Genomic DNA, 72,089 nt, shown 5'->3' with positions numbered 1-72,089 from the left:
GTGTATGAATCTGACTTTAGGATCATGCCACTCAAATCCCCAAATCCCCAAATTGTACACGAGTCATGTCAGTGTTTGCACTAACATAGACCGAATTGTAAATGAAATGTGAACACATTCAATAGGCCTAGATAGGTATATTATTAAATTATAACTTGTGAGTTGCTGTTTGTAAATGTCAAAAAAGATTATCATCTCAAGTGGAAGTAACTGTCGCTTCAATGACTGAAGATATGGCAAACACATAAACGAAAGCATGTAAAGACTGCTAGATAGTTTACGTTTTCAAAAGTTTTATAAGCACAGGAATTAACCCTGCATGCCAGCAGCGCTTCTCAAACTTTAAAGCGCTTCCATAACTTGAATCTATATGTGGCATAAGGTTCTGAGTTCCTTATAGAGATAGAGATATGAGTATAGGCGTGTAGCATATACTTTCTTTTATTAGGCTTCTTCATTATTAAGATGAGCATAACGCTTTTATTAAAACCCATCATATATAGCATTTTTCAGTATTGAGTATTGAGTATTTTTCAGTATTGGGTATTGAACCACTGTTAGCCAATTTAGGCTATACAAATTCATAGATGTTGCTAAAATAGGAAGAATGAGAATATAAACGGTGAGAATATAAACGGTATGTTTGTTCTTGGGTGATATAGGCCTAACCTAAGGCGGGATGCCCAGAGGAATTACCAATAAACATCCAGAAGGCATTATGGCTGAATAGTTTGGAGAGGAATCTATCCAAATCACAGAGGAGCAAGTGATGGATTCAATTGACCGCACTCAACCGTTTTAGTTCGCCGTGTATAGTTTAGATTGTTGTTCCCGCTGCTGACAAACCCGTTAATTCACCTAGTAGCAGAGGCAAGGGAACTGGCAGGCAACTTCCAAAACATTTGGATTCAACTGCCATCTCTCTACTCAAAATCACGTCTAGCCAATCATGTCCCTACATGATTTTTTTTTAATGATAAATATCCTAAATGAATCACGTGTGTTGGAGCCTATATCCTTTACGGTTGGTGGGTGTTGGGGAGAGAGAGCCCCACTGCAAACGGTTGAATGCGCAATGAACACTAAAACTCACACTAAAAGCACGAGATGTAAGCCTATAGGTTTTCACCCTTGTTTCTGGTGAAGCTTTGAAACGTTAAAAACATAAAGGACTTGCTTCACAGCATGTTTTTCCAACAGGTAATTTAGTTATTTACAATTAGCCTACTACACTCTAAATAAAAATAAATAAAAAAACTTGTTGAAATGAATGAACTTTTTCCTCCAAAATGTGTTTATGCTATTAGATCAAACATATTGTGTTGTTAAATGTTCTATCGACTCTCTAGTTCAGCCTTTCATTTGGTGAGGACTTCGTCAATATTTCCCTTTTATCGATTTTGAAGCGCGGTGATGTAGGTAAACCTATGTTAGGCTATATCAGAAAAATAAACATCGTGGTGATTCCCACTTTTTTAAATGAAATAAAATAGACAGTTGAATTGTATAAAAACACAAATTTGGGACACATTTGATGTAAGATTGCATCTATTTCTCTAGGGAAAAACATATAATGTCTTAAAATTACTCTACAGCTCACCATTACTCATTTTGTGTCATAACATAGTTAATCAACCATTTCATCTTATAATAAATGTGAAAATATCTTACACTTGAGCCTGTCACCAAATAATTTATAACATACTCATAAATCAGAAAGTTAAACCACAGTATTCATTCTAGAATACAATATTCTTCAATCCACATAGTTTCCTAACTATTACAAAAAAGTGTATCCTTCATATTGTCGTCCATTTGGCCTTGCTTGGGTGATATCCAACAGCACATATTCCAAAGAACTCTGCTCTGCTGTACACCTAAAATAAATCACACTTTTCAGACCAAAAAACAACAGCTATTGTAGCCATTTGAGTTCATCCAGTTGCCCCTGAAGCCCATGTTGAATGGGATGGATTAAGGGGCTCAGCCCAACAGCCTGGGGGGCTACAGGAGAATCCTCCTCATAATGAAGCAGAAAAACCCTCTGAGAAGGTATGCATAGTGCACCGGAGACATGGACCGCTAGACTCAACCCAAAGCTCCTGGGACGGCTAGACTCAACCCAAAGTTCCTGGACGGCTAGATTCAACCCAAAGCTCCTGGACGGCTAGACTCAACCCAAAGCTCCTGGACGGCTAGACTCAACCCAAAGCTCCTGGACGGCTAGATTCAACCCAAAGCTCCTGGACGGCTAGACTCAACCCAAAACTCCTGGACGGCTAGACTCAACCCAAAGCTCCTGGGGGGGATGACAAAGTCCTCTCCACAACCTTTTAAGGCTGACAAGATATTGGGTTCTAGATAAAAAACAATAATCATGTTAGTAAGTGATTACTGAATACATGAGTTAGTAAAAGAGCTGTCTGGAATATGCAGCTGAATACAGAATGGTGTCTTTCAGACTGGTGTTTCGGGAGGGAAATTGTGACCACTAGGATGCATGTTTAAGGCACTGGATTGGATTTAATGCTCAGCAATGTACTTGGTATCTACCTAACGACAGGGAGAGAACTCAATACTCAAGTAAATATTCATTACTCAGAATGGTTGATTCCAGAGCATGAAGACCTATTCTACAGTATTCAAGCCATCCATGGAAATCCGCTATAGTCCCCTTAGCCCCTCAGACTACATGGTACTTGCCTTTCTGCCTATGGTTTTCCATTTCAAAGGTCTCTATCTCCATGTAAATTCCAAAACAATGTAATACAATCTGACCCCATTGCACATTTTCCAGAACTATGGGGGGGCCAGCGTTTTGACATGAGCCACACTCTTATCCCACTTAACCTGTTGAGAGTACCCACCCTAACCCAATCCTAAGATTATTTATGTAGGATTGCAAGCTTTATGCTGCCCTCAACCTAAAGACAGAGAGTCTTAGTTAAATATTCAATGGATGGGCCCTGTAGGGTCCAGAGGTACTATAAAGCCACACAATCAAGTGCAATGCCTATTGCCATGGCAGAGAACTAAATGGACAGAAGATATCCCCATTAGGCCTTCCTTGTCCCATGCAGCAGGGAACCATACTCAAAAACAATGCACTCCCCATCAACAAAAAAAGCTTAGTCTGTGCAAATGTTCCTCTTGTTCCTCTTGTCTAGAAACATAGTTGTATATTATTTACAAGCCCGAGGGCTTATATGAAAACCACACCGCAAACAAACTATATACAATACATACGTACAAAAATAGAAAAGGTTTGTCAGAACAGATAACACATCCTACTACTTATAAATGTATAAATTAATTGATCAGTAATAGAAACCATTGCTTTTTTACAAACATTAGCCAAGGATTCAAAGGGCATGTGTAATGTTTTGTTGTACTTATTACCTGAAGATAAGCGGTTTAGTAAGCAGTTAGTGAGTTCATGCTCTTGTAATATTGCCTCAATATCAGTAAATGCTGCCAGACATTTCAACTACAACCTCTCATACTTCAGTAGCTGTACAGAAATGTGTTTTATCTCATATTTGACTTGACTTACATTGACGAATTTACAACATTTAGTAAATATGAAGTTGTAAGTCAAGGTTAAGAAAAAGCTCACTGCAGAAGGACCTCATCAGTCAGAAGAGCACAGGTATTCCCAGTGCCATTTTCTATTGCTCTCTGAACTGATGTAAATCCATTACTTTGACATGCAGTCATTAAACACATCCCCCTTATTAACTCAAATGTTTTTCATCAAAATCGGTAACAAGTTCCTGCAATAATAGAAGAGAGCAAGGGTTGACTTGCATAAAAATGACTGACAGGCCAGAATCATCGACAGGTGACAGTTTATCATGTTTCAATAAAATTGACTGAGTATGGTGCTGATTTTGGAAAGGGCATTTCGCAACCTCTGCATTTGGATCAATGGTCCACATGAATCAATTTGAAAACAGTGACATTACTTACACCTTTGGGGTAAATAATACATGTTAACTATGTTGTCATTGCAATACCTAAAGAACAGGTACGACAAATGTATATTGACACATATTAATTTCAAGCATTGCACAACTTAATTGACTAAACGTGTCCCTATCATGTGAAGTTGTGTCTAAATGTTCCAAAAGAACAACAACGTTGCCATTACTCAACCCTGCACCTTAGAGGAATGGAATCACTGAGGAATGGAATCACTGGTTACTTTAATAATAGAACACTAGTTACTTTGATAATGTTTACATACTGTTTTACTAATTTCATATGTATATACTGTACTCTACTGTATTTTAGTCAATGCCACTCTGACATAATATTTACATATTTCTTCATTCCATTATTTTACTTTTAGATTTGTGTGTATTGTTGTGAATTGTTAGATATTTCTTCACCGTTGGAGCTAGGAACACAACCATTTCGCTACAATAACATCTGCTAAATATGTGTATGTGACCAATAAAATGTGATTTGATTTGATTTGACATACTCCATTCTCAGGTAGTGCCATAAAGTCTCATCCCATTTATCATTTACAATCTGCAAATAAAGACGGAAGCAAAAATGAAACACGGGACCCCCATTATCAATTCTCAGAAAGACTAAACAGTTTGACTAAATAAACATACAAACAATATACATTACATTGCTCCAGTGAGCTATAGCTTTAGTCTCTGTAGGTATTACTAACTTATATCCAGTCTTTAGTTTTTCTGACTGTACAGATCACCTAGGGAAAGGACAGTGTGTATCAAGTGAGAGAAAACACTACTTGATAGCTTGTGGGCATTACTTGTACCAACAAAATTTCTGGTTTTGTCCAGCATAGATAACATTAATTATAAACATTGATAAATAGATATACATGATTCATTGACTCGTCTCTCGAAACAAAAACAGTTATTTTCTCTAAAGATGATTTCTTAAAACAACATTGTCTACGCCTATACTATAACTATACTATAACAAACACACTATTGATAACCAGTAGGGCATATAAACAAGTCACCTTTGTATTTAACAGGCCCAAACTACTTAGTATCCCTGCAGTCTACTACACAGACTGGAAACAAACAGAATGGGATTTCGGAGCCTATTAAACAAATATATAACTTTTTGATTGTGATATACATTATCACTCTAGATATGAAAACATTGACAACACCACCTCATCAATCAGTTGTGTTAGGTATGCATTTGTATTGACACTTGGGAGTCCCTAATAGCCCTAACCCTGTAAAACTTTATATAGTGTATTGACCGCTCTCTCAGGACTGCTTAGCTAATTAAGCCTGGTGGCCACAAAGAATGAAAGGGTGCCGCTCTGTCAACAATGCTTCCTATTTGGTGACATCTTACACTGAATTGAAATGTGCTGCTAATTGGGGTGAGTGACCTCTTAAGGACTGGACCCTTTTTTTCCATTTTCGTTCAAATGACATAGCCAAATCTAACTGCCTGTAGCTCAGGACCTGAAGCAAGGATATGCACATTCTTGATACCGTTTGAAAGGAAACACTTTGAAGTTTGTGGAAATGTGAAATGAATGTAGGAGAATATAACACATTAGATCTGGTAAAAGATAATACAAAGAAAAAAACATGTGTTTTTTACCGATCATCTTTGAAATGCAAGAGAAATGTCACAATTTATTATTCCAGGTTATGCACCATTTGAATTTTGACCACTAGATGGCAGCAGTGTATGTGCAAAGTTTTAGACTGATCCAATGAACCATTGTATTTCTATTCAAAATGTTGTATCAAGTCTGCCCAAATATGCCTAATTGGTTTATTGATACATTTTCAAGTTCATAACTGTGCACTCTCCTCAAACAACAACATGGTATTCTTTCACTGTAATAGCTACTGTAAATTGGACAGTGTAATTAGATTAACAAGAATGTAAGCTTTCTGCCCATATCAGATATGTCTATGTCCTGGGAAATGTTCTTGTTACTTACAATCTCATGCTAATCCCATTAGCCTACGTTAGCTCAACCGTCCCGCAGGGGGGACTCTGAATAAGCATGTAATCGGCACAGGCCTGACCTCACAAACACAAAGAGGACTATAGACCTACTGTATGTGCCCTTTTAAGTGAACAGCATGTTCAGGCTAAGATGACTGGAGAGAAGAGTTTGCCATAGCTTAGTAACCATAGGCCTATAGTTTGATCAATGCTGAATTGTATTTAGGCCTATTGTGTCAGCAGTTATCTCATTAGTTAGTCCAGCAAATATCAATAAATATTGACACCTTACAATGCACAATATATGCTGCCCTCCCATAATTAGTCATAGAGACACAAAGGATAGCTTGGGGACAGTTTCCCTGCTCTGACATAGCGGCTGACAAAAGAGAGCACACAGGGTGTCACTCCATTGACAATAACTAAGCTACACTCACACATAAAGTCTGGAGAACTGGACAGCGAAACTGCAAACTGGTTGTCCCTAATAACTGCATTCAATTGTTAAACATTAACTTCATAAATACAACACAAGGAAACTATTTACGAACTGAAAATGAGGATAACCCTACACTGTTGCAGAAAACTGTCATTTATACAGTCATTTTAGGTGTCATCAACAGTCAAACATTCTGAAACGTTTTACTGCAGCATACTGTAGATGATGGTGAATTGTGGGAATATTGCTGGATTTCAAATGGTACTGTAATTCAACCCCACAGAAGACAGTACTGTACCCTATCTTTAGAGCACCCAAAACCTATTGACCACTAGTGGGTGCATGGTATTGTTGTTTCTGGCTCATTAACATATTTTGTGGCACACCTTGTAAGAGGCTATATTTGTTGCACCAATTTATCTCTTATGTGGTTATAGTGCACCATCAATTAAAATGTATAGGGGACAGGATGTGGCAGCAAATCTTTAAATGGTTTAACATTTTGCCATGTCCTTTTGGTCTGTTTTGCCCTGTAGTTGGCGTCAGTTTGGAAGCCTTTTGTTTAGGCCTCTAGAAGTGCAAGTGATATAAAACACCAAATATGAATTAATGTGCTGTAATGTGTAAACACTTTACCTAGCAGCCAACCTGCTTGCACCAATCCCTTTCCATACCCAATTCCGATTACAGTAGCATTGACTTTTTTAAACAGTATAATACAGTCAATTTTATGGTATTGTACTGTGTGTCATTACACAGTGCTTGCTTTGATACTGTATGTATTATACAGTGGGTGTACTGTAATGTAAAATACATAACTGTACTTGCCACTGAGCTGCCTGTAAATTACTGTCAAATTCATGGCAGTCCCTTTACATTGTAGGGACAACAACTCTCCTGTCACCAGGAGCTGGTAAGACTATTGGGTATGGGGGGCATTCAGACACGCAATACACTATGCCTCATGCAACTAACTACCCATGCACTCATACCATCAAATAGTCTACTCAAAGGACCATGTCACCAGCCTCTGTCTTAGATTGCTCAGTCAAATTGACAGTATAAATAGGTGCGTTTCCCCACTAACAATCGTTTGGTTAAAAGATAAAGAACGTTCATGAAATAATGGATAGTACCAGTTCAAAATCTAGCTCAGAAGATTGGCAAGTCCCTATAGTTCAACCTTGTAGGCCTACGATTGGATGGGATGTTATTTGGTCAATGTTTGGTCAATATGGCTGACCACTGCCACTCCCTCTGTAGTTTACTTGTAAATGAATCCTTAAATATTTGGCTGGTGCAGCTGTCTAGACTTGCGCTTAATGTCCTTAATGTCCCTTGAATGACCAGATAAAACCAACCCGTCTTGATAAGTGATCCAATATCACCAACATATTATCACCACCAACAACGTTTTTAGTCGGTTTTATTTTCGAAATACCGTTATATCAGTGTGTGCGTGTGTGTGTGTGTGTGTGTGTGTGTGTGTGTGTGTGTGTGTGTGTGTGTGCGCGCACGAGAGAGAGAGTATTATTCACGCTTTATTCATGTTAACCTGCCTTAAAGTGTGTAAAGCAATATTATCCACAGACAAAACCACACACTACCGGCGCCATGCATTCAGCACACGGAATGACCCTGTCATCTCTTCACATTCAAGGTAAAATGAATACTGAAATTCGGAGAGTTAATGTCGAGTGATGCTTAATGATGACAAAATTGGCTATCAAACGCATCACTGTAGGCCAATGTGACAGATTGAATCAACAAGAAATATTATATGCAATGAAGTGTCAGCAAACATGAACATGATCGTTAATGTAACGTATTGTCATATTATTAACATTGTATAGCCTATGCTAACTGGACATCGGGTCATCGCGCGACAACCGGTCAAAATGCACTATAATATTTCACGAATATGGTGCTGATAATGGTAGCTTGTCGTGTTGCTCAAACATTCCTTTCCGGTGTTGTAGATCGCTACAACAAAGAACAACGGACAACGGACAACGGACGATTTCTGTTCATCAAAATCAATTCCAAATGATCAAATCAGTGACGATAAATTATGTATATTCATTCACTCCATATAGCCTAAATAAAGCGTCCACGACTTCGCACAAACATTTTGTCAGTCAATATTTTGATGACGGGGCCAACCCTGCCGCTCTGACTGCACACAAGACAGTACTATCTTACGGACAAAGCAACTGAGACTGGCTACTTTTCCTTTGCAGGGTCCCACAGACCGAGTGATCGCACTAGTTCTAATGATGTTGACATATTCACACAATATTGACTGAGGCAGTGGTTTTTCACAGCAGCATTTGAGTTTCCAAACACCTTTTTATAAGTCTGAAGCCTGTCCCCTCCACCCGACCTGTTAAAACCACGCCTACGAAGCCACACAATTGGTCCAAAAGCGTGAAAGAGCCAATCAACAGAGCCCAGCTTCTCGTAACATGCAACACATCCATACAGTTTGAAGCCTATGGGGCACAGAAGCGCTAGGAATATCTTGGTGCTGGGACCTTACCACCTCTCTGCCGTCAAACGACTCCTTTCTCTGCATAAGTCTTTACTGAAATGTGTGTGTGCGTGAAAGAGAGACGAAGAAATAGTGTGCGTGCGTGTGAGGGTGCATGTCTGGAACAAGTAAAGACAGAGGAATTATTCCGCGCTATCGAAATATTTCAACACATCGCTTTTGCAGGAGGACTGAAGCCAATGAAAGCGAATTCATTTGAACAGGAATGCCGATATTGTAGCCTAGACAACAGCAAGAAAATAAGGCAGCAGTCAATTAAAGCGTAGTTACTCACCCGTGTTGGTTTAATTCGAAAATTGTTCGCAAGACAACGCATAGCAAAGTGCTCAACGCCCGTCAATCTCGGAAGAAAATCTTTATCTCAACACAATTGAAGACTAATGGAGTGCATTTGTTCATTTCTCATTGCAGACACTTTGTTGGAACTCATAGAACGACAGTAAAGATAATTCATACCATCCAGCCGAACACAAGTGGATGCTTATTTCTGTAGTGGTGACAGTGGACTTCTCAAGACTTCTCAATTTGAGACAGTTTTGCTCGTCAAGAAATCTGCATAGACTGACTATACTATTCAACTAAATAAATCCATATATTTGGTACCTGCCTGGACTTGGATGAGCTTCCTGATGAGAGATCCAGTCATACAAGGAACGAGTATGGCATACCATCCGTTTTTACCTCACCGGGGTCCGGAATTTGCCATGAGTGCAATGTTGGGTCACCATCCTCCATTTTTCCCGGCCCTGGCGCTACCTCACAACGGCTCCCTCTCTCTCCCGGGCGCCCTGGGGAAGCCTATCATGGACCAGCTGATGGGCGCCGCCGAGTCCGGCCTCCACTTTTCCTCGCTGGGGCACCAGGCAGCCGCAGCCCATCTGAGGCCTCTGAAGACTCTGGAGCCTGAAGAAGAGATCGAAGACGATCCGAAAGTTCACCTGGAAGCGAAGGAACTTTGGGAAACGTTCCACAAGCGAGGCACTGAAATGGTTATCACGAAATCCGGAAGGTGAGCTCAACTTTGATGTGTTCGAATAAGACATATTTGTGTTCTGCAGTCGAAATACATCAGTATGCATCTTGTTATTATGAAGATCATTCTGATCATCAATACGATGGCATGCCTCTCGAGTGAATTGATTTAATGATGGGTGCTTGGAACTGGACCTCCGCGAATGGTGGCCAACGTTTTGATTTCAAACTAGGGTGGTTATAGGCTACGTGTAGGCTACTGAATAGAATAGCCTAACTTTGTCCTATCGACAGAATCTGTATGGCCACATTGCACGGTCATGTAATCTCAACACGAGATAAAATAAAACCCAACCCAAACTATAAAAATATACAACACATAAGGCTGTTACATTTTAACTTTTTATGACACAATACAACTGTGAGCAATTCTAAAATGTACTCTACAAAACAATTTGTCCACGTTTGTAAATCTAAAATCAGCCCACAATACTAGGCTATGAAACGGAAACATGTTTGTCTATATGCCTATTATACCAAAGTGTAATAACAAACGTTATTATCACAACAAATAAATAGTAGGCCGTACAAATACATTTACACAATGCATGCTGTACATATTATGCGATTTTTAAAAATGAATTCTAGGTGGCAGATATTTGTGGGTGTTTTATGTTCTCGCACAGCCTCTGTTAGATTAATCATTTCTTCATGCACTAAATCGTATGCCTGACGCATATACGTAAAGGCATACAAGTAAATGTAAAATGTGTAATATTTGAGTATTCGCAGTGTTACACTGTCATTATCATAACCAATGTTAAGCAATGTAAAGATAGCTGCTCCATATGTATGTATGAACATAGGTTAACAATATTCAGTCCACTGGCCAGTCCACTGTTTTTAAGTGATTTTCTCATTCCATTTCACAGGCGAATGTTCCCTCCGTTCAAAGTGAGATGCACAGGCTTGGACAAGAAAGCAAAGTACATTCTGTTGATGGATATTGTTGCAGCCGATGACTGCAGGTATAAATTTCACAACTCGCGTTGGATGGTGGCAGGGAAGGCCGACCCCGAAATGCCAAAGAGGATGTACATTCACCCGGACAGTCCGGCTACTGGCGAGCAGTGGATGTCAAAAGTCGTCAATTTTCACAAACTCAAGCTAACGAATAACATCTCCGACAAGCATGGATTTGTAAGTTCATCTAGTGTATGTTTTTTTCTTATTCGCATGCTTCTCGACATTTTTAGCATGTATTGTTGTTTTCATGAATGTTATTAGTATTATCAGAGGTATTATTATTAGTAGCCTAATATTAATAAGCCCGTTAACGTTGCCTCTCTGTGGTCATATGGAGTCGAGGGCTGAAAAGGCTTCACCAAAATATACAGGCCTAATTTCAATTGAATAGGTTTGTGTCCATCATGAATGAGGTTTTAATATTTTCACTGCAACATGTTTCTCCAACTTTTTCCCCAACTGCTTCGGCCTATAATAAATGAGAACTTTCCAATACAGCCCATTGCATCAATTAGGCTAGGCCTGAACTACGATTGAGTAAGCTACAAAAATGGCTAATCTTCATCAAAAGTTAGAAATCCGTGTGTGCTTATCTTTTTTTAAATCCAGAATTCTTTCCTGTTCCAGACCATCCTGAACTCCATGCACAAATATCAGCCCAGATTTCACATCGTGAGAGCCAACGACATTCTCAAACTGCCCTATAGCACGTTCAGGACTTATGTTTTCCCAGAAACGGATTTCATTGCTGTAACTGCCTATCAAAATGACAAGGTAGGCAGAAACACACTTTATTCGTTTATTTTCATGAAATTGTTGGATATTTATTTTTCATCCATTTCTAGTCAAACAGTTTATATAGCCAATAGCTAGCACTGCACCATTTGCCATCATAAAATATGAAAGATTTGTTTCATCTTGTTTGAGTGTTGGGCTTACAAGCTATCGTGTTAGATAAATGTAAACCTCATCTCATGCCGTGTTTCCTACTAAAGCAATTGGGTCAGAATTCTCAGGAATGTATGTAATACATAATACTTCATTATATTTAATCACATGGAAAGGATTTGGCAACGACCCAGACTGTGTGTGTGTGTGTGTGTGTGTGTGTGTGTGTGTGTGTGTGTGTGTGTGTGTGTGTGTGTGTGTGTGTGTGTGTGTGTGTGTGTGTGTGTGTGTGTGTGTGTGTGTGTTTGCGAGACATTCAGAGAATGGGGGAGGTAGAGTGTGAGAAAGAGAAAGAGAGGGGAACAGAATGTGCAGTTACTCAGAGAAAAGAGCATTTTGATTTTAACAGGCTGCGCTGGTGGTAACATTTAATTCCACATGTGATACACCGCTAATCAAAATCATCTCTTATGTTGGCTCTTTGATATAAGGGAGAAATGTTAGCTAAGTGTTACCTCTGGGCACTTGGGTCAAGCAAAAATGCAGTTAATGTTTGGCAGCCACATGAGTTGAGGAATATTGTCAATCGTGCCAAAATGTGCACTTGGGAGGGGTGGAAAGCAAGAGGAAGTGAGTGGGGGGAAATAATGTGCACTGCGAGGTTGCCATTCAGTATGCATTGCACGTGTGTGTGTGTGTGTGTGTGTGTGTGTGTGTGTGTGTGTGTGTGTGTGTGTGTGTGTGTGTGTGTGTGTGTGTGTGTGTGTGTGTGTGTGTGTGTGTGTGTGCGTGCGTGCGTGCGTGCGTGCGTGCGTGCGTGCGTGTGTGTGTGTGGAAAATAAAATGGTCTCTAATAGCATCAGACCTTAAGCTCGTCACTAGTTTGAGAATAAATTATCAACGAATTTCCAACCATTCAGATGGTGGCTAAAATATGCAATTTCTAAAAAAAAATGATTGCACTGAGATGCAGCAACAATTAAGGTTAACTGTTGAACTTTAAGAATAGAAATCGAGGATAAATGTCACTAAATGTACACACGTCTACAAACGTTTATCATAGATTTAATTGGGCAAGTCAGTTAAGAACAAATGCTTATTTACAATGACGGCCTAGTGGGTTAACTGCCTTGTTCAGGGGCAGAACGACAGATTTGACCTTGTCAGCTCGAGGATTCGATCTCGTAACCTTTCGGTTACTTGCCCAACGCTCTAACCACTAGGCTACCGGCAGCTGCCTACAAATATTTATAACTTTGATTTCTTTCAGATTACACAATTGAAAATCGACCATAATCCCTTTGCCAAAGGATTCCGTGACACTGGCAATGGAAGACGAGAGAAGAGGTAAGGAGAAGTTTAAACTATTCCCTAACTGCGCAACAAACATTTTACGATTTCTGAGGTCGGATTTTATAGAAGCAATGGCTGACAGTAATCTTAGTGGATTCCAAAAAGCGGTACGACTGTCTTTGCAATTGCACAACCCCTTCAACCTAAAAGTATGCTATGTAGTTCACGTTTTATTAATGAGTTGGCAGAGGTAATAGACATAGCTTATCATGTTGTATTTACATTGTTATGGTTCTACGAGTGCAGAGGTCTAAAGAGCAAAATACAATTTTGAAACTCCTACTTTAGAAATAGTGTGGAGTTATTGATAGTTAGCTCTTCAAAATCTTTTCTTTACCGTTTTGACAACATAATACAAGAAAATGGTTTGGGTGGTGGGTTATTAGTGGTCTACAGTGGGTTTGAATAGCTTGATTTATTCAAACAGACATATATATTCATTTATAAAATGCATCTGGATAATCTGCACTCAAAATGAATTGCAGGCCTGTGAATTTGCCTATATGCAAAGACTGTACATAGCAAGCCATGTCCTATGCCTTGAATAAATTATCCGTTTTCTTATAGATCGTTTTTTTTATTACAAAATAATAGTAATGATGACCAATAACCTGTCTGTATAATGTAGGAAACAGCTGGCCCTGCAGTCAATCCGCTCATATGAGGAACAGCAGAAAAAAGAGAACGGAACGTCCGACGACTCCTCCGGTGAGCAGGCCTCATTAAAATGTTTCGACCAGGCCTCGTCTCCCGCAGTGTCTACCGTGGGGCCTCCCAACCTGAAAGGTAATGGAGCCCACAGCCTCTGCTTGGGTTAAGATTCAGAACTAGGCCTACACGTTCCGCATCTCACAGACCCACATAGCATAGACACCTACAATAACCTATGCTTGTAAAAAAAAAAATGTGCTGTGAAATATTTTCCAATTTGCTACATTTTGGATTTAGTTTGAATTCAGTCGGATGCCTTTGGATGTCAGTAGACCTATTGTGTTGAATAATATAATTTTGTCCAGCACCAACATTAACATACAAACTATGTAGCCTAACTTTTATGTAGGCTCATTCTTGTAATTCCCATTCCCGTGATGGGTCTCTCGTGCTAAGCATTTATCAATAAAATGAATCATACATCTACCAGAATTATATACTGGATATAGATATATATTAATTTTTTTATAAAATAAACTTTCGAGATGTAGGCGTAGTCAGTTAACTGAATGACAAAAATCGTTAGAATTGTGAAAACATGCCATCGGTTAAAATGAGGAAAATTTGAAGGACTTGATCATATGCTGAAGGTTAATTTAAAAATAAAAATAAATCTGTATCCTATGGATTTCAATGTATCTCAATACATTATGAACACTAGCCTACGTAGCCTAAAGCATTAGGCTTAGTCCTTCTTACCATGATTAGCGTACAGTATCCTACAGATAATTACATCTCATTGACAGCGCAAATTACGATCCTCCAAACGAGCATGGATTAAAATCTTGGCATATTTATTTATATGAGATATCATTTTGACGATACTGATTATATATCTAGTTGTACATTTTTATTTTCATTTTTTATTAATATTGCATCGAAAGTCATGAAGAACATTTAATAAAGTTGGCTATATGAGAATTTAGGAGAATAAAACCAAAAACGAAATGAATCCTGATTAACTTTGATCATAATTTCTCATGTATCACTAACTTTTGACTCATTCCTGATAGATTTCTGCGAGAGTGATGAAGACAGCGACGATGAAAGCAATGGAAACCTAAAGGATGGGCCGGACTCCAGTAAGATCTCAACCACTACGGAGGATGGGAAGGATCGTGAGGCAAGCCAGACTAAAGGCCATCAATTTGGTGGCAGTGATTCTAACGGCCGGTCTCGGGAAAGCGCCCGGAGGACTGAGAAAAGCCAAGCGGACTCACGACAGAGCCCCATCACGGTGATCTCCAGCACGACTCGGTCCGGAGAAGACTTCAAGAGTCCAAGCCGGGACCAGCCCAAAGCGGACGAGTGCAGGTCTATAAGCAAGGAGAACTATATGCCTTTGACTGTTCAAACTGACAGCAGTCCGCACTTAAGCCAGAGTCACATGCATCATTTTGGATTTCCACCGGGTTTCGCGGGACAGCAGTTTTTCAATCACTTGGGGGGCGCGCATCCCTTTCTTTTGCACCCCAGTCAGTTCAACATGGGAGGCGCGTTCTCGAATATGGCCGCGGGCATGGGCCCCTTACTGGCAGCGGTGTCCTCTGCAGGGGTTAGTACCATGGACACGGCCAGTATGGCGTCACCCTCGCAAAGCCTGACGGGAGCTCATGGACTGCCTTTTCATCTGCAGCAACATGTCTTGGCATCACAGGTAAAACCTGTTTTATTACCACCAGCAGTACATTAATGCCTGTGTAAAACACATGCTATGTGCTCCTGAGTTTTTCGTTACATTTTGACGCATATACTGGACTGTGTAGCCTATTTCATCTTAGGTGTCCTTGTCCCCATTACTTTATGTAGAAATGTCAACATGGTGTAGAAGAAAAATAGTATAATTTCCATTTAGTTTTAATAGCCTAGTTTATTCCTTATAGTGTTCAAAACCACAACAGGGGCGAGCATAGCCTATTGTAGACAGTCGTGTTATAGCATAAATAATAACCGAATGTGTTTTATAGGGACTCAAGTTTTATTTAGATTTTAGGAAGGTGTGGATATTATTTGTCTCGATTGTTTACAGCATATGTTGGGATTTAGGCAGAGACCACCTAGGCCTTACAACAAAAGTTTTAGGCTAGTGTTGATATGAACTCATTAATTAAGTCTGTGTTTTAGAGGAACATGGCGAATGAGATGTGCTTAGTTCTTCACTGGTTCGGGGAGGGAAAACAACTTCTCCTAAATACATAACAGATTTGCTGTTTCCATCTAGTTTCAAAACACATGTGTTGCAGAAATAGTTCCTTTTAAATTGCTATTTTATGAGCAACATCATATATAAAGAATGTTTATTTGCATTCACAATTCATAAACTATTTGCAAAGCTACAAAAAAAAACGATATCACATAGTGGTGGGTCTAGATATCACTTAACACAAAAAAAATCTAAATATTTTGTCAATTTGATTCTCGTATTGTTTTCAATGGTTTTACGCGTGGATAGCGTTATATATTCCATATTTAAGGCTAAATTCAAGAAAATGTATTGGTAATGGGTTTACACCCATCTATGTATAAAATCAGTACGCATAGACACAGAAAAGCATCATCATGAAAATCGCTTTATGAGAAAAGTGAAAGGAGGCTTACACAGCCACATAACATTTCCTGTGAAGCTCACGTGTCTGCTGGATTCATTATTCACACTCAGTCACTACATGACCTCAATTCAATATATAGGCCTACATAGACAGTGTCCATTGTGAACAATTTAAATGTAGCATATTTTTCCTGTTTTGCTGTGTTATTATGGTGACTAGCGCCTGTTAAATTTGTGCATAGTTCTATTCATATCATTCCCCTCCTCTCTCCCCAGGGCCTGGCCATGTCTCCATTTGGGGGGCTGTTCCCTTACCCTTACACGTACATGGCAGCAGCCGCGGCAGCCAACTCCGCAGCCTCCTCTGTTCACCGACACCCCTTCCTGAACGCAGTGCGCCCCCGCCTCAGGTACAGCCCTTACTCCATCCCTATGAGCGTTCCGGACAGCAGTCTGCTCACCACAGCCATCCCCTCCATGGCGAGCAGTGCGGCGGAGCTGAAAGGGGACGGCATGGCCACGAGCCCCGTCTCCGCCACCCTGGACTCCACCTCGGAGGTCACCAGCAGGTCAGCCGGCTCGGTCTCCCTGTCCCCAAAAACTTGCTCTGGGAAAGATTCCATTAACGAGTTGCAGAGCATTCAGCGTTTGGTCAGCGGACTTGATTCCATACAGGACAGGTCACGAAGCGTGTCCCCTTAGATTCTAATGTTGTTGTTTTTGTTGTTGTTGTGATGATCATATAAGGACGATGAGGATGAGTATGACGACACCCTTCTAGCGAATGCGGGTTTAGAAAACTGACCTAATGAACAGTTTAGATTTTGAAATGCACTTTGGTTAAATACACATCTCATATGTATATTTCTCTTTTGTTAAATTAAACAACACTTTTGAATTTTTCCTGTTATTTGAATACCATACAAGTATTGAAACGGAAAGGTTGGCATGGATAATACTCACAGATCTTTGATAAGTTGCTGCTGTGTGATGTCCTATGTATACGTTTGTTTTACGTCGAGTTACTGAGGTAACGAAATGTGTTTGATTTAATGTGCACTCTGAATTGGTTATCATTCTTTTTATTCACTTCTCTTTATCTTATAAAGACTGCTGTGTTTGATGAATTACCTGCATAACTATTTGAAGCATATCATTATGCTTATCGGGGGTAGGTGACACTTTGCATGCCCTACAAAACGCTACATGTCTCTTTTATGACTGTCAGTTTGTTGTTATGATTTATTTTCACGACCAAATTCAAATGATACGAATACGGCTAAAGGAATGCTTCAGGATGATCTTAAAACCAATCTGGAGGAGAGAAAAAAAATTGCTCCCTCCCTTTTTTTCTAAGGAATCAATCAATTGGTCTTCGGTTATTGATTTTACGGAACGAATGTCTCTGTTTGTCAAATTATAAACGCAGGATTATGCTGCGAAAATCCATATGCTGGCACTTGTTTGAAGTATGCCAAAACAGAACCGAGGTTATAAACTTCATTTGCGAGTGGTTGAGACTGTCCTAATTTCGCATGCCGAATCCAACATAAGTATTCAACTGGCAAAGGGAATCTGAAATACAATTGAAAAGGTAATATTGATTATAAATGTAAATAGTGATATATACAAATATTTATGTAATTATTTCTTATTGATATTGATATTGCGTGTAAATACAACGGAGTAGTTTGATTTTAGGGATCTGTCCTTAATTTATTGTCGATACCTGTGTAAAGATAGTTCGTGGGCTATTACCCTTGTTTTTCCATCTGCATTTTATATCCCCCTGAATACGGATTTACCTGTACCTCAAATATCCACAGAGCTAGTTGTTTTAGCGGACACACATGTGCCATTGTACCTCCAGCCTACCTGTTGTCTCTGTGTGTTAAGTGCTACTGTTCAGACGAATGACAGGGAGAGCACACATCAACAGCTTTTTGAAAAGAAAAAAAACATTCGTCTAGGTGTGTGTCAAATTGGACGAATTTTCTGTTTAAAAATGCTTTGCGGCCTGATAGTAAAAATGCTGCATCTTATTGAAATATGAAGGTTCCTTTTGTGTTTCTAAAGTTGTCATTGGGTTATGTTGTATTCGGTTTTTGTCTAGTTTACAACACCAACGATGTGTTCTTGAAAGTGTCAATAAAATAGTAAAATGCAGTCTCGATACGCTTCCATGTGTCCGTTTCTTAAGGCCTACATGCTATTATTTAAACCATGATGTAAACTCTGTGGATAAATACAAAGTGATGTAATTGCTCAAACTTAATTTGTGTTGCTCCTTCTCTATCATGCAGTCTGGCATAGCCAGTCTTTCTCTTTCCACACTTTGTTCACTTTAGCATTTAGGGATAGAGGCGTCGAGACAATGATCAACGAGTTGAGAAATGTTATTAAGATAACCTGAGAGAAGGCACTGGGATACTCTCAACCTCAGCTATGATACCTGGAATTCCTTCCTGGACGCAAGACCGCGCCAGAGCGAGTCATTGTGCGCGTGTGTTTTATGGGCCTGCTGAGTAGCCTATTGACTAATTGTTTATTTCGGCCAACGTGAACCCTAAAGAATGTAAAATAACTTGATTGCGCTCTCCATTGCGCCTAGAATCATGAGTTTATTAACTTCATATCTTTATTTGTAAATTGTATGGTTAATAAGTAACGACAGTGGCGCTAGGGAATATGAGTAAACATGACACAGAATCTCAATTGCTCTGTCTATTGCTCACCTGGCGCCTTCGATATCTTACTGGATTTTATTGCACGGAAGGCGGCAGTGCGTCTGCAATAGGCTAATTTTGAACAGGATTCTTACGTTGATATTCAAGACGTAACGCCACCTAGTGAACACTACACAAACTACACAACTACATGACAAAGTACTGCAGGATGATTACTTTGAACAGGGTCAATGCTATTGGGGATCATTGGGACGTCCAAAGTCTAAGTCCTAAACCTAACCGTAACTTTACCCTTAACATAACGTTTACCCTTACCTAACCTTAACCCTTACCTTAAACATTTTCAATTTCAACTTCAATGGGGGGTAAAGACGTCCCAAGGATCTCGGATAGCACTGGCCTTTTGTATACGGTGGACTCTGACCTGATGAAGCCAACCAGATATGAAACATTGGAGTGGAGAATAGTTACGGCAACTTTTTTGACACCTGAGATTAACCAGACCATTGCTAGATGTGTGGTTTTCTGGAAATGGAGAGAGAATGGGCACAACCAAAACAAAAACAACACAACAGGCCTACAAGAATGGAGAATTGGCATATTAATGTAATTACAGTGTGTTTATAGTAATCATATATAATGTAAAATATGTCACACTTAATGCTTTGCTTATGCCTTTGACCGTAGAAAATTAGAGGAGAGGAAGAATGTCGGCCTACTGCGCTTTTATGCATGCGTCATGCTTAATTTGTCATTCATTTAGAAGCCTCCAAACACCTAATTCATGTTACGCCTACCTCGCTTCGTTTCATTGTCCAATATTGGTCATAAACTGAATCGATTGCAGTGTTAGGTTCTACATTTGGATTTTGGACCTATATTTCGAGAAATCGGACAAAGGTGAAAGCCTAGGAGGTGCATTTCACAAAATGATATAGGCAACTGCAGTATCCACCCGGACTTAATAACCCTATTTTTCTCATTCCATCTCACTTCTCTCTCTCTCTCTCTCTCTCTCTCTCTCTCTGTCTCTCTCTCTGTCTCTCTCTCTCTCTCTCTCTCTCTCTCTCTCTCTCTCTCTCTCTCTCTCTCTCTCTCTCTCTCTCTCTCTCTCTCTCAAATACAAACAAACAGAGAGAGAAATAGGTGTTTATATTTTCAATATTAGGCGCATGCAGTGCAAATAGTAGCATAATCTTCCACAGCAAAGTAGAAGTGTGCCAAACATCTATTCATGTGGATCCATTGTATCTGTTCGAGGCAATTGACCTGGGATATCATTTTCAATTCTCTGCGAATGGGGTCAGACCTTGGGAGAGTATCCTTTATAATAACAGCTCCATTACTCAAGCACCTGACAGCTTGGGCGAAGTTCTCCCGTGTCCTTGTTAACACCATTTCCATCACAGCGCGCATGCGACTTTGTTCCAATAAGCACCTGCTCGACGCGCTTAGCACGCGGTACTGGTTGCTCATACTATAGCGCGTTTTAGGACAATGTCATTACAGTTGATTCATACATAGTACCCATATATTGTGTATGTTGTGCTTTGTCAGTATGTCTTATGTTGTCTATATTTCTGACTGTCATGTATGCTATGTCATACGGCGCAGGACAATAAAATATGAAATACTTTTCTATAGCTAGGTCTATGTGATACTGGTCAACGGGATTGAGATGTCCAGTGCCCCAGAGACCTACAAAATAACCAGGTGTTTCACAGGCCCACAGTCTGATATTAGTTTCAGTCAGTGTAAACTAGGCTATAGTGCTGAGATTAGAGTTTGAGTGTGTTAAAACGCATGCCACAGTTTTATGCCGCCACTCAGTGGCTATGCAATAAGACTTTGGTATTACATCAAGTCAATGATTTACAAGTCAATTACGTGTATTTCTTCAAAAATGATCTATTCTCAATTAAAAAGTCATTAAAATCGAGTGAAAAAACACAAATTACGTTAAATTATTCATCAATTAACATATAGGCCTACATGTATTGATAGAAATTGCTATACTAATTTCATGTCAGAATCACACATTTTGCATGGTGTCTGTCTCCCTCATCAGGTAGAACTGGGATTTACCATAGTACTATGGCTCTATTTTGATCATGATTTAAGCATGTAGCCCTGGATTGGCCTTAGTAAACCACATACAACACTAACGAGCCATGGTCATCTTGTGTTCATGAGTAATAACAGCTGGTATCACTGTCCCTAATGCATATCATTAAAGTTATGCGGCCTAACATTCATAGTTAAACCTACACAACTGATATAAAACGCCCTACAACATTAAACAATAAGAATCACACATTTTTTACTCAAAGATTACATTTGAGAACTGATTTTTACACTGTAATATATCTTTTGAATGATACTTTTGTGTGTCTTTTTTTGTGTTTGTACGAATGAAAACTATATATTTTGCAATCTCAAGGAAGTTTATTTAAAGTTATGATTTTTTCTCTGTAAATTAAGTAAACCCAGTACAAACCACATGTGCACATATTGTTTCCAATGATTCCTTTAATGTTTACTGGTTGCCTGCCGTAAACATGAACCATCTTTATGGCATTGCTGATAGATGATTCACACTTGTGCACAGAGAAAAAACAAGGGTGAATAGTGATAAACAATGTTCCCTTCATTTTTTTGCAGCACCAAGTAAATTTCAGGTCTGCTGAGCTCAAACTTGAACGTTGTGAAAATGATGTATAATGTAAGCCTACCAGAGTGGCCTACCAGAGTGGCCTACCATCAAAATCAATGGAGAAAATGCCTCCCATAACATTTAACATGGAAATAGCTGTTCTATCATTCAGCCTACAGTAGCAGCCAATGTGGTGTTCAATGTAAGCCTACATTCCATGAGACTTTGGGGGACATGCAGGGCTTGACATTAACCTGTTTATCCACTTGTCCTTCAGACAAGGAGGTGACTGAAAATGTTGTGTTGTTTGATGCAAGAAACCACTTTACAAAATAAAATGCATTATTATTCCCATACCATTATTACAGAGAATAAGACAAATTATGCTACCCTCTGCCTATTGGCTAGCTTATTCAAACCTGTCTCAAAATACAACACTGCCCCTTTAAGACAAAAAAAAGCTCTTTACCTAACTGGCTTTTTGTAGATGTCTAGAAATGTATACATTTTGTGCTCTTGTAGGAAGCAATCCCTCCCTTATTGCTGAATACAAATGATTTATAACTGGGCTAATAACTCACTAACTAGCAAAGGATATGAACAAAATGTGCACATAGGGCTACATGCAGCTCTCGCTTTGATCTCAAAACAACAGCATCTACTCATGACCACTCATGCTGTAAACACAGTCCAGATCAAAGTAAATGGCAAAGATCCATATATGGCAATGGTCTATTTAAGCAATAAGGCACGAGGGGGTGTGGTATATTGCCAATATACCACGGCTAAGGGCTGTACTTACACACGACCCAACATGGATTGCCTAGATACTGCCCTTAGCCGTGGTATAGCCATGTACCACAAACTCCCGGAGGTGCCTTATTACTATTATAAACTGGTTACCAATGTAATTAGAGCAGTACAAATAAATGTTTTGTCATACCCGTGGTATACGGTCTGATATACCACAGCTGTCAGACAATCAGCATTCAGGGCTCAAACCACCCAGTTTAAAATTGCATATACCAGTCTGTGTAGAGTACAGTCTGAGTAGGCTGTGTGAATGCAATAGAATCCTACTCTGATGCGTTCTGCCTACAACAAAATCTCTTGCATAGTTTGTTTTGTTTCAGTATATTGCATTGAAAGTGGCATATATTGCATTGATTTGACCACAGTAGAGGGAAATGTTGATAGTGTTAACAGGGAAAACTCTAGAACAGTGGTCACCAACCTTTTTTGAATCAAGATCACTTTGAATCAAAATGCAGATTTATTTTTAACATGACTTAAAAAACATAAGCCTATGCAACATTAACCAATTAAAAACAGTTCTGCAGCAATGAGGTTTGTGCAGTAAGCTATAGGCCCAATACATTATCACCGCATATCGGCTTGGCTTGAATTGCCCTGCCAATGCACTGTTGTTCGGGCCACTTAAAAAAATATGTATTTCAAAATTTTAGGTAGGCTATATGATCACCCCGGTAATAGATCAGTTGTTGTATTACTTGTGAAGCACAGCTGAGTGAGCATACATTTAAATAATTTGCTTTTTCTTTTACTGGGCGGATGGTGCCTGCATCTGATGGTCAGTCTCGGCAGAGAGAGAGAGCAGCAGACTGAGGGTCCGCCTCTCACCATCCCTTTGGTCTCCCTTTCCTCCACTGACACCTTCCAGATGATGGAGAAACTCGAGTCGCACCGCATTAATGCACAAATTCATGTTGTTACTCCTATGAACAGAGAACGTGAAATATTACTCGATATTAAAAAAGACCAAAGCCGATATTAATAACAACAACGCAAGGCTATATATACATTTTCCTACTCAATAATTCCTGCTGCAGTGCTTGTTGTAGCAATGAGTGGAAATAGACAGTGTTGAGTAAGAACTTAAACATTAACTCACTCATAAAAACAGTATATCTTTTCTGTATTCGTTGACAGTCTCTACCTTGTCATTGTTTTAAACGTTCTGAAATCTCACAGTATCAACTTTGTTGTAGCTATCTTTTATGCGGTGCTACATTACTGCAGACACCGCCATCTGAGCCATCCGTTCTGCCAGCAGTAGATCTTTTGTGCAGTTGATTTGCTCTCTGGGCCCGCCCGTGTAGGCAGAAGTTTGTACCTTCAGACACATAAAATGGTTAAAAATGGCAACAGTTCGCCTATCCGACGCACAGGGCAGCTGGATTGGGTCCACATACAGCCAACAGCCGGAGACGAATAACAAGAAATTAGGAATAGAAGGCTTTATCGTTGGGTTTTTTACATAAATGTTTGGCGATCGACTAGGAATGCCTTGTAGATCGACCAGTTGAGCGCGATCGACTAGGAATGCCTTGTAGATCGACCAGTTGAGCGCGATCGACCGGTTGGTGACTACTGCTCTAGAAAGTTGAGTGAAGTTCAATCTCGTGCTTCTCTCTGTTGTGAGTTTATATTTCTGCTCGGCAGTCCGGGAGGAGCAACGTGGCAGTCTCGGGGCTACTGCACGCGCCCAGTTTTAGAGACAACCTTGGTGAAAAGTGGTAATGTAATATGGTGTTCTAGATGTACAGAACACTGTTATGCAACTGATAGTACTCCTTGCCTTAGAGAAAAAACGGTGCTTTTGGGCGAAGTAAAAGAACATCAGAGAGAACGTGACGTCAAAGCTCAAGAGTTTAAAGGAACAGAACTAGCGATATGTAAATCAAACCTGTGGATGTCAGTATCACTGGATAATTAGGCCTGGTACCCCATGACGGACCTGGTGGAGAAGATTTGGACGCGTTACACGACTTCCTTTCCTGTGCATAACATTAGTTTCTGAATGTAAGGTCCTAATTACAATCACAATAGAACATATGAAGCGCCATTGTTCCTCATGACATCCTATAAGAGAATGTAGTCAGCAGCACGCCCATAATCCTTAAGACCTACCATAATAAACTGACGGCATGGCCGGAACAAGTCGCATCCATCTTTAAATCATACCTGACCTAAATCAATCAATGGAAACAGTAAAAAAAAAAAAGAATTGTCACGGTTGTCAAAAAACAATTTAAAAGATCTCAGCAGTAGTGGCTCAGGCTAGAGTCAATCATAGGTCATTTTTTACCATATAGACAGTTGTTCTATCTGTATAGTTTTTTACATTGTGAATGACTTGTTTAAACTGACACAGTTCAACTCAATTTCACACCTGCTTGATTCGCCAGAGTAATAAAAAGCATATTGTGTTATGCTGATTATACTTATTTTCACTAACAAGTACAGAATGGCAAATTAATTTGTTAGTGTGGGTAAGCAGTTTATTGTTTTGGACTTTTTTTCCCTCATAAATGCAACCAGAGAAGATAGCTGAATTGTTATGGTTAAGTTGACATCTTGAATTCATAGTAATGTGATGTATAATGAGCAGAGAAAAAAATACAAATTGGCACATATAATTAGTGACTCATCTTCATTTTCCTCAATCTTACTGATGAGTGACTACACATGCAATCTTTTCCATTGTGCTGGCCACTTCATAATTGCCAGGCAATTAGTAGAGATGTAGCATTAGCAGACAACTAGAGGGATGGAGTTGATTTAGTATCTAGTCTGGAACAATATTTTGAATGACAATTAAATGTTGAAAACAACAGGCTTTATCCAGGTGCAACTATGATAAATTGACATAATTAAAGTTGGAAACAAATGTGGTTATGGACAGTGTAAAGGAGAGGCCTTTACACCAGGTCAGTGGTGTTTGGAAGTAAGCATGATAGATCACAAAAAGTTATTGGCTAGAATATGATTCCACCATTCAAAAGCAAAGATGCCTGCTCTTGGTATTACTGTATCGGACAGTAGGGGGTAGCATTTGCCTTGCTTGTTCACAGTAAATATGATGTGGCCTATAGGTCACGTGTTCTACATTTTGAGCTGCAAACCAATGTCGCTAAACCTTTTGTCCTTTGGTCAATATCCCACTTCAAGAGAGACTTTAATTCGATAAATTAAATCCCAGAGTCCAACCACTATTGTTATTGTATACATGCTTCAAATATACTACAGAAACACCTCATCTAATTACACAAAGTGGCTGGAGGAGATTCCTCAAATTAAAAAAATTTAAACCCATTTATTATAGATGAAACAAAAACATTAGGTAGTAAAATAGTATAGATTTAAAGTAATTGTGATCAGAAACGCTTGTGACTCATTAGTAATACCACTCTTAACCACATGGTGGAGACATCAGTTCACATTTTGAATTCAGGGTCCCAAAAATGTAGTCAAACACTTTACTATATTAAGTCAGTCTCTGTGTTTTAAAACAGACATCTGGAAAATATGTATACACAGGTTCATAGACAATCCTCGCGATATGGAGACAGAGACTGAGTTAATATTGTAAAGTGTTTGATTACATTTTTGGGGACCCTGATTTCAAAATGTGAACGGATGTCTCCACCATGTGGTTAAAGGTGGGATTACTAATGAGTCACAAACGCTTCAGATCACAATTACTTTAATTTCATACTTTTTGACTACTTCATGTTTTTGTACATATTTTCCAGATATCTGTTTAAAAACACAAAGTCATGTTACGTAAATATGCATCAAAACGTTTTTGGAACCTAATCCACTGTTTCTCAAGTCAATGATGGGGAACCCTCATTTTTGTTCTAACCCCACTACTAACACTAACTCAATAAACCAAGGGTCTGGTGATTGGTTGAGTAGTCTAATCAGGTGTGTCAGTGCTGGGTTACAATAAAGATGTGTACACCATGAGGGTCCCCCAGGAATTCATTCAGAAAAACGTATCTAATCTACCCATCCACATATGGCTTTATATATATATATATTTTTTTTAAAACTTTTTTTAACTAGGCAAGTCAGTTTAGAACAAATTCTTATTTTCAATGATTTTCAAAAGGTCTCCAGCGGGGACAGGGCCTGGGATTAAAATAAATAAATACAATATAAATATAGAACAAAACACACTACAAGAGACACACAACCCTACATAAAGAGAGAACTAAGACAACAACATAGCAAGGCAGCAACACATGACAACACAGCATGGTAGCAACACAACATGACAACAACATGGTAGCAACACAACCTGGTAGCAGCACAAAACGGTCCAAACATTATTGTGCACAGACAACAGCACAAAGGTCAAGAAGGTAGAGACAACAATATATTACACAAAGCAGCCACAACTGTCAGTAAGAGTGTCCATGATTGAGTCTTTGAATGAAGAGATTGAGATAAAACTGTCCCGTTTAAGTGTTTGTTGCAGTTCGTTCCAGTCGCTAGCTGCAGCGAACTGAAAAGAGGAGCGACCCAGGGATGTGTGTGCCTTGGGGACCTTTAACAGAATGTGACTGGCAGAACGAGTGTTGTATGTGGAGGATGAAGGCTGCAGTAGATATCTCAGATAGGGGGGGAGTGAGGCCTAAGAAGGTTTTATAAATAAGCATCAACCAGTGGGTCTTGCGATGGGTATACAGAGATGAGCAGTTTACAGAGGAGTATAGAGTGCAGTGATGTGTCCTATAAGAATTACTAAGCATGTTTCATCTTGTTAAGCCTTTGATGTCGCCTTTATAATTTTGGGAACATTTATTTTACTCAACACTTTTTTACAAACAGGAAGTTTGGGGTAGCCTACACATCATTTCGTCATTGCAACATCAAGATTTGGAAATAAGTGAAATTCCAGACTACACTCATGTAATTGCAACATTGCAAGCAACATGTATGTGCATTTCATGATGTAGGCCTACAGTAAATGTAAATTTCACAATCAACCAGTTAAATGTAACTAAATGTAAAAATATATATATATTTTTTTATCATCTACATAATCACCAAAAGTAATTATTTATCATGAGAGGTCCATAAACAATAACTAGTAATGCTGCATACTCAAAGAAAGGTTAAAATCTCAACTTTCTGGTCAAAAAAAATAGTTGTAAATTGCTGAGGTGTAGTCACTTTGGAGGACACAAGCTCAAGTACACAGTACAAATATGATACAAGATATAAAAATATGTAATATTTTATATTTTCTATTCAACAAAGCTGTATGAATAAGGCTTGAAATGACTTGTATGTTTTCTAAATATAGCATAATCAAATTATAAAATGACTAACTAATATTTCATCTTCCTAATAACTGTAAAATACGTATTTGTATTTTTAGTGTTAGAGAAAATTTGCATATTTTCTAGCGGTTTCTCTTGATCAAAAAGTTTGCCCCCATCATTGTGAAAATATAGTATCACAGAGCTCAAGGTTCCTGAACTCCTTAGGAACTCACCTTCAGTCTCATAATATTGTCCGTTTATGGCTAACAGAAAGTGTTTTTGTTTCACATCAATTAACGATTTCAGATGAATGGCTATAAATCAACCTCTGAATGTGCTACCATGATGAAACCACTCTCTCCTGGTGCTCTACAATATAACAATTGCAGACATGTGCTTGGTCTGTGGCTGTGATGTAGGGTTCAGCCAGGAGTTGATGGACAGTCGGAAGAGCCAATTAAATGGTGGGAGGGACATCCCAGCTTCAAGTGGTTTCAGATTTCACATCCTACGTTTCACATCCCTGGTGGGAACCAGGGCTAATGCGCAATGCAAGCATTTTCCATCTACGGGATCCACAGATCGATTTATAAGCAAAAATGTCAGTCGGCACATGTAGATGAGCTGCTGGGAATGATGAAAGGCAAATCTCCATCTCCTGAGAGGCCTAATAGTCTCCAGCACCAGCAGCACTTCATACACAACCACTGTTTGCAGATTAGAGGGAGTCATACCACACACACACACACACACACGCACACACACCATGAAAGTAATGTGAAGTGTGAAGCATGACAACAGCTTTGGCTTTTCACCTGCCACGTTCAATCAATGACAGATTCCCTGGACTTCCTTCTGTTGAAGGAGCAATGAGCATGTACTGTTGGGAAAAAATATCATTCACACGCTTAGTGTATTTCAATTGTCTGAAATGCTTTGAAGGATGCTTATGTTCAACAGAGATCCCTCCAGAGTTAGGGTATGGGTTTACTGCAATAATATACACTGAACTAAAATATAAACACAACATGTAAAGTTTAGGTCCCATGTTTAATGAGTTGAAATAAAAGATCCCAGAACACAACACAATGCCACAGATGTCTTAAGTTGAGGAGGTGTGCAATTGGCATACTGACTGCAGGAATGTCCAGCAGAGCTATTGCCAGAGAACTTAATGTTAATTTCTCTACCATAAGCCGCCTCCAACGTAACATTTTAGAGAATTTGGCAGTACGTCCAACCAGCTCCACAACCGCAGACCACATGTAACCACACGGGGGGGGGGTATTTCTGTCTGTAATAAAGCCCTTTTGTGGGAAAATTTTTTTATTCTGATTGGCTGGGCCTGGCTTCTCCATGGGTTGGCCTGGCTCCCAAGTGGCCCACCCATGGCTGCGCCCCTGCCCAGTCATGTGAAATCCATAGATTAGGGCCAAAGAAATGTATTTCAATTGACTGATTTCCCTATATGAACTGTAACTCGGAAAAATCTTTGAAATTGTTGCATGTTGCGTTTATATTTTTCGTTCAGTATAAGTGAAACACTACAGTAAAGTACAGGAACAGGAAAGTGTTATTATCCTGACTACTTAAAAAAGTGTGTCTGTGTGTGGCAATCAGGATTTGTTTGCTTATGACCAAATGCACAAGATGGATGTCATGTGCACAAGACTAAAGTCTGCAGGTGTTCACATGGTTTTGCACATGTGTCAGGTGATATAACTGTCAACTTCAGAACTGGGGCTCTAATAAGTCCAGTAAACACATTTTCCTTTGGTCTCAAATGTCAACCTACCACACAGACAAGCCATAGAACAATTAGGCTAACATTTCAGTTCGGGCTGGCCTTGTGCAACTTTTTTAGCAAACATTGTTTTGTGCTTGGTTTAAGAGGGTAGCCTAGCCTGCTTTACATATGAACTCATGAATGTTCACTACACCACAGGAGTTTGGTGGCACCTTAACTGGAGAGGACAGGCTCGTGGTAATGGCTCGAGTGGAATAAGTGGAACGTTATCAAATACATCAAGCACATTGTTTTCCATGAATTCCAGGTGTTTGATGCCATTATATTTGCTCCGTTCCAGCCATTATTATGAGCTGTCCTCCCCTCAGCAGCCTCCACTGCACTACACTTAGAGGCAAAGGTGTTCCTGGATTTCCACGTTTACCTTCTCTTCATTGTTAGGGTTCATCCCCATCAAAATGAGTTCAGTGCCAAAATGACAAGTACTATTGTTTATCTATAGTGAGGCTTCTAGTGGGTTTTAGAGGTTTTTGGCACCTATGTGGCATGTTGATGATTTTTTCTTCATATTGGAATTTGGTACAACATATTATGACCCCATTCCTGAGAGCTATGACTCTAACATGCTGACCAGACCGGACACTTCGCGTGCGCGAGCGTCGCAAAATAAATTTAGAAATCCATGTGAGCGTCTGCGATGCCAAGGGCTAAAATAGAACTCATTCATATTAATGACGCAGATCCCGCTGCAAGTCCTGCCTCTCCCATCTCCTCACGTGCCATTTCCTCATTAGTTATACCCACGTGGAGTGATTGAAAGACGAACTGTTTTTGCCGGTAGTCGTGGTAATACAATGACAGTTTAGATGCGAACACCATATAAATTAAACGATGAAAAAGCCTGGAAGGAGGAGAGATGGCTAGAAACGATTCGGTTGGCCGTTTTATGTGTGGATTAATTGTAGGAGTAGAGGTCCTTGTGCATTTCAGGTAAAATAACAACTCAATGTTTATATCCCAGGACAAATTAGCTAGCAACAGCAAGCCAGCTAAATAGGACAAATTAACGTTAGCTAGCAAGTGCAAGCTAACTAGCTAAATTGCCATACATGTTTAATGCTTTTCGACCTGTCCCCAAATTAATATAATGGGAGAGCACGATAGCCCACGCGCGCAGCCGTTTTGGGTTCCGTGTAAGAAACACGTATATGCTTTCTGTTTGGTACTCACAAGGACTCCCAGACCCTAAATCCCTGTAAGGACTGCCAATTCTGGACCAGACAGATCAAACCAGAAGTTTCCCATCCCACACCATAAGTTTCCCACGCAACTCACTTTACTCAGTCTCCCCTAACTGTGTTCTGTTCTGCTGAAATAATCTTCATAGTGTCATGGTTTAAACAGGACAAATGGGCAGGCACCATCCGATATAGCTTCCCAAACAACATTCAGGTCAGGGCGACATCCAACCCATATCTCAGTTGTTCCTAGTTTTCAAGTAGGCACCGTATGCACGTGATATTTAACTATTGACTGATTGATAACTGAATACTTCTTGTGGTGTATGTAGTGCAATGTCTGCTTTCTCGCTTGATTCTATTGAAGTCGATTTTGGTACGTCGGTCTTTTCTCTTTTTCACATGCCAATGAACTAAGAGTGAAGGGCCAATAGAGGGCAGCAGAGTACATAACATGTAAAATAATGTCCCATAATTAAAGGGGAAATGATGTCAGAAGATCAAATCGATTTAAATGATGATAGGGGAACAGGGAATATAAAATATGCTTGCAATTAATTATATTGTAATTACCATCAATATTATTATGATGAATAATAATTAGTTATTTATGTCTAAATCCGCATGTTTGATTTGAGCATATCTGGCCTACAGCTGCAGAGTTCCACTGAGAGCCAGCTGGGGGAAGAGGAGGGCTGTGAATGAGAGGTTGTGGGTAGAGAACGGGATCAGGAAGTTGGAATGTGGGTCCCTGTGTGTTATGTGATTGTTAGCAGAAATGTGTCAGCCCAGCCCCACCACTCCTCGGAGCAGGGCTCCGTGCAGCCTGCACAACTCAGAGCCAGGCTAGAGGTGTGGGGGACTCTGCCTCTGAACACTGTAGTGCCGTGCAGCCCCAGATAACTTATCATCCCTGTCTCTAGTGGAACAAGCATAAACCCACAGGGAGGAGGAAGAAGGGGTCTTAGTGGAAGGCTGAGCATAGAGCCATGTGTGGCCATGGAGGGGTCTACCCATTCTGCGGAGGGTTCGGTGGGTCACCCCCTCTCTTGGAGAGGCCTGGAGCTGGAAGAACCGTGTTGGCAGGAGAAGGAGACTCTGTGATGGGATCTAATCAGGAAGGAGGACACAAGGCACACAGACAAATGAAGCATCAATCAGGACACAACACATCCCTTTCTAGTCATTATGCAAGACTGAAAGAGATGGGAGCTACAGCATGTCCATGACACTTTGGCTCTGACACATTCTTTTGAAGGTGCATTTCTAACATATCCTAACACGGTTTACTCATTTTACCGTCTTGGAATGTTAGAGGAAAGATGGATGTTTACATTTCAAAAACTTGTTCACAGAAAAACCATTCTCTATAGATCGATGAATGCTGTTCTATAGTATATGTTTTGGATTGGACCTAGGTGAACAGAGAGTAGTTTTGCCTAATAAGAATAGAATCACATTTGTGCATATTCATTCAATCACAGAAGGGTCACACAGTCCTGAGGTGAACTAGGTTGATTGAACCCAGGTTGCTTTCTGACATGTCCTGTATCTCTGTCCCAGACTGACTCTTCTGGCCCTATCAATGACAAACTCCATGTCACAGTCACACATGGAAAAGTCTCCGCCTGAAAAATGCCATCTCAACAACTTTTGTTCTTCTTCTTTCTACTATTCTCCCCAGGTATTGTGACTCAAACCATAGCTGGGTTTTCACCCACAAACCACAGCTGGTTAGGAGCAGCTCTCCTCACCTCCAAGTCAGGGGCAGACCTGCAGTTACCCAACAGCGCTTTCACCTGCCTGTCTGTGGGATTCCAGACAGATTCCAGACACTTCCCAGGCCATCCATCACCCATGGGAGCGCCACATGGAGCGGAGTATCAGACCACACAATCACCCAACATACTGGATGACCCTGAAGTATAGAACTCGCAGAATGTCTCGATGTGTGTGTGTGTCCATTCTCTCCTCAGGGCGAATAATATGTAGCCAAACCCCTTGCATATTTCATTCTGTCTAGGCTTTCCATGTACCTATTATGTGTGCCTCTCTCCACTGGGAAATCAGATGCAAGCCTCAACCTAACATAATATGAGATTTTGGGCAACCTGTGATCATTGCATGGGTGAATGGACTTTGTAGTTTTGTCTTTGGAGGGAACTTGCATGATCCTAATTCGTTATTATTAAAAGGGCTACAATTACCAATCCCACAACCAGCGCATTAAAAGTCAGTCGTTAATGCATTATAATTAGCCTTTTAAAGGGAATGAATATAACACACACTCAGTGCACAAAACATTCGCATCACCTTCCTAATATTGAGCTCACCCCCCTTTTGCCTCAGAATAGCCTCTACAAGGTGTCGAAATGCGTGCCGTAGGGATGCTGGCACACGTGGACTCGCTTGATTCTTAAGTTGTGTCAAGTTGGCTGGATGTCCTTTATGTGGTGGACCATCCTTGATACACACGGGGAACTGTTGAGCGTAAAAAACTCAGCAGCGTTGTAGTTCTTGACACACTCAATCCGGTTTGCCTGGCACCTACTACCATGCTTCCGGTGGCGCTGCACAGCCATTTTTTTGTGGTTTCAGTTAGCTTTTTCTTGTTCTATATGATACCCTAATGTGGATTATTCCCCTTGTGGATTATACATATAATGGACGTGATACGAGCTGTATCCACATGTGTTGTCTGCTGGAGTTATTGCTAGGGATTTATTTATGTATTTATGCATCTATTGGTGATGCTGTGCTGTTGTTTGTGGGGATGCAAGACACCAAAAGGGACACACATAAAATAATTACTAATACCCCGTTCAAAGGAACCTAAACATTTTGTCTTGTCTCCTCCCCTTCATCTACACTGATTGAAGTGGATTTAACAACTGGCATCAATAAGGAGATCATAGCTTTCACCTGGATTCACCTGGTCAGTTTATGTCATGGAAAGAGCAGGTGTTCCTAATAAGGTTTGTACATTCCACATATAATACAACATTCAGAACATATTTAGACACAATGCTTTTGATTAAGTTGGCTCTCGGCTCCCAATGGTGTCTTCTGTAGGTAATAACATGGTAAATATACCTGCATTATGTACGGCCCTAATTGTTGCAAGTGTTCGATGGTCTTAATTGAAACGTTATTGTAAATGTTATGTATATTCTCTCACCACGTGAAGATTAGTTCATTATTTCAACATGAATAAAATATAGCCAAATGTTTGACCTTTTTGAAGATAACCTTTTGGAAAACTTTTGCTGCAAATGTTGACAAGCGTGATGTTTTGCTGGAGTTGCAGTGTGCGTTTGTAAAATATGTGGTGTTAATAATATTACATGTTTTTCGATCAGTTTTATGAGTAATTAGGCCTAAACTTTCACTATGAATCACAACCACAATTGTTCAGCAAAAGTGAAAATGAGGGACAGTGCCTTAATTCACAAATAATTACAAATAAGTAAATATTTTAATTTTTTAATGCAAAAAAGCGTTTGATTTCTAGGTCTGAAATTCACTTCTTGCATACATTTTGCACTTTTCCATTGAGCATTGCCAAAAGGCCCATTTTCTTCTGAGCACACCTCTGGCCGTGACCTACACCTTTATCTGGCGATTAATTCATTTGTCAGTTTTGTGCACGTGCAATTCGATACCAATTATTAAGAACAGACTTCGATAAATTCATCGGAATTACAGTGTATTGAAACAAATTCAAATCATACACAAATGCGTCACGATTATCATAGTTTAGGCTACGTTATTAAAACAGTTTTTTGTTTGTTATATATTTGCATTCGAAATTAAGCCTGATGCTGACAACCAAGCATAATAGCAAACACATTTGTTGTTGTTTTTTTGTGTGGAATTGTGTGGCTCTCATATGTCTAATTCAATCCATATTATTTTCTGATCAGACTTTACATTCAATTCCAAAAAAATGAGATGCAGTGCCATGTCGCATACATTTTTGTTTTTACATCTCGATGCAATTACATGTAGGCCTAATTACACTGTATAATACGTTTTTTCCCCAGTTTCATTACAATCAATCATTATTTATTGTAGGCTGACTCCAAAGGGCCTTGCTGAGTAATGACGTTCTAGTTGTACACGTAGAGTTAGGCTATAGTAACTAACTACATGGCATAAATGTAACCTAATAAAGGGTTGACACTTTATCCTTGGTTTTGAACTACCCGACCATTCTGCGTTTCTGGACCGTTTGATCGTGAGATATTTTCACACTGTTGTCGTTCATGCGTTATAGACAGGCTATCGAACATAACAATCAAGTGGAATTGGCATGTTGTTGAACTTTCAATATCATTCATTGCAATAAAATATGCAGTCAATTAATAACAGTTTTACATTTTAAAGTTAATGTCCAACAGCTATTTTGAAACGACTTAGATGCAGTCCTTTTACACAGCTAAGTTGATTGGTGTTTTGTTGTTGTTGTTTTTCGTTATTACTTCATTAAATGTCAGGAATCAGAATGTAGGCAAGCCCATGTTGAAAATGAATTGCTTTATATATATAGTATCATCTCTGATAATTTGATATATCCCGAACTGACAGTCATTAGCCAGTAACGTTCAACGAAAACGTTTGGTCCGTAAAACTACTTCCAGACTAATTTGTCAAACCAAGGGTTGAGTCCCATTACGCACATGTTTACCTGTTGTTGACGAATATGATTATGAGGATAATGCCATGATGATGATATTGAGGATGATGATAAGAATAGTGTTGGTGAGGATTATGATGATGAAGACTGTGAAGATTCTAGCAGATTGTGGTTGCACTTTTGGGCATCAGTAGTTGTGTTCTCATGGGAAGTGAATGTTCTGGTCAATCATTTGGAGGAGGAAAAAAACAATATCATGAACATACTCGTGCATTTCGTCAAATTGGAACCAAATTGGATTTACGCAATCTGGCATGATTAGCCCCATATCACCTCCATGCTAAACAATGCAGTATGAGAGTTTACATTCCAGTGGTGCGTTGGGTGTAATGTTGACACAGAATGCAGTGAGCGGTGCATCACTCATATAAAGTTGTGTTGCCTAAACACAATTCAGAAGTTACGTTTCCCTTAGGGAGTCGGTAATAATAATTATTTTATTTTGTCTCACGCACATGCACTGTGTACGATCTTGAATGGAAATAGTGTATTTGACAACAACAAAAAAGTGCACCGTTGTGTGCACTTTTTTATAACGACTGTCTCCTGTAACGCTAATTTTATTAAATGCATTACTGCTGTTACCTCATGTAACGTCCATATTTATTTGACAGAAAGCATTATGTAGCCTAGCAGTTATATGCCCTCGGGTAATGTGGCGTATTTATTATTGAATACTTATTCGTCACTTGGTTTTAATTTCACGAAGGTTTTAAAGTATTAATTATTAGCGGAAGGCTACACTATTTGATTGACCTGCAGTCACAGAAGTAGTAGTAAATGGAATATTGAGAGTAGATCTACAACGACTTACACCAATATAGTATTTTAAACATTGGTACACCTCTTGACATGCATGCGCTCCATAGTTGTCTCGCAAGGTCAGCCTCTCTCATTCAATTAGATTTGCTACTTTATTTTTCTCCTCAGAATTATCAAAAGAGGAATGCCATGGAGCGTCCTAGTATGGGGTAGTCCTACAGTTCAGTGCATATCATAATGCCTCCGGCGGCCAAGAACTGGGCTACTTTAGCATGAGTTTCCTGGATCTGCATTGTATCATTGCAAACAATCGGTTCGCACACACGCCTGTGTGAAGCAACGGGTGATCATTTGCTATATTAGGCCTATAGGCCTAAAGCTGATGAGTTAATTTAAAGGACATTCATTTAATTACAAACGTTGTCTTTTGGGGGTAGGCCGACTTTCTACTTTGGTGATGTGTAATATTTTCACACGTGTGAATAGAAATGCTGTTTATGATGAGTCCTAGCCTAACTGTAGCGGTCACTCGTCACATGTGTGGTGTAAGTGGGGCCAGGGTGTGGGCTACAGGGTTATAGCAATTGCCATAAGAACCACTGACATCTTAGAAGTCTAAATATTGACATCGTGCCACTTAACTGACCCAGAACAGCATACGGGGTCATACCACGCAGTGTGAGGTGGCTTTCGTCCCATATTGTTTTTGTCACACAGTTCTTCCCATTCGACGTGTGTCACAACGCGCTGAATTAAGTCAGGGAAATTGCCTGTAAACCAAATGTGGTTTTATCAGAGGCAGTGGCCTGCATTCTGGAACGATAGCCTCGGGAAAATCAAACCTGATGTAGTGTGCACAGTGCTCATCTTAACAAAAAATCAGGAAGCTCACCATAAAAAAAATCCATGTAAAATAGAGATTTCGGTGCTGTCCACATAAGAGTAATGTCCAGTTAAATACTAGTATTTCGTCATTTTGTGATCTCTGATGCTTCCTGCGAGAACAACGACAAAAACTCTCCATATTATATGAACAATGGAGAATCTTCCGTGTAATTTTGTATTCAATATCGATTTGTACGATATCTGGCCTTCAATGAACATTATAGGCTTACTCATCCTCGTGGAAGTGAGGGCATAGCCTATACAATTGTGCTGTGCTATATTGTAAAGGTCATTCACTCATAGAATGTTCCTCTATGAATGTAAAGCTGGGCTGCCGTGGCCCACTCCATGTTCACCTAATGTTACACATTCACACATTGCATGGATATTTTCTGTACAATCCACATTTGTTGCCTATTACCCACATGCACTCCCATTTGCCTATGCTTTTGTTGGCCATTGTTTTTAGATCTTCCCAAAGTATCCCATCACAAAGTGTACTTTTCAGTTATCTGATGCAGGATGCCCAGGCCAAATTTATAAGCACATACCATTTTTTCAATATGATGGATGTGCTTTCACACATGTCTGTATCTGTGTTTGTCTCAATTGACGGCGATTAGTTATTTCTGTAAACAAAATCCCAATGGCGAACGTTACTGAGTCTGCTCAATAGCTAAATATATCCGGAAGACTTAGCAGTAAAGGATAGGTTTTGGAGAGAGGGCGGAAGGGGTTGAGGGACGAGGGAGGGGGAAGGGGGGACCTGAAGAAGACTATTCTTGGGGTAGACCATTGCTGTTCAGGCACTGGATAGGCAGAGAGGACAACCCAAACTAGCCTACGCTGCTCGTCACAGACTCAGCGCTTCCGCGTCATAACGCGTACTACTGTGGGCCATTGGTGCGTAGAGAGAGAGAGAGAGAGTGAGAGGAGGGAGGGGAGAAGGTGGTGACGGATCTGCTCCTCTGTAAACTTGCTATACTGCTATGTGCTATCAGCAGGGAAGGCATCCCGAACAACGGTCATCGACTCTAAAATGTACAATAAAGTAACACCGCGTGCTTATTTTAGCCATCTTTGCTAGACTCCTGAATCTTCCTTCACCTGTGCGTTTTCGCTTGGTCACCGTACATTTGGACTTGCACTGAAGATAGAGAAAATCCATGGGGATATTAGATAGCCTTTTCGGGCTACACATTGGGATTATACATTGATTTGGGTGGACATTTTTCGCAAACACTTTGCATTTTTGAAGAAACGACCTCTGCTGTGCCATATCTTCACGACATTGAAAGTGACGTATCTGGTTACAAGGTAAATCCGTTTTTACTGTGCGGAGTATTCCGCGTTCCTGTGGTCAGTGGTTCACTATTGTCGTTGTTATCGCAGGTCATTTTAGTGTAGGACCTCGTAGTGGAAGAAAATAGTCTGTTTTTGCATGGAGCCACGTTGTGCTCTCTGTTTTTATGCCTACAAATACATGTATATGTTTTACAGTGATGGTTGTTACCAACACCATCTATGGTAGGCTATTGCTTTTTGTTTCCATTGGCATTTTAGGAATACACAACCTATAGGATCTGTCCCGAATTTATGTTTTTTTTTGCGACCAGTTGTCTATATTCTCTACAAATACGAACAATGTCAGCATCATCAAATTTAGAAACCTTCAATGAGTGGTGTCCTTGTTATGAATATATCACAATTGGTATGTTCATTATAGCCTAGCCTACTTTTTACAAATAGCCTTCATCATAATTTGTTTTGTAATCATTTGTGCTGTTATTGAAGTCTTTATATTATTCTTTATTGTGGCCTATCAGTTATAATGAAACGCACGTCATTTGTCCAAAGGGTTAAATATATTAGAAGAATAAAGACAGTGCAAAAACGTCCTTATCCTTATTAATAGTTCTCTTTACTGGTAATTAAGTTATATTTGAAGGAAAAATATTGACTGATATTTTTACAAAATTAACCTAAATAAGTTGTTTGTGATCAGTGTGTGTGTGTGTGTGTGTGTGTGTGGAGGGGGGTATGTGTGTTGGCCATGTTAATAGCAGGCCATGTTGTCTAATGATGGCTTCATTTTATTTTGGCCTACAACTCATTAAAGACGGCCAATGTCACATCAAAAAGTTATGCGCATATTCAGGACAGAGAATGGGAGGTTGAAATGCGCTTTTGTTTCGATCTGACAGTTGGGGCCTTGGTCTCCGGAGCTCCAGACATGGCAGACCAGAAGGAAACATTTGGACTGCAAAATTCGCCCAGCGGGTCAGAGTCAAAGGAATTACACACTGAGAGTAAAGCAGAGAAACAAAATGGAACTTCGAGCAAATCTCCATCCTCCCAGACGACATATATTCAACAGGTCAGCTTTACACGCTATTTTGTACTTCAGGTCTCAAGTCACTGCCTAGGTGTTGTTCTGGACCTGTATCTAGGCCTACGTATTAAATATGGATATCTGTAAACGACTCATAAGAGGAGTACGTGCACTGCAAACTTTTCAGACCTTAGTGTGCATAAAAACGTAGAATTACCATTGTTTTGAACTATAGCCTATAGGCTACAAAGTTTCGTGAAATGATCATGTCAATCAATTCGATGAATCGCTTGGTAGTTGGTTACCGTAGTCTAGTCCTGCAATTATTGCAGTTTCGTGTATTTTCTTTGTGAGATTTTATTATCTGCCTATTTATAGTCAATTCACAGAATTTATAGGCTAGTTATTTAATAGGCTTAATGGGAAATGATGGTATACTATTTCAGAATATTAGCCTATTGTTTCACGAGGTAGCCCAATGTGAATGGTAGGCTAATATGAAAAGATATTATGTCTAGGTTTTTGTTAAACTATTATGGAATTTATACCACAGTGCAACATTTATCCTGTATGAATGACATGACATATGCATAATACTAACTGGGCTAAATAATCTTACCAATTGGTCGTCTCCACTGCAAGAAAGGTCATATTGGTATTCCTTTTACTTGTCTAATTTTGAAGGGAATGGAGGGGATAAAAGTGTACCTGCATGAGAGGGAATTGTGGGCGAAGTTTCATGAGGTGGGGACGGAGATGATCATCACCAAAGCGGGAAGGTAAGAGAGCAACAACTGCTTATACTGGCATTAACGGATTATGCAAATACGTTTGAGAAACATACAATTGCATGTGAGGTTATGTTTGAATCATTATTAGTAAATAAGAATGGTCAGCATTTAGTGGTTTTAGTTTTGACAGTGCTGTCTGAAAAAGTTATTTCGTCCATACATTTGCTGTAGACCTATGTCCACGGAGAAAATAGATTTTTACAAATCTTTTTGTGTTGCAATAGTGATAGCTATACTGATGCTGTACTCGTTTTCTAGAGGGAGGCCTACTGTATTTACACTTCATTCTTTACCAATGTACCACGGCATAGTTCCCTAAATACATCTAAAGGGATATAGTCGGTTTGAGACTAGTTTTTGGGCAGATAAATGTACACTAAACATGCTTTATAGCCTATATATCCTCAATTATTTTAATCCTGTCATTTTTTCCACCCTTTTGTTGTCTTTTTCTAAATTGGATGTATGATATTACTTTTTCTTTCTTTATTATTTCCTTATATTCTTCACGTTTGCCATATTGAAAGCATTATCGAGTGACTTTTCAAGACAAAAAGGCCAACACGGTAATTGGGCTTATTGGGTAGACCTGTCCTGCTCAGTGTCTCTCACGGAATATGGTTGAGATATTCTTCTACCTCAACTTAGTGTGAACTTGAATATGCATGATGGTCGGTGGTCTCTGCTCATGTTAACAAATCGTCTTGTGGCTCTTAGGTAGCCTATTTATTATTCATTTCAGCTATGTCTCAATATCCTTCCAGTCTGCACTAGGTTCGTGTTTTTTTCTCAACTGCATAAAGCAGTCTTTATATTCTGTCCATTCATTTTCCCGTTATTGGCTTGAGACGTTATTATCCCTCCCGCCCTCGTTATTAACCAGCCCTTACCCCTTTCCATCACCTCGCGGCTGCCTCTTTATTCAGGCAGGTCACCCGTTTGAGAAACAGCTTGTAGGCCTGGAGGCTTGGATCCCAATCGGCGTGCGACAGCAATTTCTGACGTTTTTCCCAACCTGATAGACCCCATTTCATCAGGGTACTTGTGTAAACGTTCTGAACATATGCACGTATGTTACCATGCATCTGGTTACCATGCATCTGGTTTTAGTGACGCATTTGATGCAAAAGCAGCTAACGTTTATTTCACCGTGAAACTATAGGCTCTTCCTTAATACATGTTTTATTTTGTTGAAGTATGCATTCGCTTCAGTTGTTGCATGTGTGAAATTATGCAGTCGTTTCCAAACGAACAAAATATATATTAGGCTACCTAATTCCCTTACATTTTATTATGTTTGATTGATTGTTGTTCTACCTTTCATTTGGTTATGCATAGGCTATCTGACGTTGATAGCATATACATGCATTGTGAACCAGTGGGTTCACACACACCCTGACCCACCCCAAAAGACGTGCAGTGTATGCATAGTTGGTCATATGTTGATCTTTTAAGATAGCTAAGTTTGGAACAAGTTGTGGGCTTCTATGCAACGACTGTGCGTCAAGGTCGTATAATTTCCTTAAATTTGACAGTGTGATTTCGGAAGTAATCAATTGATATTAAATTGAGTTGAATATCGACTCTTGTCTATAAATGTGATTGCATAGACTGTAAATAATCAGAAATGTCCTTAAGGAAATATACGGTAACTTCAATCACCAATAGCCTATAGCAGGCATAATGTATTAATGTATGCACTTACATTGTGTAACTATATTGTTTCATTTGCAGGCGAATGTTTCCCAGCTTCAAAGTGAAGGTCACTGGATTGAACCCTAAAACGAAATACATACTCCTGATGGATGTCGTGCCTGCGGACGACCATCGCTACAAGTTCGCGGATAATAAATGGTGTGTACGACTTTAACAAATACGGTTCCTCTGGGATCGCATCAGAGCTAATGTCCACAGCCTTATGACAATAAGTAGCCTACCTGTATACAAGATATGAACATGTCATATGTAGCCTATTTTTTGACCCAGGATGTTTCACCTTGTAATGAGGTGTTTTCTGTTTGCAGAGTGCAACACCCCTACTGAGTTTTAATAACTTTACAATGCATTTCTGAGGCATATGGGTCTATAGCTATCAGGCTATTGCATATAGATAGAAGGAAACTGTAGTCAATGTGCAATAAAGTAGCCTAGTATTAGGTCGTGTCCAGTTTATGTAAATAAAGTATTATACTTCACACATTGGAATGAGGTTTATAATCAGTCCTGGGACTTTTTTTTATTGAAATTAGGTTGGCCTACAATTTATGGCCAGATTTTATATTCGAGGGCGTTTACTGGTTCTTTAGCAAACTATTCATTATAGCTCAAATGTCTCAAAACGTTGATGTTTTGAGATATGCAGACTTAGCCTAAGTACTAAACGTTTACCAATTCTGAAGAAGAAATAGCTTCCGTGTGGTGTAGGGGGATCCTTGGCAAATGCTGGGGAGTTGTTCTGACTACCGACTAGAGGTGGTTTATGCGAATTAATGAACTCATATTTGTGTTGATGTTTCCTTTGGTGAGGGTGTAGATCTCTTTAGACAGCTCTGAAATACAATCTTCACCATCAGCGAAACACAGCCTATAAACACTAGTTGTTAGTGTCATGTCCATCTGGTCAAGAATGCCTTGTTTGGGTCAGTGGTTTTCAATGGCGAATACCGCCGATAATGATCCGTTCAGCGCATGTTGTGGAACTAATCTGCTTTTGGTCAAGTAGCCTAGGTTACTGTAAGAAAATAACGTTCGCCCTTGCAAAATAGCTTATTGGTTATGCTAATTGGGCTGACCCAACCCAACTGTCCACGTAGCACGACACACCTAATGTAGACTATTAAATTAAATAAAATAAAATATATATTTTAATTATTGTCGCGTAATAGCCATTTTTACAATACTTCGTCATTCTTATTCCAACGGGTTGAGAGTACAGGCTAAACAAAATTAGGCTATAGCTTACGCGGACAATACTACAAACCAAAGGCTAGGCTACAACTAAAGGCATTTCTCAAACCTTACATTTCCTTAACTGGATAACCTTGATAAAATCTCCAGTTTTGGAACAAACCCCAAGCCTACTTCCAAATAGCCTAACTGAATTTATTTCTAAGAAGCCTTGGCTACATATTAGGCTAAACCACTATTTCTGATGAAAGGGGAAAGGGAGCCTAAGCATTTTCATGAACAGCATATTTTAATTGTGAGAAAGTATTTTTCATGAGTGGAACAACTTTGTAGGTTAGAGGTCGCTTTTATCTGCTCACATAAGCGTAGGCCTATCGTACCATTTATAGTTGGGTTAATTTAGCTGTGATTTGAGTGTAAAACGCTGACTTTGGTTCTGTGATTCAGGTCCGTGACCGGGAAAGCCGAACCTGCCATGCCCGGGAGGCTCTACGTTCACCCGGACTCTCCTGCGACGGGGGCGCATTGGATGAGGCAACTTGTCTCTTTCCAGAAGCTGAAACTGACGAATAACCACCTGGATCCTTTTGGACACGTATGTGTTACTTAACTCTTCATATGTTACGGCTTTGTCTGCAAGATGCTTGATGAATTTCGTAAAGGATTATAATGATTAACACATCATCTGCATGCATTAGTACAGACAAGAGGTCAGATGGCATCCGCTTCTTTCTTTTTAACGACCTATTATTATGAACTCCCAAGACCCCAGATTTTGTGATCCATGTCGGAAACAAAACAGCAAACAAAAACATCAATTACATCATCTATTTTCTTCGATGTTAAAAATTGTGATTTTGGCTAGATATTTTATGGGGTCGGGGGGTGTGGGTGACATTTTGGCCAAATTGCACATCTCAACAGAGAATGCAGGATTGGACAGATTACAATAACATACAATACAACAGTCATATCACGTATATATAGGACATAACAACAGCCCCATGCTATAGTTGACAATCCCAAAAACAATAGTGGTTGTTATATAACTTGAAATAAGGAAGTAGATAATGCACAAATAAACCAATTAAAAATTATATAAAGCTAAGTGATACACTTCCTCTATCCATCTCTTGAATTATAACAGGCAGGAAAGTAATATCAATATCAACTTCCTTGTTACTTCTAATTGTATGAAGCTGATAAGAATTGCAGTTGGTGGAACCTACTCTTTCTGCCCAGAGTGAAGCAAATATGTGATATTACTTCAGCATAACACACTGGGTGCAAACTAAAACACTATAAAAGGTCAGCACAAAATCAGTCACAGATCTAATAGCGACTTGTAGTCATTGATGATAGCTGTAGTAGGGAGTATGTTGATTGGAAATCATTTTGTATTGTTTGCATGTGTTGAAGTCAGTAATAGATTTTACTCACTTTGACTATCACTTACAGCACCATCTTCTGCCTGATCACATGACTCCATTGGCGGTGTGTGAGAATTGATAGTGATTTTTGCCTTGCCAAAACCCAGCTAGTAGAATGAAATTGGAGCTCAGTTCAGTTGGAATGTGAACGGTGTTGTAAATTTCGCGGCCAGAATGCATTTTTGATTGGTTGCAGTGGTTCCTGGCTTGCCCTCTTTCGTGTCCAGGAAGTACCATGGGATTCATAAATGAAATACTGGTGCCGAGCCAAAAAAAAAATCCATCAGCTTGTTGGTCCAGCTGGCTGAAATAACTTTGAGACGATTTATAATTACTAGCTTCAGACGTGGAGCTAAAACATGTCGGTGAGGTAGCTTGAGCCAGGAGGGACCTGAAACGTCTGGAAATTAGACAGAGCAGAGCAGGACCTCACCTCCTCAGCCAGAGAGCATGCTGCTATAGACCAGTCTCTCCTATAGCGTTTTGAAACCATTTCCATTGGTTGAAATTCATGTTTTTTATTACTGTATGTTTGGAAATGACTATGAATGTGAGTTTATTGAAGGGATTTCTGATATTCCTATGATAGATTTCTACAGTTAATTGTATATGGTCAATGTTAACATGTATCTTAATGACTATCTATATATTTTGTTTCTTATTCTCAATAATTTAGATGGTATAATCTCAGCTATTTGGGTTACATGTTGCTAATTGAGCCTTTCGTGTCTATCTGATACCAATAGTATGCATATAAACATACAGTATAATTACCCATTTTCAACTTAGCACCTACGGTTTATCCAACACAACACTTATCACAAGCCTAAACTATGGCTTTGATCTTCCTCTAGACTTGCGAAACATTTTTCCACGTTATTCATCTTCTCCAAAATGTGCTGGCGCTGGTGTGCTCGTCCAATCCTCCCCACACATGTTTTTGCCAGCTGGGTGGGTTGTGGATATCTCACTGTTTATGTTCGAATGGCAGTGTGAGATGAGCAATAGATGATGGTGTACAAATTCTGCTAATCCAAAGTCTTCAGAAAGCTCTCTGATGTGGAGGAACTTGAAAGGCAGCCGCAGGGGACCCAGGGTGATCCCTCACTATCATTAAATACTATCATACAGAGTCGGGGGGGAATGGAGATGCAGAGAGCCAGGCAGCAGAGAAGGCGTGTGCTGGAGGCCTAGTGGGTGGTCTGGTCTGCTCTACTCTGGTCGCCCCTTCAGACAGACAGACAGACAGACATGCAGGGAACCAACCCACAGTATGTCTGTCTGTGCTTCTTGTTGTTGTTTTTGTAAGAAATTAACACAATACTTTTAGTGTATAGGTTACATGACAGACGTGGGAGTTAATTGTAACCTTGTCTTCTATCTACATGTTGTAAATCAAATCATCCCAATGGTTTGTATCATTGTGAATCTGTTAGCCAGATAAAGGGGACACCTTTCAGTTGTTCAACTGAATGCATTCCACTGAAATGTGTCTGCCGCATTTAACCCAACCTCTCTGATTCAGAGAGGTGCGTGGTGGTGCCTTAATCGACATCCACGTCATCAGTGCCCGGGGAACAGTGGGTTAACTGCCTTGCCCAGGGGCAGAACGACAGATGTTTACCTTGTCAGTAACTTGTACATTTGCAGTGCAGGTGATATACGCTGATGTTCATCATTTATTTTTAAGTCCCCAACCAACCTTCATTGAAGGCTTTGTGATGGGATTGGTGAATGTGAAGATACAGTGCCTTCGGAAAGTATTCAGACCCCTTGACTTTTTCCACATTTTGCTACTTTACAGCCCTATTCTAACATTTATTCAATTGTTTTTCCCCCCTCATCAATCTGCACACAATACCCCATAATAACACAGCAAAAACAGTTTTGTTAATGTTTGCTAATTTATACAAAAATAGAAAACTGAAATATCGCATTAACATAAGTATTAAGAACCTTTACTCAGTTCTTTGTTGAAGCACCTTTGGCAGTAATTACAGATCGAGTCTTCTTGGGTATGACGCTACACGCATGGCACACCTGTATTTGTGGAATTTTTCTCATTCCTCTCTGCAGATCCTCTCAAGATCTGTTAGGTTAGATGGGGAGTGTTGCAGCTATTTTCAGGTCTCTCCAGAGATGTTTGATTGGGTTCAAGTCCGGGCTCTGGCTGGGCCACTTAAGGACATTCAGAGACTTGTCCCGAAGCTACTCCTGCGGTGTCTTGGCTGTGTGCTTAGGGGATGTTGTCCTGTTGGAAGGTAAACCTTCGCCACAGTCTGAGGTCCTGAGCACTCTGGAGCAGATTTTCATCAAGGATCTCTCAGTACTTTGTTCCGTTCATCTTTCCCTCAATCCTGACTAGTCCCCCAATCCCTGCCACTGAAAAACATCCCCACAGCATGAAACATGCCACCACCATGCTTCACAGTAGGGATGGTGCCAGGTTTCCAAGAGTGACGTGTGGCATTCAGGCCAAAGAGTTCAATCATGGTTTCATCAGACCAGATAATCTTGTTTTTCATGGTCTGAGAGTCTTTAGGTGCCTTTTGGCAAACTCCAAGCGGACTGTCATGTGCCTTTTACTGAGGAGTGGCTTCCGTCTGGCCACTCTACCATTAAGGCCTGATTGGTGGAGTGCTGCAGCGATGGTTGTCCATCTGTAAGGTTCTCTGATCTCCACAGAGAAACTCTAGAGCTCTGTCAAAGTGATCATTGGGTTCCTGGTCACCTCCCTAAAGAAGGCCCTTCTCCCCTGATTGCTCAATTAGGCCGGGCAGCCAGCTCTAAGAAGAATCTTCTTCCATTTAGAATGGTGGAGGCCGCTGTGTTCTTGTGGATCTTTAATGCTGCACACACTTTTTAGTATCTTTCCCCAGATCTGTGCCTAGACACAATCCTGTCTCGGAGCTCTATGGGACAATTCCTTCGACCTCATGGCTTGGATTTTGCTCTGACATGCACTGTCAACTTTGGGACCTTATATAGACAGGTGTGTGCCTTTCCAAATCATGTCCAATCAATTTAATTTACCACAGGTGGACTCCAATCAAGTTGTAGAAACATCTCAAGGATGATCAATGGAAACAGGATGCATCTGAGCTTAATTTCAAGACTCATAGCAAAGGGTCTGAATACTTCCATAAATGAGATGTTTTTTATTTTTAATACATTTGCAAAAATGTATACAAACCTGTTTTCGCTTTGTCAATATGGGGTATTGGGATTTTTTACATTTAATTCCCTTTTTACAATAAGGCTGTAACATAACAAAAAATGAAAAAGTCAATGGGACTGAATACTTTCCAAAAATATTCACACCCCTTGACATGTTCAACATTTTGTTGTGTTACAGCCTGAATTTAAAATTGATTTAATTTAGATCTTTTTTGTCACTGGCCTACACACAAAACCCCATAATATCAAAGTGTACTTGTGTTTTTCAAAATTTTTACAAATTAATTTCAAATGAAAATATGAAATGGCTTGAGTCAATAAGTACTCAACCCCTTTGTTATGGCAAGCCTAAATAAGTTCAGGAGTAAAGATGTGCTCAACAAGTCACATAATAAATTACATGGACTCACGCTGTATGCAATAATAGTGTTGAACATGATTTTTGAATGACTACCTCATCTCTGCACTCCATACATACAATTATCTCTCAGTCGAGCAGTGAATTTCAAAAACAGATTCAACCACAAAGACCAGGGAGGTTTTCCAATGCCTCGCAAAGGCACCTATTGGTAGATGGGTAAACAGCAACAACAAAACAGACATTGAATATCTATTTGAGCATGGTGAAGTTATTAATTACACTTTGGAAGGTGCATTAATTAATACACCCAGTCACTACAAAGATAGAGGCGTCCTTCTTAACTCTGTTGCCGGAGAGGAAGGAAACTGCTCAGGGATTTCACTATGATGCTGCCATTAACAACATTGTAGTTACTCCACAATACTAACCTAATTGACAGAATGAAAATAAGGAAGCATTCCATACATTGCATTCTGTTTCCAACTAGTCACTAAAGTAGTACTGAAAATACAAAGTGTTATGTTTGGGGCAAATCCAATATAACACATTAGGGAGTATCACTCTCCATATTTTCAAGCATAGTGGTGGCTGCATCATGTTATGGGAATACTTCTAAACGTTAATGACTGGCGAGTTTTTCAGGATAAAAAAAGAAACGGTATGGAGCTAAGCACAGGCAAAATCCTAGAGGAAAACCTGGTTGAGTCTGCTTTCCACCAGACACTAGAAGATTAATTCACCTTTCAGTGTGACAATAACCTAAAACACAAGGTCAAATCTACATGGGAGTTGCTTACCAAGAAGAGAGTGAATGTTCCTAAGTGGCCGAGTTACAGTTTTGACTTAAATCTACTTGAAAATCTATGGCAAGATCTGAAAATGCTTGTCTAGCAATGATCAACAACCAATATGACAGAGCTTGAAGAATTTTGAAAATAATAAGTGGGCAAATGGTCCACAATCCAGGTGTGGAATGTTCTTAGAGACTTACCCAGAAAGACTCACAGCTGTAGTCGCTGCCAAAGGTGCTTCTACAAAGTATTAACTCAGGGTTGTGAATACTTATTTGAATGAGATATTTCTGTATTTTATTTTCAGTAAATTTGCAAACATTTCTAAAAAAAAAATTTCACTCTGTTATTATTGGGTATTGTGTATGAGTCAGAAAAAATATATATTTAATCAATTTTGAATTCAGGCTGTAACAACGAAATTTGGAATAAGTCAAGGGGTATGACTGAAGGAACTGTAGCTCGTTTTCTCCCACAGTATTTATCTGATTCAGTGTTTTATAAATCTCAAAAATACTTCAGCTTTGACCCATTGTATTATCATGTAGAACATCAACCTGAGTCATAATGCATTTCCAGTGTTGGCTGTTGAAAGACGTTGACCCATTTTTGTTAAGAAGACAATCAATTTCATTGTACACTGACCTACTATCAAGGTGCTTTTGGAAAATTCACAGTGGATCCCAATTTACTCTCTATTTTGAGGTTAAATTGTTCCATCAGTTGTGAGAATCCATTGAGGCCATGTCTTTGTAGTCAGCGCATCCTCTCCCTTTTCTCTGCAGCGTGCTTGAAAGGCACAACAAAAAAACTACAGATAACAGATAAGAGGAATACCCGAGGGGCAAGGGTTCCTGAGGAGGTGAAGGAGAAAAACACTGTTATCTCTAAATTTAATGAAATTAAAAACCATTAGATTGCTCACGGCTGATGCCCATGACTCCATAGTATGTCAGACCAATTAAGACTAAAGCCTGAGAAGAGTTCATGGCTCAAGTTCAACTGGGTGGACCGCCGTCTTAATGTCGCCAGCCTGGCCAGTGGTAGTAGTCATCACTTGGCACAAACTAGGTTAGGGGTCAGGGGGAAAGCATGGAAAGAGAAGATGTTCACGTGTTACAATGGGAACTCTTCTCTTTTGACATATGTGCATTATCATGTAATGTAAACAGCGTTGTATGTATGTATTTATTTATTACTGAATGCATTACTGTCATACCCTTCAGTGATGGGCTTGTAGAGTTAGGCAACATATAAACTATGCACACATTTAGATTTTGACTGTACATTCTATCGTCAAATATATTTACATGCTTTTTCTTCCGAATTGCTATGATTAGACCTATTGGTATATTCACGGTTTTATGAAATACGTTGTATGTTCTATATTAGTATGTTTTTGTTCGAAGCAACAGCAATAATATTTTGTCTTTATCTTCATTGTCTTGAATGGGTTTGGATTTATTTGAATGTGATTTTGATAATATCAGAATTTGGGTTTTGGCGGGATTATGCATCAGGAGAAATTGTCAAAATACAAAAGGCGTTTAATGGAATACATTTCTCTCTTCAGATTATCCTCAACTCCATGCATAAATACCAACCCAGGATTCACATCGTGAAAGCGGATGAAAATAATGGCTTTGGCTCCAAAAACACGGCGTTCTGTACCCACGTATTCCCCGAGACTGCCTTCATTGCGGTAACATCTTACCAGAACCACAAGGTAGGCCTAAGCCTTCGATTTTGGACATATTTACGCAGTGGTATTATGTATGTAAGAATAGCCTAAATTTGTGTGAATTTGCAAGTGCATTATAAATGTCTAAGGCTAATTACAATCAGTTTAGAACGAATGAAAACGTTTTGGCATATGGAGATATCGAATTGTTGCATTGCCCTTGCCTTCTCAATTAAAAGTAACAACGTCACAACACATATAGTCTATAAAATCACTTCATGGATAAATCGAAATCAGTTCCTGAACATCAGAATGTAGGCCCACATTGCTGCTAAAGACGTGCCGGGAAGATGGAAAACTGATAAATGGGCTGATTATCAAAGATTGAATAATATAGCGGATGGAGTGTATCCTCTCGCCACAAATGGAGTCTGATGTAGGCCTATGTCACCATGAGCAGTGGCAGAACATGAGGTTCACGTCTGATTATCACTGATATCATATTCAGATTATTGACAGATGTGAATATTGGTCGGGGAAACCGCATGTCCGAAATATTGGACAAAGCACGACCTCAAGACACTTTAGGAAATTTCAACTGGTGCAGTTTCATTAAATTTTAGTGAATGATACGGATTGCAGATAAGGCTCAGGGAGTAAGTATAAAGTCCATACATTTTGAACGTTTTATTATATGCTTATATGTGCTTTATTATGTTCGAGCTTTATAAATAGTGTATTATTAACAGGCTACTACAGTTATTATTATGACTATGCATATTATTTCTAATATTAGAGAAAATGTAGGTGTTAGCCTGTAGCCTGTAAGAAATAGGCCTAAACCAACTTGTTTTTTTTTAGCCCGAAGTTGCAATAAATCTCGAAATAGTATATATTGTGATGAATATCGATTACAAAAAATCTATTTATGCATGCCTGTATTTTATTTGTATAATGTAAATGTAGACTAATTAATTCACAGGTTCGAACATGATTTCGCACATGAACGAAAATATTAACTGTTTAGCGTCCTGCTTTCTTTAAAAAATATTTAAAGTACAAGTTTGTCACTGACTTCAGAGCATTTCAGTATTTAATAATATTTATTCGTCTTTATGCAATTAATGGTTACGGTTAGACACAATCCGTCTCCCATGGTACGCTCAGGGTTGTTAATTAATCAGAAAGCCAACTTCCTCACTTGAATATATTTTTTTACTCAAATGTGATGTAGGCCTATATAAATTATTTTCAAAATATTTTCAGACTGAAATGAAACCACTAAGAAAAATATAGGCATAGTCTATTTTACAAACCTGCACTTAAATCCCTGGAAGATAAATGGTTAAAGTGTTTTAATTTACTTATTAAGTAAGTTTTAAATTCAAAAGTGGGTATATTTTCAATCATGTAGTGTGATATTGTCCTCTATGAACGTTCAAACATGCAACCACCTGTTGCATGCGCTTTATTTTGGCTGCGCATTGGAACGTTTATTTACAAAGAGAAGACAAAGAGAAATCATATCAAACGATTACATTTTCCTCAAATCCGACCAGGCATACGCATAATCTTAGGAGTGTTGCCCAATCATTTCTGCGTCCGTTTAACATCCGTTTTTAACTATGTCTGAGTCAGATTTTTACTGTGGGACAGAGGGAATGTGCAGAGGGTAAGGACCCTTAATGTGTCCTGAGCCAATCCGAATTCCCAAAGACTCTGAGAAACAGGAAATACAAATGACTGAAACTCTGAAGAAAACATTAATTAAAATCAGGGAGTTTGAGGGCTCCTGAGAATGCAACATGGGCTAATTATTATTATTAGGCCTGCCAGACTTCCAGACAAACAGTCTATTCTGATTTCCTCAACTTTTACCACGAATACCTAATCAAAGAATGTTACATCTGCCAATTAAGCTAAGAAAAAGTTATCATGCCATGCCTTTTGGGGGAACTCGCACCACCTGTTAACAGTTTATTCAGAACGGCCAAACATGCCCATGCATATACTTGAATTGAAAACAAAACATTTCCTTCTGAATAAACTATTTCGAAAACAACTCGCCTTTTCATATCTTCTGTTCTCAAATTAGTTAGTTCTATACAGGCTACAGAAAACACTGGGCCTAGGCCTATGAATCTGAACGTATTGGCTAACTCTTACAATTTATATTTGCATTGTGGTAAATAGGCCTGATTAACAAATGCAGTAATCTATTATGGCTGAATGTTTGTCATGATTGCTATCCTTGGTAGTCAAGGCAAGTAGGCTATCTAACGACCCAGCATTGGTAACAACTTGCTTTGTATTTAACGGGGTGTTTAGGCCTATAAATGTCTCCAGAATTGTTAGGAAACTGTCACCCCAGGCTTGTAGTTTTTTCACACGAACAGGGTTAGTTCATGCATGGCGCTTTCATGCAACGGCACACTATACAATATGTATACCTTTGGGCTCAGTTTGGAAAAATTCCTACATTTGTATAGTCTGGTATGAATTCGTCCAATTGTAAATATACTGTATGTAACCTGGTTGACCTGCATTAACATTTCGTGCCATTAACATTTGCATTCACTATGCTATTCAAATTTGAAGATAGCATTCTTTTTCATGCCACCCTTTGTAATTTCATAGGCCTTTTCACCTGAAACACCTTAAATTATCCTGCATAGGCCTAATTTACAATTAGATAGGGATATTAAGCGATTAAATATCAGTTAGACTTTTAGGTAGGCCTATAGCCTATTTTGTTGAGCATGTGTAGGCTACAAGTTATTTTTGCAAACATTTTGTACCACCAACAGTTATTTTCAAAATGATTGCTTTTTTAATAAGCTAGTTACTTTTTGAGAAATCATTTTGAGAATCATGTTATTGAAATATGGTAAGATTCAATACCCTCATACTCCTGTATTATCCACACTATCCACATTATCCACACTATCCACATTATCCACACTATCCACATTATCCACACTATCCACATTATCCACACTATCCACATTATCCACACTATCCACATTATCCACACTTTATTCTACATTTGCTTCCCAAAGAAAATCTAGACTATTGCCAAACGCACAGTGCATTAACGAGAAGCTAAAAACGTGTATGTCTCAATGAGATATATTTTACAAGGTTTCGTAGAAAGTGAAAGCCAGCGCGTGGACAAAAATCCAGGTTTATTGTGAGGCATGAAACACAGCAGACCAGCCAACTAATTAGGCCTACCTGCCAGAAACCGCGTGCCCTGCATTCTGTTGAATCTCAAATCGTAATTTTTGCGGCTGTTAGAACTTCATTCCATTATCCATTATCCAAAATCTATGGCTTTGGTCCAATCTGGAAAATAATATAATTGTTTCCTAGATGGGCTACTTGTTCTCTACACTGTAAAAAGTAACTGCTTAACCCATTAAAGAAATTGAGTAGTGGCTACTAAAATGTATCCAGTAGTCATTAAAACTCAAATCGTACTAACTCATATGTCATTACGATTTCTTATCACTTAATATTTTCGAGTACTGTTTATTATTGAGTAAATAACTTTGTGTTCTGCTAATATAGTTCGTTTTTACAAATTATGATTAATTAAGGTTTTAAAGTCAATCTGGCATTTATTAAATAAGTTGTACTTTCTCGATTTCAATGTTTTACATCTTTACTTAATATAATAAAGTAGTAGTCAGACATTGATCTTTGAGTAAAAACACTGGATTTATCTGTGTTTTTCTGATGTATAATTAATTACATTTTTGCAAGTTATGAATTCCTAATAGTGCCATGTGGCTCTGTTTTTAGTGGATTGTGGGTAATTCAAAATGTTTACACTTTATGATACTTCTACACAATGTTGTATGCATGTTTGAAGAAAGTAAATTATATTTCTAAAATAGTATTAAGCAGTATGTTGTGCTGAGTTGTAATTGATCATGATGAACACATATCAAAACCATTAGACAAATTGATGTTCAATATTGAGACAAGTCATTCCCACCGTCAACAAGGTGTGCAGCACTCTTAATGAGAGGTATATGTAGCATCCTGTAATGCTCACAGCTCTACCTCCACTTACTGCTAGAGGAATGAGTACTGTGCTCAACAATGCCTGCTAAGGTGGGTTAAAATACGAAATTTTCAAATAGATACACATTTTAAACATGAAGACACGATCACTCAAAATTACCAATCAGAACTACTTATGCTTGAAAAAAAATTGTCACAAAGGTAAATCATTTAAGTAGAAGGGACCCTAAATGTATATGTTCACTACAACAAAAATTAATGTTCAGGTAATGTCAAAAGTTATAGTTCAGAAAACAATGCAATTTAGTGTCAAAAAGTTCACACAAAAAAAACTGTTAAGTATTTTACAACTTAAAAAATGAAGTTATAAAGTGACATCACCATATATGTTTAAGTATTGAACACTGAAATACTTTGAGTTGGGTTACTCGATTGGTTCTAGGCAAGGGTTTCCACACAAAAGAAATTGTTAGCAGGGCTAATGACCTTTTACAGTATATAGCTCCATGGGAAATTACGTTTCTGGCATCAACTTTAGATCTGTAGCCTGATCCACTTTAATATGTATAGAGTTGTATAGTACAGCAAGCTAATGTTAGATGATAGAACGTTTTCATATTTACATTAAATTAATGAAATATGTTTTTCAGAATTAAATTGTGTGCTTAATGGTCTGAGCACATGGTAATGTAATCTACATGTTAATAACTAAACCAGGGGCACAGCAACCAACTAGTACAGTAGGCCTATTATGCCAATGCTTTTGTGAGGTTTCTTTCCTTTTGAGTGCTTATTTGAAAAGTTAAGATTGTCATACAACTACTGACCAGCGTGTGTGTGTGTGTGTGGACCTATGGCCAGTGTTTCATCCTAAAACCATCTTGATGCTTTATGATGTTCCACATGGGAGGGTGAAGAAGCTGGTTTTGAGTGAAGATGTCTTTGAAGAGGCTTTGAAGGACACAACAAGTCCTTCTCACAGAATATAGGAAAAAGGAAATGTGTATGACATTGGGATGTAAAGTTTTCTTTTTACATTAAATTGTAGGCTAATTGACGGTTGAATCACTTATGACAAATGTGCGGTCTGTTTTGCAGATAACCCAACTTAAGATAGAGAACAACCCGTTTGCCAAAGGCTTTCGTGGGAGTGATGACATGGAGCTCCACCGGATGTCCAGAATGCAAAGGTAGGACCTATTACAGTCACAAAGAGACCCATGATCGCCAATGGCTAAGCTTTGATTCAGTGGTTGACTTTTCTAACTCTAATAATCCAATATTACCATCATTAGAGGTTGTTTGGCACACTACATGGTAAACTGGAAGCATGCATTAGACAATGTAACCACAATTAGATAAGGATTACTGACATTCTAATCACAGTGTCACTTCACAAGCACCATTGTAATCCCTGAATCAGTGAAATGCAAACCAGATGAGTGTTATTTTCAGTGAGACCCACCACCCCCTGCCCCCCTATCCCCAGCTGAGTAAGTGTAGTTCTTGAGCAGGGGCCAATCTTCATGTCCCAGGGCTTTTTATGGCTGATCTGGCATGGCCTTCTGAACTAGCGACATCTCCCTCTTTACCGGGAGGGATATTCCTACCAGTCGTCTGTGCATTGATGATATGGCTGGTCCAGCATTAGCATCGACCACATGGCTCTTTTCCCTATTCACTCCAGATGAGTACTTTCACATGCATCCACACAGTGTGGAAAACACATTTTCAAAGAAGAAAATCTGGTTTGAAACTTGCCCAGATCGGCCAACAAAGGCGTTGTAAGGGCTTTCAAACAGAGAATTCCTAAATCTGAGAAAAATGTTAAAGGACTTTGGTTTACCATGCGCAAGTGACACTTTGCCTCCCATACATTTTATTTGGAATGGGAGAACAGAACATTCTCTCTAATTAGCCACTGCAGGTGAATCTAATTTTCGTAGTTTTGGTTGACTATGATTTTCCACATTGGGTGATGTGGTACACATTTAGCTAATTTTATAGTGGAATTAGTGAGAGAAGACAGAACAGTTTGGATGTTTGTCCTTTTTCTCCAAAACTATTTTACCTGCACACATAATCCATTTTTTATTCATCACTGGCGTGTTCACAAATCTATATTGTATATTTAATATTGGGTTATCTCAGTCAGATGTTGATTAAGTTGGTTTATGTCACAATATAATACTTCTGCAAGTGGGATAGTTATTTTGTATAGACATTTGTAAATTGATTTCAATTGGCCAAAGGCCAAACCACACCATAACTCCGACATGCCACTGTCCTGTCTTGCCAAGTACAGTAAGCTCAGCACATCTGGTCTTGGTTAATATTTCCAAGGGAGAGCTTATTGCAAGATGAGGTCACTGGTTCAAAAGAAACAGTCAAAGAAACAGAAGTAGCAAAAATGGTCCATTCATAGATCCTCTAGATTAATGCAACTGGAATAAATGCCTTTCTTTCCACTGGAAACCAATCCTCCCGAACACTTTCTCAGTGGATCCTAAGTGGGTGTGACTCATTGATAGTCCGTGTGGTTTGTTAGTATTGAGAAGGGTATAGTGTCAGATCATTGGATGAAAGAGACAGTGTATACAAGTCAGCCATGGTTAATGACTTAGGTCAGGGGCAGTTCTCAAGTAACATATCCATCTTCTTTTGCATGTGAAAAACCATGATGAATGCAAATAAATGAATACTAAAGATAATTAGGATGATTGATTTAGGATAATTAGGTGATGATTAAAGGTCCAATGCAGTCATTTTTATCTCAATATCAAATCATGTCTGTGTAACAATTAAGTACCTTACAGTGATAGTTTTCAATTAAAATGGTTAAAAAAAATTTTTTTAAATAGCTTCTTAGCAAAGAGCAATTTCTCAAGCAAGAATTGTTCTTGTACTGTCTTTGAATGGTCTGAATGGGGAAGGAAACCAAGAAAACTAGCTGTTTGGAACTCTATTTCTTATTGTCTATGAACTCATTTACTGGCTGAAATTCAGGCCGTCTTTTCAAACAGCTCTTACACAAACATTTTACAATTTCACAGGATTATTCCAACCTCAGTGTGGAAATATATATAAAACACAAGAAAATCACATTTGACTGCACTGGGTCTTTAATAATCACTACTATTAGTAATAGTAATGGTAATTATAGTAGTTGTAGTAGTAGTACTAGTGGTGGTGATATGAAAACATTCTTTCCATGACATGGACTGAGCAGGTGAATCCAGATGAAATGATCCCTTATTGATGTAACTTGTTAAATCTACTTCAAATCAGTGTAGATGAAGGGGAGGAGACAGGTTCAATGATTTTTTCAAGCCTTGAGACAATTGAGACATGGATTGTGTGTGTGCCATTCAGAGGGTGAATGGGCAAGACAAGATATTGATGTGCCTTTGAACGGGGTATTATAGTAGGTGCCAGGTGCACCGGTTTGACTGTGAAGAACTGCAACACTGCTGGGTTTTTCATGCTAAACAGTTTCCTATGTGGTCCACCAAGAATGGTCCACCACCCAAAGGACATCCAGACAACTTGAGACAAATGTGGGTAGCATTGGAGTCAACATGGGCCAGAATCCCTGTGGAACGTTTTTGACACCTTGTAATGTCCATGTCCCGGTGAATTAAGGCTGTTCTGAGGGAAAAGGGCGAGCGACTCAATATTAGGAAGGTGTTCCAAATGTTTTGTACACTCAGTGTAAATGGAAGAAGCATACAGTACTATAAGTGTTATGATCATTTCGTAACCCTATGTGTGTGTGTGTGTGTGTGTGTGTGTGTGTGTGTGTGTGTGTGTGTGTGTGTGTGTGTGTGTGTGTGTGTGTGTGTGTGTGTGTGTGTGTGTGTGTGTGTGTGTGTGTGTGTGTGTGTGTGTGTGTGTGTGTGTGTGTGTGTGTTTGCAGCACTAAGGAATACCCAGTGGTCCCTCGCAGTACGGTGCGCCAGAGGGTGGGCACAAGCCAGAGCCCATTCAGTGGGGAGGTGCAGGTTATGGTCACTCCCAGTGGCCTGGCCTCCCAGTACACCCAGTGTGAGAATGGGGTCACCAGCACCTCACAGGACCTCCTGCCCCAGTCTGGCTGTTACCCCCTCCCCCACGAGCACAGCCAGGACTACCATTGCATCAAGAGGAAAGGTGGGCCAGGCTATCATGATATATGCATGCCAATGGAATGGGTTGTTGGAAGCATATAAAAGGGAAAACATAGTTGATTACTAATGTATAAATATATCAATTGTTTTGCTCAGCTGATTAGTCTACAATATGTGTAAATACTGCAGCTGTAACTGTTTCCTGTCTGTCTGTAGTGGATGATGACTGTCACTCAGGGGAGCACACCTACAAGAAGGCTTACCTGGAGAGCTCCTCCAGCGAGGACGACCATTACTACCGTCCCGTCAGCTACCCACAGAGCCTGGGCCTGCCCGGGGGGCCCTACAGGACCGAGTCTGGCCAGAGGCAGGCCTGTATGTACGCCAGCGCCTCCCAAGGGGCTGAGCCAGTCCCCAGCCTGGAGGACATCAGCTGCAACACCTGGGCCAGTGTTTCGCCCTATGGCAGCTGCTCCGTCACCTCCATGCAGCCAATGGAGCGGCTGCCCTACCAGCACTTCTCCGCCCACTTTACCTCGGGGCCCCTGGTGTCCAGACTGAGCGGGGTGGCAAGCCACGCCTCCCCGCAGCTGGGCGAAGCCCATCACGCCATGTACCAGGGCCCCATGGCCCACCAGACACTGGGCCGCCAGTGTAGCCCTGGGGCAGGCATCCAGTCGCCCACCGCAGGTCTCCAAGGCAATGAGTACCTGTACTCGCACGGGATCCCGCGCACGCTGTCGCCTCATCAGTACCACACAGTGCACAGCGTCAGCATCATGCCAGAGTGGAATGAGAGCAGCTAAAATAACTTTCTTCATAGGGAAGGATAGAGAAGTTGGATAAAAAAAGGCCCTTGATAAGGTTGGGCTTTAGATAAATCTATATTTATATTTTTGAAGCAGTACAGTACGGCAGTGCAGTCTCATGAGATTAATGAGGCATGACCGCCTAGAGCATTGGACTTTGGTGCTCAGAGGAACTGCGTGACTGTCTTTGCAGTTGACTTCTTACTGTGCCTAAAGGCAAACATCATGAGGGCAAAACAAGGTGGAGAAAAGCATTGGCCATGAAGTTAAGGAGACTTATAAGGAAACTAAACAAGTTTAAAACCCAATGCTTTTGCATGAGTAACAGAAGCACAGACGTGGCTTCATCGGGAGACCCCTATTTTAAAACTGTTCTGTTTTGATAGTGTATTTTACGTCTTGGTGTTGCATTATCAATGTTTTTTTTCTGCTGCCAATAGAAAGCTCTTTTACCTTTATCCTGTAGATTTGTAGATTTAAAATTTTGTGGAAAAAAATACCTCCCGGTTTTCATTTTATTTGTTTTTTTGTTGTTGTGAACTGCTTACCTTCTATATTGAACAAAAATAAACGCAACATGCAACAATTTCAACGAATATACTGAGTTACAAGTTCATAAAAGGAAATCAGTCAACTGAAATACATTTATTAGGCGCACATCTATGGATTTCACATGACTGGGCAGGGGAGCAGCCATGGGTGGGCCTGGGAGGGCATAGACCCACCCACTGGGGAGCCAGGCCCAGCCAATCAGAATATGTTTTTTTTTCGCACAAAAGGGATTTATTACAGTACTCATCAGTTTCATCAGCTGTCCAGCTGACTGGTCTCAGACAATCTCGCAGGTGAAGAAGCCAGGTGTGGAGGTCCTAGGCTGGCGTGGTTACACATGGTCTGAGGTTGTGAGGCCGGTTGGATGTACTGCCAAATTTTCTAAAACGACTTGATGCGGCTTAAATAAGCCGACTTGATGCGGCTTATTTAATTCACTGGCAACAGCTCTGGTGGAATTTCCTGCAGTCAGCATGCCAATTGAACGCTCCCTCAAAACTTGAGACATCTGTGTTATTTTGTGTTATGACAAAACTGCACAATTTAGAGTGGCCTTTTATTGTCTCCTCCACAAGTTGCACCTGTGTAATGATCATGCTGTTTAATCTGCTTCTTGATATGTTACACCTGTCAGGTGGATGGATTATCTTGGCAAAGGAGAAATGCTCACTAACAGGGATGTAAACAAATTTGTGCACAACATTTTAAGAGAAACACACTTTTTGTGCGTATGAAACATTTCTGGGATCTTTTATTTCAGCTCATGGAACACTTTACATGTTGCATTTATATTTTGTTCAGTATAAAACCGTTCTACAGAAATTCAGAGGCTGTGATTATTTTTTGTGGCTCTTTTGAAAAAAGTACTTGTTGAATTAATGGGTGATTTGTCAATCAACATTTCTAAGAGTAGAAAACATACTAGATACTTACGAAAAACATTGCATTGGTCTGCATTAGTTTGAATAAAATAGCAGAAAAAAATAGTCCTTAGAGTGACAGTATGTGACAGTATGTACTGTAGAGGAAGTGTGTATTGATATCCTCTCTAACCCTGGCATGGAGCAACACACACTTTGACATGGAAACAATTTGTTATTTGCAGTAAGTCTAGGAACAGTGTGTGAAAAATGGACCCAGTATTCGCTTGCAACAACCCGCATGAAAAAATACTATAGGATATTATGGCATGAATACTAAAAGTATTCACTAGTGTTTTTGCCAACTTCACTGTAGTATACTGTAGTATTTGCAGTTAACTACAGTATAAATACTGTAGTAAAATAACTAGTGTATATACTATAGTAATTAATGTAGTGTTTTTGCAGATTGTAGTATACTGTAGTATTTACTGTAGTATTTAATATAATGTTTTTCTTTTATTATCTTTGACATAGAAATGGAGGATTTCTCCCAGAGTAAACCTACTAGAGAAATATTAAAAGGCCAAATTTTCCACAACCTGTAGGTACGACTGGGGTCTGAACAGATAGCTCAGAGCTCCTGCTCTTCTCTATAACCTCTATAACACATTATATGGTCTATACTTGGAATGTAGGTTTCTCACTTATGGGTGGCACAAATTGGGATATGGGAGGGGAATCGTAAGGGTATATGCAATTAAATACTTTAGTATTTACTATAGTTAAACTGTAGTGTTTTTGAGGACTGTAGTGTTTAAGGATATTGGTGAAAACCACAGTATTTTTTTGTGGATAATACTGTAGTATTTACTATAGTATTATACACTATGCTACCAAATTCTACAGTAAATACTACACATGATCGAGGGATACTACAGTGTGTAGTATACTATTCTACAGTATACTACAACATTCTATAGTAAGTACTACTCATGATCGTGGGATACTACAGTGTAGTATAGTATTCTACAGTATACTACAGTTTACTGCAGAATAATATAGTAAGTACTGTAGTATTCTATAGTAAACTGTAGTATTTTGCAATGGGGAGAAAGCTAAGAAACAAGAAACCTTCTCAAATAGCAGGTATAGTTCTCATTCAGACACGGCCCTTATAAGAGATTGAAGCCAGCATTGCTGAAAAGGTGATTGCATATTATGAAAACTTTTTTTAATCCAATTTTTATTAGTAGACTTATTTTCCATGTTGTACCGAGCAAATGTGTTGTATATCAATATTTTCATTTATGTTTTGACAACTGGCACTTCTCCCATGACTACAGTCATAAACTCAAACTGAGCAAACAACAAAGATATGTATGGTATATATGATTTAACAATGTGGAATGTAAAGGACGAGAGGCACAGATTATTAATGACAAACCATGATCGTGTAAAAGCATGGTCACTGCAGAGATTATACACGATCTAAACATGCACATCAATACATACATTCTGCCAATATATGGAAGTCATGGTATATGTTAAAGGTGAGTTTGACGAATGTACAAAGACTTATTTTTGAATTACTTGTAGTTGATAGAATGCTACTTGTCAATAGTATTTATTTTTTTCCCATATTCTAAATCAACTTGCTCCTGTTGTATCAAAAGTTAAACTTGTAATTCGGTCCTGTTCTTTTTGTTACTTTGTTATTTAGGCTCCATTTATTTTCTTTTTTAATCATACTGCTTTAGAAATCAGGACATTCATTTAGATGTCAAACGTCTAAGAGAGAGAGAGAGGTGGATTATGTTGCTGTAAATAAACACATGTAAATAGAATAAAGAATACTTGCAATACATTTAAGAGCATTCTGTCTTTTCTCATTTGACCTCTTTTTTTATGATGCTTTTTGTCCTTTGTTTACATACACATCATTTGTATAAAAACAACAAGTTGAAAATCTTGTCATCACAGTGTAGGTGGCAGCAGTAACTAATTGTGCCTAATTGTTCCCAGCATCTCTTGATTCAACTGATAATCCTGAGGATTAAAGGTCTGCTGTCTGGCCAACCCCTCTGAGCCCCTCATAAATTGTGTGTGTGTGGTGCTGGTTCACACAATCTAGTCAACCCCTTGGGTGCAGTTGAACGGTTACCTTAGACATCGAGGACATATTGACCAGAGTGCACCACTCCTTGACCACTGTTTCAAACCACAGCCTGATGCACACATTGTATTTTTTTACAGAACAGTTTGTTGTTGGACAGTCTAAATCAGGCTTGGAAGGTTCTCACTCACATTAATTCACTTCATGATCAGGACCATTTATGATGAAGTGTCCTCTCCTACATAGCACACAGTTTTTTAGAATGATCTAATTGAAAGCTATATCAATTCATTATGCTACAAACAATTTCTGTAAAAAATGTGGATGTGGACAAGTTTGATGTTGTAACGGGTAAAGAATGAGATGCAGCGCACGGAGTGGCAAAGCTCTATCGATCAATGTGAAATTATTTTCTTGGTTGAGTTAGTGGAAGTATACAAATGTGGATCTTAATTTGATCACTCTTTTGTTGCCGAGAATTTTTGCTGTGCTGCAGGAAGTACAGATGAGCTTCGTGATTTGCATAAATTCACTGTAAATCCACACTAAACAGAGTTATATTAACAGTAATCCACTTTTCATGTAGCCTCATTTTGACCAGCTAATTGCCTAACCACTGATCAAGTAACATTATGGAGTAAACGTTCAAATCCTGTTGCTACAGGATTATTTTGCTGTGACAATACAGGTCAAATTAAGATCCAAAACCTGTAACAATTCATTTCACATCCCAGCACACAGATGTGTCACTCGGTATAAGAGGATATCACAAGATGATAAGATGATACATTACATGACCAAAAGTATATGGACACCTGCTCATCGAACAGCTCATTCATGCTTCTACACCTGCATTGCTTGCTGTTTGGGGTTTTAGGCTGGGTTTCTGTACAGCACTTTGAGATATCAGCTGACGAAGGGCTATATAAATACATTTGATTTGATTTGATTCAAAAATCTTGGGGATTAATATGGAGTTGGTCCACCCTTTGGTGCCATAACAGCCATAACAGGGACTTGCTTCCATTCAGCCACAAGAGCATTAGTGAGGTCGGGCACTGATGTTGGCCGATTAGGCCTGGCTCGCAGTCGGCGTTTCAATTCATCCCAAAGGAGTTCGATGGGGTTGAGGTCAGGGCTCTGTGCAGGTCAGTCAAGTTCTTCCACATCAATCTTGACAAACCATTTCAATATGGACCTCGCTTTGTGCACGGGGGCATTGTCATGCTGAAAAATGAAAGAGCCTTAAACCAAAATGTTGCTACAAAGTTGGAAGCACACAATTGTCTAGAATGTCATTGTATGCTGTAGCGTTAAGATTTCCCTTCACTGGAACTAAGGGGCCTAGCCCAAACCGTGAAAAACAGCCCCAGACCATTATTCTCCCTCCACCAAACTTTACAGTGTGCACTATGCTGTCGGGCAGGTAGCATTTTACTGGTATCCGCCAAACCCAGATTCATCCGTCCGACTGCCAGACGGTGAAGCGTGATTCATCACTCCAGAGAACGTGTTTCCACTGCTCAAGAGTACAATGGTGGCGAGCTTTACACCACTTGTAAGGGGTGTCCATTGAAATGTGTCGAGGTCTTCTGGGTGTGCTCTCTCAGGTACTGAACAGATGATACTAAAGACAAAAGTACAATGAACTTGTAAATAAAAAAACATGACAATCATTGGGAGCCTGGGACCTGAACTGGACATCCACATCCGTCAACAGTCAAAGGACAGACGGATACACTATCCAGAACCTTCTCGTGGATCTGGTAGGGGAAAAAAACATGGCTTTGGTCCTGTGCCCAATTTGCAACACTGTTTTTGTTTCCCCTGCGTAAGATGCTACAGGCAAACTAGCTGTCTACCGGTAGCTAGCTTGCTAGCTCGTACGACTATTTTAAGTGTAACTAAAGTTACTGGCAAGCTCATCATGCTTATAACATTATGTTAGCTAGCTATCCCCCGTTTAGATCATTTGTTTTCACGTCGCATCTGCGCTCGTTGCATTTTCCTTGTGCTTGTCCGATGCACTGTGAGCTGGCTGATGCTTGGGGCCTTGTTCTAAAAATAGAGCACATTAGCAGCGGAGGTGATTTTGAACAGGCAAATGTGAAATAGGCGTATATATGCTACGGTTCAAATGCACAGATCACTTTATATAGAAACCAGGGAATTTGAAAACATTATATAATAATTCTGTCATGTGCTTTATTGACTGGCCTCCACTCCACTGCTTACCACGTTATGTATCTTGATGCCCACCGCCACCCCACAGCCTGTGCATCATCCTCTCATTTACCCAGACATGCACGAGTGGGCAAGCCCGGCCAGGGATGATGATGCAAAAGGCTCTTTAAACATTTAAAGAAAGTCAGCTTTCAAAGGGGGGAGCCAGAACTGTTGGCCACTGGTTCAGTCATCATGGTCAGTGGTTGAAAGCAGAGAGATATGTTGAAGGGAATGAATGTCTAATGAACCAAAAGACTGAATTATTAATGAACACTGATCCTGACACTTATTTAAATGATGACCGTATAGATATGGAGAAAAGGGAGGAAAAGTATTAAGTAAAATAAAATAAAAACAATGCATACTTATCTTCACTGATTTGTGCCATTTGTGGCTTTGCTTCTCTTCAATTAACCCAGGTAATTTTTTCCTTCCTGTTTGTCCCTGAGTTTCATCGGATGGGGCCACAGTGTCTCCTGACCCCTCCTGTCTCAGCCTCCAGTATTTATGCTGCAGTAATTTATGTGTCGGGGGGCTAGGGTCAATTTGTTATATCTGGAGTACTTCTCCTGTCCTATTCGGTGTCCTGGGTGAATTTAAGTATGCTCTCTCTAATTCTCTCTTTCTCTCTTTCTTTCTCTCTCTCGGAGGACCTGAGCCCTAGGACCATACCTCAGGACTACCTGGTATGATGACTCCTTGCTGTCCCCAGTCCACCTGGCCGTGCTGCTGCTCCAGTTTCAACTGTTCTGTCTGTGATTATTATTATTTGACCATGCTGGTCATTCATGAACATTTGAACATCTTGGCCATGTTCTCTTATAATCTCTACCCGGCACAGCCAGAAGAGGACTGGCCACCCCTCATAGCCTGGTTCCTCTCTAGGTTTCTTCCTAGGTTTTGGCCTTTCTAGGGAGTTTTTCCTAGCCACCGTGCTTCTATACCTGCATTGCTTGCTGTTTGGGGTTTTAGGCTGGGTTTCTGTACAGCACTTTGAGATACTAGCTGATGTACGAAGCGCTATATAAATACATTTGATTTGATTTGATGATTTGATTTAGTTAATCTTCTAATAGTTCTGTAGAATTACAGTTAAACATAAATACAATACAGTAGAGCACCCCACAACACTGTAGATCCAGTAGAGAGAATATTTTAAAAGCAGAGTCAACGTAGAGTGAGTCATGGCCTGAGCCAACCTTAAATGTGAAACCAAAACAAATCACAGCCAGGGTGCCCCGCATGACAAAGGAGAGGAGCGCAAGAACAAGAGCATTCCTACCGGGAGAAAAACGAGCAAGGGATTACTTTATTAAGCTTTACTGAAAAGCTGTTCGCCAAAGATAGATGGAGCAGTTCAAAAAGCAGGGTTTTGGGGAGAAACAAATCCATCTCGTTTTGGAGACACACATCTGCTTTGAAAAGACAGCCCGAGCCAAACTGTAGCAGCTTCAGAGGCATCATTCGAACCTGGGAGCGATTCCTATTCTGACAGCCCCTGGACAGCAGTCTGAGACCACAGTGTCAAAGGGCTCTCCATGCCTGTAAAGAGAGAGAGAAGCTCCATCTCACCAAGGGGCTGAGCTTCTTGTCACACCCCAATCTGGAGGCTTGATTCTGGGCTTCGGCACAGGGAGGCCTGTGCTCCCGTCCACACACGGAGGCCTGGGCTGCCATGCACATGCGGAGTAGAGGGCTCGCTCTACTCTGTGCTGGCAGGTAAGAGAGGAGAGTTGCAATCTCTTGGCAGGATCCCAGGGCACATGCTGGAGGCCAGGCCTGAAGGTGGGAGTGGGGTCTGGAATTAGGAGAGCCCTCCATCAGATAACACATTTTCTGGTTCATGTAAAGACGTTGGGCGTATCAACAGAGACATGCATCACCCTGATGGGGCTCCAGCATGTGTACGAAGCCTTCGGCTCTGGCTCTGTGGCCAGCCAGTGCTGAGATGGGAGCAGAGGCCCTCCAGCTCCCACCATTCAGTCTTTCAGCACCAGCCTTTGTCAGAGCCTGAGGAGGGGGGCTCCTCTCTGGGGGAGGCAGGGAAGGAAGGTGGGGTGTTGATAGGGTGAGAACCAGAGAGTGTCGCAGCGCTAAGAAAGAGGGATAAAGCTGTTAAGCCTGGACGTACAGTAGCATTGAGCTTTCAACTCAACTCTTGCCAGGGTGTTTCCTCCAGTACATGGTAGAATCTGAACACTAACACATTTCCATACAGTACTGACAGATCAAATCAAAGTTTATTTGTCAAGTGCGCCGAACAGTGAAATCCTTACTTATAGGCCCTAACAGTGCAATTTTTAAAGTAAAAAATAGGTATTAGGTGAACAATAGATAAGTAAAGAAATAAAAACAACAGTAAAAAGACAGTGAAAAATAACAGTAGCAAGGTTATATACAGTAGTGAGGCTATAACAGTAGCAAGGCTATATACAGTAGCAAGGCTATATACAGTAGCGAGGCTATAACAGTAGCGAGGCTATAACAGTAGTGAGGCTATATACAGGCACCGGTTTGTCGGGCTAATTGAGGTAGTATGTACATGTAGGTATGGTTAAAGTGACTATGCATTAAATGATAAGCAGAGAGCAGCAGTAGCAAAAGGAGGGGTTGGCGGGTGGTCTTTGACCATTTTTAGGGCCTTCCTCTGACACCGCCTGGTGTAGAGGTCCTGGATGGCAGGCAGTTTAGCCCCAGTGATGTACTGGGATGTAATCACTGCCCTCTGAAATACCTTGCGGTCGGAGGCCGAGCAGTTGCCGTACCAGGCAGTGATGCAACCAGTCAGGATGCTCTCAATGTTGCAGCTGTAGAACCTTCGGAAGATCTGAGGACCCATGCCAAATCTTTTTAGTTTCCTGAGGGGAATAGGCTTTGTTGTGCCCTCTTCACGACTGTCTTGGTGTGTTTGGACCATTCTAGTTTGTTGGTGATGTGGACACCTGGGAACTTGAAGCTCTCAACCTGCTCCACTACAGCCCCGTCGATGAGAATGGGGGCGTGCTCGGTCCTCCTTTTCTTGTAGTCCACAATCATCTCCTTCGTCTTGATAATGTTGAGGGATAGGTTGTTATTCTGGCACCACCCGGTCTCCTCCCTATAGGCTGTCTCGTCGTTGTCGGTGATCAGGCTGTTGTGTCATCTGCAAACTTAATGTTAGTGTTGGAGTTGTGCGTGGCCACGCAGTTGTGGGTGAACAGGGAGTACAGGGGGGCACTGAGCACGCACCCCTGAGTGGCTCCAGTGTTGAGGATCAGCGTGGCGAATGTTTTGCTACCTCCCCTCACTACCTGGGGCGGCCCGTCAGGAAGTCCAGGATCCAGTTGCATAGGGAGGTCTTTAGTCCCAGAATCCTTAGCTTAGTGATGAGATTTGAGGGCACTATGGTGTTGAACGCTGAGCTGTAGTCAATGAATAGTATTCTCACATAGGTGTTCCTTTTGTCCAGGTGGGAAAGGGCAGTGTGGAGTGCAATAGGGATGACATCATCTGTGGATCTGTTTGGGTGGTATGCAAATTGGAGTGGGTCTAGGGTTTCTGGGATAATGGTGTTAATTTGAGCCATTACCACTAACATATCACCTCCACCCTACCTGACCTGACACTCTCACCTGGTTACCTGCCCTTTCAAAGCACTTCATGGCTACGGACGTGAGTGCTACGGGTCTGTAGTCATTTAGGCAGGTTGCCTTAGTGTTCTTGTGCACAGGGACTATGGTGGTCTGCTTGAAACATGTTGGTATTACAGACTCAATAAGGGACATGTTGAAAATGTCAGTGAAGACACCTGCCAGTTGGTCAGCACATGCCCGGAGCACACGTCCTGGTAATCCGTCTGGCCCCACGGCCTTGTGAATGTTGACCTGTTTAAAGGTCTTACGTCAGCTGCGGAGAGCATGATCACACAGTCGTCCGGAAGAGCTGATACTTTCATGCATTCCTCAGTGTTGCTTTACCTCGAAGCAACCATATAAGTGATTTAGCTGGTCTGGGAGGCTCATGTCACTGTGCAGCTCGCGGCTTTGCTTCCCTTTATAGTCTGTAAAAGTTTGCAAGCCCTGCCACATAAGTCGAGCGTCAGAGCCGGTGTAGTACGATTCAATCTTAGCCCTGTATTGGCGCTTTGCCTGTTTGATGGTTCATCGCAGGGCATAGCAGGATTTCTTATAAGCTTTCGGGTTAGAGTCCCGCACCTTGAAAGCGGCAGCTCTACCCTTTAGCTCAGTGCAAATGTTGCCTGTAATCCATGGCTTCTGGTTGGGGTATGTAAGTACAGTCACTGTGGGAACGACATCCTCGATGCACTTATTGATAAAGCCAGTGACTGATATGGTTTACTCAATGCCATCGGAAGAATCCCGGAACATGTTCCAATCTTGTGCTAGCAAAATTGTCCTGTAGTTTAGAATCTTTTTCATAGACCGAGTCACTGGTGCTTCCTGCTTTAATTTTTGCTTGTAAGCAGGAATCAGGAGGATAGAATTGTGGTCAGATTTACCAAATGGAGGGCGAGAGAGAGCTTTGTATGCGTCTCTGTGTGTGGAGTACAGGTGATCTGGCATTTTGTCCCCTCTGCGCATGTAACATGTTAATAGAAATGAGGTAAAACTGATTTAAGTTTCCCTGCATTAAAATCCCCGGCCACTAGGAGCGCCGCCTCTGGTGAGCGGTTTCCTGTTTGCTTATTTCCTTATACAGCTGACTGAGTGCAGTCTTAGTGCCAGCATTCGTCTGTGGTGGTAAATAAACAGCCACGAAAAGTATGGATGAAAACTCTCTAGGTAAACACAGAATGCGGTAGAGTACAGTAGGGGAATGTGTAGCAAGGGGAATGGATGGAGTGGAAATCTAAATCCTATTCTATTTTCATATCTATCTGAATGTAGGGAAATGTATTGGTATCACTAAAAATAATATTGATAGCGAGATCATACTGTGGGTATCTGGACGCAGAATGTATTTGATGGACAAATCCTCCATTATTATATATTTTTTAAAATTGTTATTCACGCAACTTAGCTATTTATTATCCTCATCAGCTCCATCGGTGGAATGCCAAACTTTATTATTAGATTATATCTCATTTGAACTGTAAAAAGTTTGGATTAATAAAGAGAAAGGGATACACATCTATTGATCATTTACTTAGTACATCTATTTATCATTTAATCAGTGGAATCTTAGTAATGATTTATTTTCAACACAGTAAATAATTCATAAAATTTGAACATGAGGCTTTCATCATACAAAAAGGGTTTACAAAGACTTGCCATGACACGGGCAGCGCTCGACTCCAACGGTAAATGCTCTGTCTACGACAAAGAGATAACAAAGAATGAGTGAAATAATGGCATTTGTGCAGAAAGACATTCATATCAGATTTGAATGCATGGCTAATGTCGGAGCGGTCCCATCCGTCCTTGTCATGGGGAGTGTGGGTAGGACAGGCCATGGGGTTTTCAAAACCTAATCTGGACCAGGCTGGAAAATGGCTTCCAGCTGTCTCATCATTAGAGTTGATAAGACACCCTGGCTCCCTCCACTAACTGTCAGAGGTAGGAATTAAAATTAGAATCCTGAGGTAAGGAGAAACACACAGCAGAGAACAGTCCCCTGTAAGTCTGTTGGGAATTAAAAGTAGAATCCTGAGGTAAGGAGAAACACACAGCAGAGAACAGTCCCCTGTAAGTCTGTTGGGAATTAAAAGTAGAATCCTGAGGTAAGGAGAAACACACAGCAGAGAACAGTCCCCTGTAAGTCTGTTGGGAATTAAAAGTAGAATCCTGAGGTAAGGAGGAACACACAGCAGAGACAGTCCCCTGTAAGTCTGTTGGGAATTAAAAGTAGAATCCTGAGGTAAGGAGGAACACACAGCAGAGAACAGTCCCCTGTAAAGTCTGTTGGGAATTAAAAGTAGAATCCTGAGGTAAGGAGAAACACACAGCAGAGAACAGTCCCCTGTAAGTCTGTTGGGAATTAAAAGTAGAATCCTGAGGTAAGGAGAAACACACAGCAGAGAACAGTCCCCTGTAAGTCTGTTGGGAATTAAAAGTAGAATCCTGAGGTAAGGAGGAACACACAGCAGAGAACAGTCCCCTGTAAGTCTGTTGGGAATTAAAAGTAGAATCCTGAGGTAAGGAGAAACACACAGCAGAGAACAGTCCCCCCTAAGGAGAAACACACAGAGAGAACAGTCCCCTGTAAGTCTGTTGGGAATTAAAAGTAGCAGAGAAACACACAACAGTCCCCTGTAAGTCTGTTGGGAATGAAAAGTAGAATCCTGAGGTAAGGAGGAACACACAGCAGAGACAGTCCCCTGTAAGTCTGTTGGGAATTAAAAGTAGAATCCTGAGGTAAGGAGGAACACACAGCAGAGAACAGTCCCCTGTAAGTCTGTTGGGAATTAAAAGTAGATTCCTGAGGTAAGGAGAAACACACAGCAGAGAACAGTCCCCTGTAAGTCTGTTGGGAATTAAAATTAGGCCTAGAGTCCTGATGTTGCTGTTTACTTTTTACATTTGAGCCTTTGTGTAATAATAGTAATACATTAGATTTCTATAGTGCTTTTCATAGAATTTCAAAGCGCTTCAAGAGGAAAAAAAACAATCAAGCAATATTTCATGACAGGTCAACAGATAGAGGCGAAGTGTTTGAAAGTTGCATTCTCCGAAAATGGAGAGGTTCAGTTCATAGCTTGAGCGGAGACAGCTGGTCAGAGGAT

General features: G+C 40.0%; 2 protein-coding genes across 6 annotated transcripts; both read left to right on the top strand.

Moving 5' to 3' along the window:
- The first annotated feature begins 8,845 nt into the window (after positions 1-8,845).
- Positions 8,846-18,626, top strand: LOC112236832 (T-box transcription factor TBX3). Of its 5 annotated transcripts, none has more exons than XM_024405436.2 (7): positions 8,846-9,966; positions 10,862-11,144; positions 11,565-11,729; positions 13,114-13,190; positions 13,825-13,904; positions 14,921-15,564; positions 16,732-18,626. In XM_024405436.2, the coding sequence occupies exons 1-7, from the start codon at positions 9,575-9,577 to the stop codon at positions 17,155-17,157; spliced, it is 2,067 nt and encodes a 688-aa protein (XP_024261204.2). In that variant the 5' UTR covers positions 8,846-9,574; the 3' UTR covers positions 17,158-18,626. The 5 variants fall into 5 exon arrangements, with proteins under 5 accessions (XP_024261204.2, XP_024261200.2, XP_024261202.2 ...); XM_024405432.2 differs by having other exon boundaries at positions 8,855-9,966; positions 13,825-13,982; XM_024405434.2 differs by having other exon boundaries at positions 8,856-9,966; positions 11,583-11,729; positions 13,825-13,982.
- Positions 18,627-38,138: 19,512 nt separating this feature from the next.
- LOC112236835 (T-box transcription factor TBX5-A-like) lies at positions 38,139-60,180 on the top strand. The gene is made up of 9 exons (XM_024405437.1): positions 38,139-38,517; positions 39,405-39,577; positions 40,217-40,311; positions 42,058-42,177; positions 43,678-43,825; positions 50,563-50,715; positions 55,798-55,889; positions 58,616-58,848; positions 59,022-60,180. The coding sequence occupies exons 2-9, from the start codon at positions 39,434-39,436 to the stop codon at positions 59,609-59,611; spliced, it is 1,575 nt and encodes a 524-aa protein (XP_024261205.1). The 5' UTR covers positions 38,139-38,517; positions 39,405-39,433; the 3' UTR covers positions 59,612-60,180.
- The last annotated feature ends 11,909 nt before the right edge of the window (positions 60,181-72,089 follow it).

Source organism: Oncorhynchus tshawytscha, linkage group LG20 (assembly GCF_018296145.1).
Source record: "Oncorhynchus tshawytscha isolate Ot180627B linkage group LG20, Otsh_v2.0, whole genome shotgun sequence".
NCBI lineage: Eukaryota > Metazoa > Chordata > Actinopteri > Salmoniformes > Salmonidae > Oncorhynchus > Oncorhynchus tshawytscha.
Note: the sequence above shows the minus strand (reverse complement) of the source record. Positions and strands in the feature narration are given on the sequence as shown.

Coding starts and splice junctions, on each gene's coding strand:
- LOC112236832 (XM_024405432.2), top strand. CDS start 9,575: ATGAGCTTCCTGATGAGAGATCCAGTCATACAAGGAACGAGTATGGCA. Junction 11,145..11,564: donor GATTTGTAAGTTCATCTAGT/GTATGTTTTTTT, acceptor TTTTAAATCCAG/AATTCTTTCCTGTTCCAGAC. Junction 13,191..13,824: donor AATGGAAGACGAGAGAAGAG/GTAAGGAGAAGT, acceptor TGTATAATGTAG/GAAACAGCTGGCCCTGCAGT.
- LOC112236835 (XM_024405437.1), top strand. CDS start 39,434: ATGGCAGACCAGAAGGAAACATTTGGACTGCAAAATTCGCCCAGCGGG. Junction 42,178..43,677: donor AAGTTCGCGGATAATAAATG/GTGTGTACGACT, acceptor TCTGTGATTCAG/GTCCGTGACCGGGAAAGCCG. Junction 50,716..55,797: donor CATCTTACCAGAACCACAAG/GTAGGCCTAAGC, acceptor TCTGTTTTGCAG/ATAACCCAACTTAAGATAGA.